The sequence below is a fragment of the Oreochromis aureus genome, linkage group 11 (assembly GCF_013358895.1).
Source record: "Oreochromis aureus strain Israel breed Guangdong linkage group 11, ZZ_aureus, whole genome shotgun sequence".
Taxonomy (NCBI): Eukaryota; Metazoa; Chordata; class Actinopteri; order Cichliformes; family Cichlidae; genus Oreochromis; species Oreochromis aureus.
In genome coordinates, this window is record NC_052952.1 from 20,959,502 (window position 1) to 21,028,837 (window position 69,336).

The 69,336-nt window shown below is 42.5% G+C and overlaps 6 protein-coding genes and 2 non-coding genes across 11 annotated transcripts in view; 4 read left to right on the forward strand and 4 right to left on the reverse strand.

Moving 5' to 3' along the window:
- Positions 1–5,782: 5,782 nt before the first annotated feature.
- rps27.2 (ribosomal protein S27) lies at positions 5,783–10,856 on the reverse strand. Its single transcript, XM_031734082.2, has 4 exons — positions 10,762–10,856; positions 9,959–10,067; positions 9,447–9,557; positions 5,783–6,865 (listed from the first exon to the last, which is right to left on the reverse strand). The coding sequence occupies exons 1-4, from the start codon at positions 10,765–10,767 to the stop codon at positions 6,837–6,839; spliced, it is 255 nt and encodes an 84-aa protein (XP_031589942.1). The 5' UTR covers positions 10,768–10,856; the 3' UTR covers positions 5,783–6,836.
- On the reverse strand, positions 8,797–8,928 carry LOC116315745. Its single transcript, XR_004199117.1, has one exon. It is a non-coding gene; the product is annotated as a small nucleolar RNA SNORA13 (small nucleolar RNA).
- On the reverse strand, positions 9,629–9,760 carry LOC116315746. The gene has a single exon (XR_004199118.1). It is a non-coding gene; the product is annotated as a small nucleolar RNA SNORA13 (small nucleolar RNA).
- A 1,822-nt stretch (positions 10,857–12,678) lies between the features above and the next one.
- Positions 12,679–19,429, forward strand: rab13 (RAB13, member RAS oncogene family). Its single transcript, XM_031734083.2, has 8 exons — positions 12,679–13,269; positions 13,965–14,025; positions 15,112–15,172; positions 15,304–15,381; positions 17,007–17,096; positions 17,417–17,482; positions 17,608–17,658; positions 17,756–19,429. Exons 1-8 carry the CDS (start codon positions 13,146–13,148, stop codon positions 17,825–17,827), a joined length of 603 nt encoding a protein of 200 aa, XP_031589943.1. The 5' UTR covers positions 12,679–13,145; the 3' UTR covers positions 17,828–19,429.
- Positions 19,430–21,103: 1,674 nt separating this feature from the next.
- fam189b (family with sequence similarity 189 member B) lies at positions 21,104–32,019 on the forward strand. Its single transcript, XM_031734023.2, has 15 exons — positions 21,104–21,493; positions 21,641–22,601; positions 22,701–22,757; positions 23,164–23,271; positions 23,422–23,535; positions 23,674–23,781; positions 25,048–25,208; positions 25,333–25,432; positions 25,514–25,586; positions 27,295–27,592; positions 27,689–28,002; positions 28,084–28,125; positions 29,543–29,718; positions 29,823–29,963; positions 30,051–32,019. Exons 2-15 carry the CDS (start codon positions 22,368–22,370, stop codon positions 30,303–30,305), a joined length of 2,181 nt encoding a protein of 726 aa, XP_031589883.1. The 5' UTR covers positions 21,104–21,493; positions 21,641–22,367; the 3' UTR covers positions 30,306–32,019.
- Positions 32,020–33,272: 1,253 nt separating this feature from the next.
- fdps (farnesyl diphosphate synthase (farnesyl pyrophosphate synthetase, dimethylallyltranstransferase, geranyltranstransferase)) lies at positions 33,273–37,983 on the forward strand. The gene is made up of 10 exons (XM_031734123.2): positions 33,273–33,467; positions 33,914–34,066; positions 34,150–34,290; positions 34,735–34,815; positions 34,943–35,065; positions 35,692–35,780; positions 35,867–35,939; positions 36,025–36,102; positions 36,226–36,360; positions 37,339–37,983. Exons 1-10 carry the CDS (start codon positions 33,465–33,467, stop codon positions 37,537–37,539), a joined length of 1,077 nt encoding a protein of 358 aa, XP_031589983.1. The 5' UTR covers positions 33,273–33,464; the 3' UTR covers positions 37,540–37,983.
- A 1,647-nt stretch (positions 37,984–39,630) lies between these two features.
- On the forward strand, positions 39,631–57,140 carry rusc1 (RUN and SH3 domain containing 1). Its single transcript, XM_039619936.1, has 11 exons — positions 39,631–39,686; positions 42,154–45,477; positions 49,509–49,631; positions 49,751–49,827; positions 50,260–50,434; positions 50,778–50,883; positions 51,796–51,842; positions 52,505–53,025; positions 53,120–53,364; positions 53,528–53,695; positions 54,714–57,140. Exons 2-11 carry the CDS (start codon positions 42,273–42,275, stop codon positions 54,877–54,879), a joined length of 4,833 nt encoding a protein of 1,610 aa, XP_039475870.1. The 5' UTR covers positions 39,631–39,686; positions 42,154–42,272; the 3' UTR covers positions 54,880–57,140.
- An 825-nt stretch (positions 57,141–57,965) lies between these two features.
- The window catches only part of LOC116315704 (histone-lysine N-methyltransferase ASH1L), a 15,298-nt gene continuing 3,927 nt past the window's right edge, over positions 57,966–69,336 (reverse strand). The window contains exons 2-14 of one of the 4 annotated variants that reach the window (XM_031734084.2): positions 69,200–69,336; positions 64,132–68,284; positions 62,419–62,770; positions 62,088–62,261; positions 61,885–61,979; positions 61,727–61,800; positions 61,594–61,639; positions 61,443–61,483; positions 61,273–61,343; positions 60,982–61,169; positions 60,373–60,464; positions 60,116–60,258; positions 57,966–60,035 (exon numbers count right to left, since the gene is read on the reverse strand). The exon at positions 69,200–69,336 is cut by the window's right edge and continues 757 nt beyond it. In XM_031734084.2, coding sequence (XP_031589944.1) covers positions 60,130–60,258; positions 60,373–60,464; positions 60,982–61,169; positions 61,273–61,343; positions 61,443–61,483; positions 61,594–61,639; positions 61,727–61,800; positions 61,885–61,979; positions 62,088–62,261; positions 62,419–62,770; positions 64,132–68,284; positions 69,200–69,336 — 5,552 coding nt within the window. In that variant the 3' untranslated portion in view covers positions 57,966–60,035; positions 60,116–60,129. Of the gene's footprint in view, positions 60,036–60,115; positions 60,259–60,372; positions 60,465–60,968; positions 61,170–61,272; positions 61,344–61,442; positions 61,484–61,593; positions 61,640–61,726; positions 61,801–61,884; positions 61,980–62,087; positions 62,344–62,418; positions 62,771–64,131; positions 68,285–69,199 lie in introns of those variants that run through there. The other 3 variants (XR_005614798.1, XR_005614799.1, XM_031734086.2) reach the window with 3 other exon arrangements.

Sequence of the window (69,336 nt, forward strand, 5' to 3'; positions counted from 1 at the left end):
TTTGTTTGAGGCATTCTTCTTGATATGCTCGTCTCTCTGTCGGTGTGCTGCTGCGGTGCTCTCTTACTTTTCAGAGAAATGTAGGTCAGGTGGACTGGAGACTGTAAATTGCCTATTGTTGTGAGTGTGTTTTGTGCTTCCCTGCATGGAAAGGTCCCAGATATCTGTGACGTATGGGCATAAACAATGAACAAATTAATGAAGCCCGACGAGCCAGACTGAACTTTCCACCAGCTCGTTCAGACTCATCATTTTCACATTAATGCACTTTGCATAAATTGTTGCTCAAATGCAGAATTGCGATACTTGACTTTATGTAAAACACCGACTGAAATATGCATTAATATACTGCAGAACATTTCTGACAAGGGAAATAAATCATTCAGATCTCTGTGTAAATGTATTTGGTAACGACTTGGACAACCATAAAACAACTAAGCGGCATCTGGCGAGTGATTACATATTTACATTTTCTAAGCCTCTCCCTCTTGTTAAGTATTGACAACGATCCTAGCACATTATTTGTCTCCTCCATTAAGAGCTAGCCTGTGATTGGCCGACACAAAGCAGGAACAGCCTGTGTTTACATCTCTTCTCTGCCGCCTTGTTTTTCTTCCTCCAACTCATTTCTCTCACTCACTCTATTTGTTGCTTTGCCAAATATCTGCACAGATATTCTGCCAATCATATATTCTTTCTCCACCTTTCTTCTCTCTTTTCCTCCTGGTGTCATGTAGTAAGGATGTAGAGCTGCAGTTAGCAGAGTGTGACCAGAAGGGGGTACAGTTTGACAACCTCCGATCCCTCCCAGTGACTCTGCAAGCTCCACTCCATCTCCCTAAATGTTCTCGCACACAGGGACATTCACAGCTTGCAGACTATTTCAGCTACATCGTCAGAATAATTAATGCAGGAAATGATCACCGAGACAAGAATGATTAATTTTGAGCTCTGACAACACCGACATGACCGATTGTTGGTGCCAGGCCACCAGGCTTTTAATGCTCACGGCCATCCAGGGATAGCATCCATCACGGTGACCCTCACTCCTCCAGAGATGTGTTCAGTGTGTGTTTTTATGTGGGTGTGAATGCCAGCGTATGTGTGTGTATCATTAAGCATATGTTTACTAATTTATCAGCCTTGTGACTGCGGAGGTAAGGGGTTACTATTCTGAGATTGTAAAAGATATTTAGCAGAGCACAACCACCTGAGACCTCTGCAGCTTTCCTGACGTGACCTGGCAGGGGCACAAGCTTTCACATTTCATCAGATGGAATTTTTGTAACGTGAGAAAAGCGAACTTCAATGTGTGAAGATTTCTCTTATTATTTTGCAATAAAGTTCCCTTTAATTGTAGATGTGACTGTTGCAGGTTTTGGATTGCACACTAGGTTATAGTTATTTTCCTGAGAGGGGTGACATCAAAATTTAAGATAAATGCATGAATACGCTTGTCTTTGTTGCACAGTATACTGTGACTGTGACCATTTTTGTCTGTGTTGTGTTTTGTTTGAGGAATTCTTCTTGATATGCTCGACTCTGACAGTGTGCAGCTGCGGTGCTCTCTTACTTTCCAGACAAATGTAGGTTAGGTGGACTGGAGACAGTAAATTGCCTATTGTTGTGAGTGTGTTTTGTGCTTCCCTGCATGGAAAGGTCGCAGATATCTGTGACGTATGGGCATAAACAATGAACAAATTAATGAAGCCCGACGAGCCCAAATGCATAAATTGTTGCTCAAATGCAGAATTGCAATACTTGACTTTATGTAAAACACTTTAAAACAAGCTGTGTATCATTAAGCATATGTTTACTAATTCATCAACCTTGTGACTGTGGACGTGAGGGGTTACTATTCTGCGATAGTAAAAGATCTTCTGCAGAGCACAACACCACCTGAAACCAGCATTCCTGACATGACCTGGCAGGGGGCCGTGCTTTTACATTTCATCATCTTTACCACATTTTTACCTTCACATATAAAAATGTTAGCTCTCTCTGTAGCACAGTATGACTAAGGTACTCTTGTTACAAAGTTTAAGGTAAACAGTGCCTATTATAGTGGCAGAATATTCAAGAGTGGGGAAGACTGGATGATAATAAAAATCATTCATCAATATTAAGTGTCCATATGGTAATAAATTAAACTGAGAGTGCTTGCAATTGTGTTTTGCACAAAACTACCTCCATTTTGGAATGGATAATTCCTTAATCTTGCTTCTCTCCCAGTTTCTCCCAGTTATTCTGCCAAACACAATTAAAACATGCATCTGGAAATAAACAGTCCTTCCATTTTTGATTTTTAGTCGTGCCAGCTGGTACTTTCAGCTAACGAAAATAAATAAAATCTTGGGGTAAATTTTGGACACTGACAAAAAAAAAAATACCCAGAAGTCTGTTTGACATAACTTGTGTGTTGTTGTTGTCTTGTGTCCCAGAGATGCCATCTGGCCTGTGCGCCACGCTTTGTGTCAGCATGTGACAGGACACGACTTGTCACTGTGGACTCCCAGGGGATGCTGACTAGTGGCTCAAACACTGACTCTCCTCTTCTGGAGGTCGTTGCCGTGGAGACGTAGGGTCAGCCAGACCTTGTTCATAAGTGTTCAGGTCAGTTAATTATGTAGGGTATACTAATGATGTGTAATGACTTTGGCCTTGGCAAACGAAAAACTCAAACAAAGAGACATATGTGTACAGATGAACTGTGTCTCACCAGAGTGGTTTGTGCTTCTGCGTGGGAGGGCCCAGTCAGCCTGTCTTTCCTTTGTTATAAGTCACTATTCTGCGATAACCTTGGTCAGTAGAGCTACCCTCACAACACGCACACACCCCCACAGCCTTTCTCGTACACTCGTTTAATTTCTCCACAGTTTCTGGCTCTGGATTTTTCTTTCTTTCTCAACAGCCTTCTTTCATGTCAATTTTTCATTCTACTGCAGCTCTCATTTTGCCAAATTTAACGCTGAAAAGAGAATCCAAACTGCTCATATCAATACTATAAAAAGTCATCTGCCATGTCTTTCAGTGATTTTTCTGCCCTTCTCTATCGATCCTCCTGTCCCATCCTCCACTCTGCCTCCCACTCAGAGATGACCTGACGCTGATTACTTCAGATTTTGACAGACGTTTTTGGTGTCCAGACTTTGCAGTACAAAGATTTTCAGCAGGGCCAATAACACCTCCCTTAGTGACTATAATCCCCAATAAGTTAATGTTTTCCATCTCTGCATCAGTCCAGAAGGAGAATGCATGACACTCTATAACAAGCAAAAGGGTCAGCAATGGGTATTTAAAAAGGTGTTACAGGGCAGACCTATAGCATCTTGGGAGAGGGAAAGTTTGCTACAGGTAGAGAAATTTAATGAGCACAAATGGGTAGAGTTTGGGCTGATAGTGTCTAATCAATGGGCTTATGTCCTCTGTCTTCTGGGTGAAATGGAAGCTTCCACAGTCCCTACTCTTTTAACCACTGCAGACAAACACGTCATGGTGGGGGGTTTTCAAGCACACATGAAACTAAAGCATGTGAGGAAAAATTACCATGAGCATGCATCTTTTTCCATCCTTTCACTCTTAATGTCTGTCACTTTTATGCACCATCTTGTAAGAAAGCTCAGTTAGTGTTGCACTTTAGCTCCCCCTACCTTCAATTTAGCATTTTTGCAGTCAGCCCTAAAACAACAGCTTTTACAATTCATGGCTTGCTGCTAACAAACTCTTCCCCCCGTCATTCATTCCCTGCAGTTGTTTACGGACAGTCACCGTGTCTGTCTCAGGAGGGGTTTGTTACCAGCTGCTCTTGATGGGCCCTCTCTTTGTGGGGTCAGTCCCCTTTCTGTCAGAGCTGCTCTCAGGTGTCCCAGAGGTGCTGCTCGACCTGTTGGCACTCCACCGATCTGTGTTGCTCCCTGTCACTCAGCCTGGGGTTGAGTTTACTGTGATGGGCAGCAAGAACATACTTTCATTGGTATGTCACGCAAACATCCACACAATAGATTATTTGAGCCTTTCGTGTACTTACCCACAAATTAGGACATTTATGAAATGCACTGTGGAAAAAAAACTAAAGCGTGAGTGAAAAATCAATCAAAACAGAGGGAACATGAACTGCAGTCTTCTTGACATCATGTAATTTCTTTGACAGACAAAAACTCTGTTTGAAGTCCATTATCTGCTTCCATTGTTTCGAGTAAAGACTCATTTTGGAAGCTGGAAGAAGTGGAATTGTTGTGGATGTAACATTTCAATTCCTGCTGTTAAAATTTCAAATATAGGTCAATGTTCAGTGGATGCCTGACCAAACAATAGTTAATTATTCTCTCTCATTCAGCCATTCATTGATTGCAGTCTGGAGACCGACATAAGTGAGGGGCAGAAATTTCTATGGTGACACTGAGGTTATATGGTATGTATCCAAACTCAGCAACCTGGACATTCATTAGAGTTAACCTATCGTGCTCTTTTTCTGCTCCATAGTTTTATTTTTTGAGCTATACTAGAGTTGCTTTGCATGACTCACAGTTCAAAGTAATCCTTATTTGTCTTACACCATGTTTTTGTGAAGAATCTCAGTTTATCCTCTATCTGAAATAAGTCAGTCTAACCTTTCTCTCTCCGTTACTGTTAAGAGGTTCTGAGTTAAATCAATATTTAGTGTTAAATTCTAGTAGTTCAGAGAAGTTGTTATTAACTTTTTCAGCTGAGGACAGGTTTTGGCTCTTCTATTTCTTTTTTATGACATGACCACATAGTGACAGCCATACTTTCTCTCGAGTAGATTTCCACAGCTGAATCCACTGAATGTCACCACCTCACTGAGTAGAGTTCAGACCCCGTCTCCACTCCCCCAGTATAATTACACTGAGCAGACATACATCAAAATAGTCAGTGACCTTATGACAGCCTCGTGTCCACTGGTCAGATTCATGGGTTCTCCTGCAGTAAACCAGTAAGCTCATCATTACTGTGCTCAGGTGTGACAGGTGTGTAAAACCACATGCTTTCAGTTACTGGACTTATTTTTCCTGGATATGTAGGTTTGGGGCTTCTGTGAGTTGTTTTGCCGGGAAAATGGAAAATAGATGCAGCAATTTATTGAAATGTTGGTTGGGGTCTACGCTCTGGTGAGGTCGATGCATGACTGATGATGTTCTGTTGTGTTTTCTTATTCGGGTGCTTCTAATAAATTGGCAGTTTGTTTGGGATCATTGAAGATGCTTTCACAACAGTATTGCATGGTGGATCAAAATTTGGCTGTAGCATCTGACAGATATGCCAAGATCACGACTGATAGGTCTTTGGGAATCACCTTATTGGTGCAGAAATACTACCTGTCAAACGATGTCATCTTTGGCATGTTTCATGTTTATTCAACTTGCTGCTAGTAACAACAAGCTATTTAAAACTGGTTCTTTGCAAAGCTGTCTGTTATGTGTAGACAAATGACTGGTTAATCCCACAGGTTATGTACCGTTTTATGATTGAATGATTCATAGGTTAGTATCAAGCAGCTTATCAAACAAAAAAAAAAAGCTAAATAAAAAAGTGAGGGGTGCCTCAAGACTTTTTCTGCATCTTTATAAAAGCCTACACACTAAATCTAAACCCCTTATATTTGAATAGTGAAAATGTGGTTGTATAAGGGTACTATATGATTAAAAGTATGAATAAAATAGAAAATTAGAATGGTAACAGTGGCATTAATATTAAAAAAGATCATATAGAATACAATGCTTATCCTGTGTTAGTCATTCAATAAACACAAGGCACACCAGAATCTCATTTCCTGTTTACCATAATTTTATTTGTTAGTGTCCAATACAAGCAAGACAATAAAAATGTAACCATAGCAACAACAAAGTTATCAAATCCCTCCGTCTCCTGATTTAATTTTCATATTTATTCAGTGTACAAATCACTGCTGTCACATAGGCTGTGCACAGGGCCTACGTGCGCACAAGCGTAAACCACAGGTGAGAGTAACCTGCGGCCACAACCTGCTCCCTGCAGTGTCGGTCCTTTCAGAGCGACTGATTTTTCACAACCTGACAAGAATTCATCCCACATTATCATTTGCACAGAAAGCTCGCAAACACACATAAATGCACAACCACACTGTTCACTGAAATTTAATTAACTTCCTGGGTTTTTTTTTTTTAAAGCAAACAGTGACCTTCCCTGAATCGACCCTCATTCAGACTGAGGGAACCCTGCACTGATGCCACTGACATCATCGCCTACTTTATAGTGCTGACATCACTGTGGCATTAAAAACATAGGACACAAGAAATGTATTAATCATTATTCATGCAGAGTGCCCTTTTTACACAACTCTTTCAAGTCAACTTTCTTCAGACGTAGCCACAGTTTGCTTCCTTTTCTAGAGCTGGCCCCCTGTTTCCAGGGGAACTTTGCATCTAGTGCTGGGCCTCATCTCTGACCACACCTTCCTGTAAATCATTGCTTAGTTGATGAAAGGTGTAATGCAAATAAATGCAAGACAAACAGAAACCCCACATGCATCGTGTCATCTTTAAAGGGTTGTCAGCGGACAAAAGATGTGTTTTTCCAGATAAAATGATGAATTGAAAGATACCTAACGAGATTATTTATCAAATGAAACTTTATTTAAAAGTGAAGAATGAATCATAAGCTGTTGGTGGTCTCTCAACAAGGCCAGGCATTTTTCTGCATATTAAGTAGATAGACTCCCTCTTATATTACATGATTTAGCCATTTCCCATTCCCTGCATCAGTTCTATGGCAGTGTCACTTGATGTCCATCAAGTTCTTACTCTTCCCTCAAGGATGTCGAACCACATCTGATCAGGTTAGTGCTGTTTCCTCCTGAATGAGCATCCTAAAGAAAGAGGCAAGAGATTGTGGCTCAGACACTGATAGAAATCAACAAAACAGCTTTATTATAAAACACTTAGAGAAGTCTTGGTTATATTATAACCTTATAATCCTCCATAAATATTGACAGCCTATAAAAACGGCCAATCTTGCAAAAGCCAATCAGTACAGTAAGGTGTATCAACTGACTCCCTAAGATAAGATGCATATGCTACCATCTGCCTTCACAAAGGCTGAATCACCACCACACTGGTCGTTTTATTGCAGAGAGTTCCTGCTAAGAAGCTCCTGTTACCACAGCAGCAGAGTGCAGGGTGGGTGTGACCATGAGAATATCAGTAAAATTGAACCTTGAACCTTGAGGACATGAAACGCTACACATATAAAGGCTAATTTACATACAGGTGACAGGTTGTTAAACGGACCAACAGAAACTGATTTTACCTCATCTGGCCGGGTGTCAGGCTGAGCGGTGCAATCAGCTGATGCGATCGCCACTATTTTATGCAATAAAATAATCTCCCTCTTCTCAAGCACATCCAGGCCACTACATACACACCACAAATATAACTATGTTTCTTACCGAAGCACGACCAGGAATCCCATCACCACGTCTGCAGGGAAAATAGGTCAATGTGTGCAAAAGGGGGAAAAAAAAAAAAAAAAAAAAAAGTAGTCGAGGCTCAGAGGAAAAGATGCCACACTTTTTGGAGATCTTTTGTATTTTCCTCACGTCATCTCACTGACTTGATTACTTCAGTTTAGAAGTGAGGAAAAGCAAAGCCGAAATGTAAGTGAAGGAGACTGTAAGGTGGAGATTTTTTCCCTGCGTACATGCTGATGAGTGTTGGGATTTCCAGTCACATTTGTTAAGAAATAGTTAGGTTTTTGGTGTGATACACATGTAGTGACTTGTTTATTGTAAACTGCTTGGCTGTGTTGGGAAAAGAAACCATTTTATTGCACAGAAAAGTGCTGATTGCATCATGTGAACATCTGCTTTGCGTGACTGCACAGCTCGGTACATCCAGCCTGATAAGGAAAAGCTGGAAATGCTGGACTCCAGCTTGTCAGCCTGGTGTCTCAAACAGGCTCTCCTCCAAACGCTCCTCATTTATAAAGTGCTTTACAAACCCGATTATTACAGCTAACAGCTGGATTTTCCCATCTTAGCGCAGCTAGCCAAACAACGATCACCCAATTTCTGCTAAAAAGACAGACAGTGAAAGTGTATGCTTAACATAAAACTCATTGTTGCACCCAGGGACAGCACAAAAGTGATCTCCTTAAACTAATTTTTAGCCGTAGCGTCCTTATTTACCTCTGAGTTATTGATTGTGCCACTAGTTAGCAAACAAACTAAAGTAAGTCTATTATCGCAACCAACCAACAACATGACGTCACGTTCCGTACTGACAGAAGATGGCGCTAAACACGTTTTTAAAACTTTAAGCACTTGTTTCTTAAATCCAGCTTCACAGACACAGTTAAAACTGTCACTTTTTGAGAGCAGGACTCAAGTAGCCTTCATATGTGTAGCATTTCATGTCCTCTTTAAAGGAGACCTATTCAGCTTTGTTTTACAAGCTGTCCAAAAGCACACAGAGTTAGGTCCATAAATATTTAAACAATGACGGGTTTTTTTGTTTGTTTTTTTTAAATAATTCGCTCTGTACACCAGGGGAGTGGATTTTAAATCACGACGTTAACTACCAACTTTAATTCAAGGATGTTAACAAAAGTATTGCATTAACTGTTTACCAATTACAACAATGTAAAAGCTCAGGCTAGTAGAGTCCAACAATAAAAATACAAAGCTGGAAATGAGCAATTTTTGAATCTTTTATTAAATAGAAGAGACGATCCATCACCCTAAATCTATACTGGGCCTACCTGTTAATCTAAAAAAATAAAATAAAATGTGTGTAAATGAAAAGTTGTGCTTGCAGCTGATCGTGTAGGAATGGATCAGTGATGATGAATTCCTCTCACAACCACAAGAGTTACTGTATGCCTTAGTTGACACCCTGTTCATGAAGAAAACAATGAAAGGGCAACACAAAGGCAAATGTGAAAGAGTAACTGAGCGTGTGTACAGTCATGTTCGACCACCCATCTCCGGCCGCAAAATCTGGGGATTTTTGGGAAAAGCTTCTGCCTTGGGTCGTTAAAATATAATTCAGTTTTATTTACGTAGTGCCAATCCAGAGCAACAGTCACCCCAGAGGGGAGACAAATCTAGATTACATCAGGAAGAACACCACCCAACACAACTCTGCTGAAACAAACATGGGGGCAGCTAAAAGTAGCTTCGGTCTAAATTTGCATCAAATGCAAAAAATATTAGATTTAGACAAAAACTCCCGAAAATGTTTTTAAAAACAAGCGTTTAAAAGTTTTTTCCCCCTCTCTATTTTTGTCATTAGAGAATGCTCCAAAAGAATTCCAAATTTAAATCTTTAAGTGCCACCATCACCATCTTGTGCTCAGCTGTGCACAAGCATCTGGCACAGGTATGATCCAGTACCACCGGTGCTACTTGTGTAGTTCTACACATATAGTTGAGATTTCTGGTTTCCCTGTACCTTCTGTCAGGCGAGCTTTCCCTCCTGTCGGCTGGCACAGGACCGTGGAGCAGCCGACACACAGAACTACAGTCTGAGCATGACTGAAGACTGTGGTGATCTTGTAGCACCCTGCAAACAGCACACAAACCAGTTAAACAACAACAACAACAAGATGATGTCAGGAGTACTTCTGGTGACTGGTGTGTCGTTGCAGCCGTCTGTGTAGAAGAGTCACTTGAAGCTCATGTCACAAACGGCCACAACCGTCACTGTATGCCTTACTTGACACCCCAATCACTAACGAAGCAATGAAAGGGCAACACATAAAGGCAAATGTAGCACAGGAGAGGAAGAAGTGCTCAAAATCTTCTTTGAAACATTAAATACTTCTCCTGCACCATGACTTACAAATGGGAAATACACCACTTTGATTTAAAACTGTAATTAGCTGCAGTACTCAAGCAAATGTGCTTATTCTTAGTGGACATTTTTCCATTTAAATCTTAAGTACTACTCATAAGTAAACTGACCTGGACACTTGACATCCATAAAATAGGAGTTAGGACTCTGAACAAGACGCTTTTTCTTGTGTCGCCTCTTTTCCTGTTCGGGGGTTGGGTGCAAAAGATCCTTTGCGAGCTGGGGGGGGGGAGGAAAGCAACATTTTAATTAATTTTTTTTTTTTAAAACCACGAGCTTAGAAAATAAATAAATAAATAAATTATTAATGAAAAAAAATTAGGCGGAAGGTGCTGAATTGACTTTAACATGTAATTAAACTGCTGCGGTTGTAGGCCTCAGTTACAGCGAGGCAAAGGTCGAGACCTCGTTACACTTCTCGGATAAGGAAACTGGAAAGTGTTCAGATGAAATTATCGAAATAATCTTGAAGCAATCTCAGCGATGCCGATGCAAAACAAAAAGAAAAAAAAGGAACCAGATGAAACATCTTTAAGAGTTTCATTAACCCCCAAAACACCCAACATATGTCACAGGTAAACAGACGAGCACGACACCCAGTTATCAGACTGCTGACTAACATTAATGCGCGACATTAACCAGCTTCCTCCCCAATAAAGACATTAAATGCAGTCAATGCTGAGACTTAAAGCTATACTGTGTGCTGTCAGCGAGCCTCGTGGGCTGCTCGTTGAGCACGTGTTTCGCCATATTGCGCTCGTTCAGATCTTTACGTTTACATTAAAGAAAAAAAATTGCTGACGGATTTTTTTAAACGCACTTTTTAAGCTGTAAAATATTTTAACCGTATTATAAAAACACACTTTATCGACTGAGGCAAGTTAAGAGGTACAAAGACGCGTTTGTTACTCACAGGCATGTCTGCGTGTTTGGACTCTCACCGGAAAAAGACTCGCTGTCCACGTACCGGAAACTGCTGACTGAGTGGGAGGAAGACCTGGAGGAAGAAAAAATAAAAATCCTCGTCGGTGTTTACGTGAAATTATCCGTTAGATAACATCAAATGAATGCTTGAAAATAACTTAATCGTGTAAATACACCGTGAATACAATTTCCATGTGTTTTTCTGTCGCATTTGATTAAATCTTCTAACTGTATAGCGATTTCCTGACAAAGCAGACGATTATCCTGTAATTTAAATACTTTTTTCAACAATTAGAATTGTTGAAAAAGTAGTTCAGACCCCTCATCATCTACACGTGAAACACTCGAGCTTAAATATTTAAGTGTGTCCGTGTGAGTATGCTCAGTTTAATAATTTTGTCATAAGTCAGGGGAGCCCGGACAGGGCAATCAAATGCCCCAAATCGATAATCTGCACGATTTTTCAAAGTGTAATTCTAAAGAAGTCTTTAAAAACATGTTGTTTTTTTACTCAATAAAATAAATTCAATGTAATGATGTCAGCATCCACTAGGAGTGGAAAATAAAGGACAGAAATATAATTTGTTATGTTCCAAAATACTTTACATGTAAAAAGCTTTGTGCCTCTGTGAAACCGGTTTAATCTGCAGGGTTAGATGGTAACACACAAACAGAGATATTAGATAAATAAATCTAAGTTGGCTTTAGTGGTCCGGACAAACAATGACTGGCCTGTATGTGGCCCATGAACTAAAATGACCTCTGGTCTAAAGACATAAACACCTGAGAGAAAGTCAGAGGGGAACTGTTGTTACCTGCAGGTGACACCTAGGGAAAGTTTACAATTTCAGTGTGCTTCTCTTCCTGTAGGTGGTGCAGGTTAGACTGGAGGTACAAAAGCACTGAGCAGAATTAAGAAAGTGTCATTTTAAGTGTATTCTTCTGTCCAGGCCAACTTTCATGCTTGGTAGTCACATTTTAAACGATGACTCTGATATCCAACAGTCTCTTTCTTGCATGGATGTAGAACATTAGTTGTTGTTTGATTACGCTTCATAAACAATGTTATCTTTGTATTGCTTTGTCTTATTAAGGGTGCAAAGTATTCACTTAAAATGTACTCCAAGTAAAGGCCCTGCATTATGTTACTTAAGTAAAGGTTTAAGTAAAAGTACTCTTCAGTGAGGGAGAATCACATGAATGCAGAAGGACATTTTACCGTTTTTGAATATTTCTTACTTTAGCCTCAATTCCTGATTATTTCCTTTAATAATCAAATGACTGAGAAGGAATCAAAGTTGAGAAATGCTGTTAGAGTTATCCAACAGCATTTCTCAACAAGAAAAACCCCATGATTATAGATTATAAATTAAATTTTTTTTTTAAAAGGTAACAAATGTCATATTTTAGAAGCTGGGAGCATAACAAGTGCTTGAAAATAATACCCAAACAACGTTTTTGGCAGTCAGCTCATCAATGTACTGACAGTGATTTAAAATCAAATATTTTCAAAAACACTTTGTGTTTGTTTGCAAAACAAAGAAACAAAAAAACAATACAGCACTATATAAAAAGTTTTACAGTATTTTTTTTTATTCAGTTGATCAGATGTTCATACGGATACAGTGTAGCTATACCATTTATGTGAGCTGTGCATTTATAACTTTACATCATTTATCTACAGATACAAAAGCTGAATAGGCCTATGACCTTCGACTGGTTTGATGTTTTTACAGGAACGAGGACTTTTTATTGTTATTATTTTATTCCATGGAGGATGTAGAGAAAGAACACGTTGTTTAAACCCACTTTTTCACTTGTAACGGTCCATACACACGTGATTACTGATCAAATGGTGCCACCTAGTGTGCGTGCGGAGTGAGTGCCTGCGGAGTGTGAACCGTTCACTCCCATAAAGCTCTCCCACACGTAGCCGATGTGGGATTGGGGCCGACAGCGAGTTCCCTTTTTTTTTTTTAAAGTGGTATTTTTGCAGACTGGATAAACTTGTTTCCACCCCGGTATGCTTGTAAACGGGATAATAACGACTCTCTAATGGCAGCGGAATGAAACTTTAATACATGAGGGCTGATCTGAAAGAGTCTGTACAACTTTATCCTGCGCAGTCCAAACACAACACGGAGGAGGATCGGAATTTACCGGTGACAAGTCTGAGAGTGAAAAGAGGAAAAAGAAGTGGATCCACTCGCTACATGGAGCGCCCCTTTTCAGGAGTTTGCTTTTTTTAACTCACAAGGAAAAGAAATCGAGATTTAACGCGTTTGGTGGTGGATGAGAAAGATCTCCGGTAAAGAGACAAACCAAACTTTCCCCGCTCCTGCTTTGAGTTCTGCTTGAAGAACAACTCCGACCATGGCGAAAAAGTATGATTTCCTTTTCAAACTGTTACTCATCGGGGACAGCGGAGTGGGAAAAACCTGTCTGATCATTCGTTTTGCTGAGGACAACTTCAACTCTACGTACATTTCCACCATCGGTACGTTTAATGTTTGAATTACAGTCTGCGACATTCCTGCGCCAGCTTATGATTGGCTTCTGTGAAACTTGGGATATGAGCAAGACAAATGTTTGCTGACATTTCAAGCTCCGTTCTGCCTCTGTTTACTGTGCGAGCTGGTTTCCCGGACTGCTTTCATGTCCCAACTAGTCTGTGCTCTCTTATTTTCCTTTTCTTTATTTAGTCTCTCTCTCTCTCTTTTTCTTTTCTCCCTGCTGAATGTGTATGCTCTCTCTTCCCTGACCCTCTCCCCCATCTCTCCCTCAGATTTCATTCCTCTCATTTGGCTCACAGAGGGTCCACCCACCCTCATTCCTATCTCTTTTACCATCTCTACGTTCCCAGAAGAATGGCTGGCTTTCTGGCATGCACAGTTTTGCACAGTCAACCCCCTCTTCTGCCCCGCACTGTCTCTGTGTCTGTCAGCTTGTCCATCCAGCAGAAAAAACAAAAACACAAAAACACAGCAGTCTGTAGCAGTTTGCAGGTCTGTATGTCTGATCTTTATGTCTGCTTGTGGATGGTAATTCCCTGGGGGGTAGGTGGGCGGGTGTTCAGTGTCGCCACCTGAGTGAGAGTGACTCATATCAACTGCAATGTGTGAGTTTTTGTCTCCAATAGGGGTATTTAATCCAGTCTTTGCCCCCACCCACCCCCCTCTTGTTATCTCCCAGGAATCGACTTTAAAGTAAAAACCATCGAAGTGGATGGAAAGAAAGTGAAACTGCAAGTCTGGTAAGAAGTGGCATGTGGTTGTTTGTCTGCAAACGGTTTGTGATATGGTGAGGCAGATAAACCCTGATTTGTTGAGTTATCTTTCTCTGCCCTCTGACTGCCTCCGGCTCGTTTTCCTGAGAGGAAGGAGGAACCTCCCTCTTCTTGTCCAAATCAGGATTTTATGACAGGGTTCATGTCCAAGTCCATCACACATGGCCACCACAGAGAGCTACTCCATGTCATTTAAGGGTGCTGCTAGAGAATATATAGCAGCGTCAAATACCAGCACAGGCAAAAACACGTTTATTTTTTTGGTTTTGTTCAGTCAGATTTGGCCTGTTTTGATTCCTTCTTCCAGATCAATGTAAAGGAAGTATTTAAAATACAAACTTAAATGTGTTTAATCTTGCTATAAATTCCTCTTAATGCATGCACTTAATCTGTCTACAATTACAGCAAAGAAATATATGGATTTTTACAAAACAGTTTCTCAAAATGATTTTTTCCCCTCATTTTAGAGCCTAATCTCTCCTTTTCAGTTGCATCTACAGACATCAATCATTACTGAGCGATTCTCTCTATTCTGCTCTTTTTCTTCTTTTTTAAAGAGAGGTTTGCTCATATATAATTCAGAATCAAATTTATAGAAGTTTTTTTCTGAATACATGGTGAAAATAAACTTTTTATGACTGTTGACAGATCTTTTTGATTTATGGAGTACAGAAAATGAGAGATCCAAAATCCCCTCTATAAAAGCCATTGGCTCTGGGATGCCAGCAAAATACAAACAAGAACTTTGATCCTTGCTTCATCGAATGTTTACATTTCTCACCTGTAAAAGTTTGCAAAAGAGTTTAAATTTATACATTTTGATGTTAACACATAGTTTCAGAAAACCTGTGATGCAAAAAAATATTCTTAGTGGAAGTATTTTAGTGGGAAAGTATCTGTTAGTGCAAACTTACCCTGTAGCTTGTAGCCTGTAGCGTCTCACCTCAAATGCATCTTTCTGCATTCTGCTATACTCCAGGTTTTTTATATGATAGAAGTATTCTAAAGACCTTGCAGCATCTTTTTGATTCTGAGTGTGTGTGCTTTTTGTAGGGACACAGCAGGGCAGGAGAGATTCAAGACCATTACAACAGCCTACTACAGAGGAGCCATGGTGAGCGCAGTATGCCTCCAGGACAATCAGGCCTGGATAATCAGGCTGACATCACTGCCTCTTTGTGCTCAGTCTGCACCTTTGACTGACTCCTTAAATCCTCTCTCTCCTGTCTGTTCTCTGTTCGTCAGGGCATCATCCTGGTGTACGACATCACTGACGAGAAGTCCTTTGAAAACATTCAAAACTGGATGAAGAGCATCAAAGAAGTAAGGCGGTTTTCTATTAGCCCTTACAAAGATAACTAGGAAAGACCGAAACCGCAAAGCTAATGAGTTTATCTGGTCAGTTCATTTAAATCAAAGAAGCAAAAATGTTTCTTTTAACCTGCATATTCTACTCAGGAGACAGTCATCTCTACGCCATTATGTATGGGGATTGTCCTCAGGATAACCTTCCTTGTTCATAAACCAGCATAAAACTATCCAGCACGGCCTCTTGTACTCACTTTGTTAATGATGTTTTTCAACCAAAGTAAAACTTTTAGTTGATTAAGGCCTGAAGAGGTTTTCTACTCACCTGTCGGCTAGGTGTCACGCTGTGTGTGAGACCTCAGATAGATGTACAACTTTCTAAAGAACTGGCTAGCTGCTAGGAGCCAAGCTAACAAGGGCATAACATGAAAGGAAAGTTACTGCTGTTGTCTCACAGCAAGAAGGTTCTTTGAACCTCCTGGTCGACTGAGGTGTTTTTGTTAGCCCCGTGCTGGACCTCTGCCCACCCAGTGACAGCTGGGGGTAGGCACCGCACCCGGGAACGCTTAGTTGGATTTTTAATGTTGCTCAAACATCCAAGAAAAACTAAAGCTAGTGCAGGAAGCAAGGTTATTAAAGCCAACTAAAACTAGATGTTTAAAAAATCAGCTAACTAAAATAAAATAAAACAAAAACTAGACTTTTGAAACAAGCTAAAGTTAACAAATGATTTTGTGAACTTTGAAAACTAACTAAAATACAATAAAATATTTGTTACTTTGGTTAAAAAAAACATATCAAACTTGCCTTGAGAGGCTTTGATAGATGTGTTTATTGACACTGGCACATGCCCATCACACACAGTAATAATAACAAAGACTAAAAGTAAAACTGAAACTAGTAGAAACTAAACTAAAATTAAACATTTTCCATTAAAAAGAAATTACTGAAATTGATAAAATGACTGAAACTCAACTGATTTAGAAGCAAAAACTCAAAATGAAATAAAAATAAAAACTAATGAGACTAATTACAAAACTATAAAAAACTTTTTCAATAAGTGAATGCTGCCTATTTTAATATTCCAATTAAACAGACAATATGCAAACACGTGGCGTTCTATATCTTTACGTTAAGTAAAATTAAGAACATATTATAGCTATAAATGCATAACCCGTGTCATTGTTTACAGATATACATGGCCCTTGCTTACCTTTTTGGGGTTTTTTACCCATTTTCATGTAAGCATCACAACTGAGCTGAACTGAAAACGGCTTTTATAGCTGTTTTCAGTCCGTTTACAGCTGTTAAACATATGAATGATTCAGTCACATTTTCATAAAGCAACTGTTATGATTTCATCTATTTGTGGCCCGCACGTTGTCAGCGACTCTGAGAGATTTGTTTTGGGTAACAGGCGGCTTGTTTTGCCTGTAAACAAACTGTAGACGGCAGCACTGACGAACTGTGGAAAGATGGCAATGGAGCATTTCAGGGAAATGGTCTTGGTTTAAAGGGAGAAACCGCTCTGCTGACAAACAGCTGCTGTTAGTGTTTCTGTTGAGGTTTTTGCTCTCTGTGCGCTCTCTTCACTTTGCTGAAGTCATTTTGATCAGTTAATCACATTCCCTCTTTCCCAGAATGCATCAGCTGGGGTCAGTCGGATGTTACTAGGTAATAAGTGTGACATTGAGGCAAAGCGGAAAGTTTCCAAGGAGACCGGAGAAAAGGTAAGATGTCACTTGTGTTGTTTTACTTGTAATGAAGCAGCAGAGGTGTAGGTGTACTTTGATGGTAGTTAAAGTAGTACAGATCATCCAGGGTAAGGTACACATGGGTACATGGATTCAAAATTCATCTTGTGGTGCTACTTTGCAAAGATTTCATTGTGAGAAAGATTATTGCATGGGTTCCTCCCTCTTAAACTTTAGAGGACATGAATGCTTGGGAAATGGTCCAAGTTGCTTAATTTACTCGAGATAAAACCCAGGAAGTGATTATTACCCATATCCTGTCCTCCTGTAACCAGCTCTGTTCCTATTGTTAACAGCTGGCCAAAGATCACGGCATCAGGTTCTTTGAGACCAGTGCGAAGTCCAGCATTAATGTCGAGGAGGTGAGCAGTTTCTCCATACATTGAGCTTGTTTTATTGTAGCTCTTTTGTCAATGTTTGTTATGTGTTAATATGCAACAGACCTATATTTTCTCTCTTCCTGTGTTTCAATCAATCTGTCCTGCAGTCTTTTCTGGCTTTGGCACGAGACATACTAAAACAATCCAGCAAGAAGCCAGTAAGTCACAACACAAGATCAGTAATGCAGCTCTATAAAAAGTAATTTTGCATGCTGTATGACGGTAACTTCATTTCTTTGTCTGTTTGCTTGTCAGGGGCCCGGAGGTCAACAGGTGAAAATCACCAGCAGCACAGAGAAAAAATCCTCCAAGTGCGTTCTTCTCTAGACGTGATTTCACTAGTGTATGGAAGAAAGAACATAGAAACTTAGGAGCGCCTGTGTTGACAAGGAAAAATGTGGCAGGGTTTGCAAATATCAAAAACAGAGAGGTGCTAAAGCTCTGTTAAACTACACTATACTCCCTTTATAAGTTCTTCCACAAGAATTCTGCTGTCTCCAAAATAATATATGGATAAAGCAGCCCCAGTTTTTCAAACTGAGCATATCCTTTATGTGACATCTACTGCGATAGAGATGATTCCACAAAAAGTTGGAGTCTGACTCCGAGACCTTTTAAAAAAAGAAAAAAAAATGGTCCCCACCATGGCATACATTGCTGTCACTGAACCGTATATCTTTCTCGCTTACGTTATCCTTCCTACAACAGCACACCAGCACTTAAAAGAACTGCAGATATCTCTTAATGCTACCATTTCATTCATTTCTAATGTGTGTTATGTGCAGGAGCAGCTTTATGGAGCTCAGTTGGCCATAAAACACTAATGTGGTCTGTTTTGATTCACATGATGGACACAGGGTTTTATTTAGAGTTCAAGCGGTCATAAGAATCTGAGAAATTGAGGTTTAAATACTACAGGAGAATTCAAATTTATTAAAGAGGACCTATTATGCTAATTTCCAAATTCATATTTTTTAGTCTTGGTCTCTGCTAAAGTAGCTTTACATGATTCACACCTTTTTTTTTAATGCATGACCTTTGTGCAGACCTTTCCTTGAAGCCACATTAGCTGCCCACTGCAAACAAAAGACTCTAATCGGAGGTGGGTGGGGCTACTGTGCTTACAGAGATATGTGTGTGTCCAAGTCAATCATAAAAGGAATATGTGGTCTCTGACATCATACAGATCCAGGAGTAGAAAAAAATGTATAAAACTGAGTTTTTGGCTCACGTGAATTGCTTGCATAAACAGTGACCTCATTATTTGAAGTTTTGGCATTAGCACAGTGGCATATGCATAACAAAAAGGAAAAGCATGAGAGGTCTGCTTTAAGTTATAAATGATAAAATGACCAGAATTGTTAGAGCGAAGGTAAAAACATGACGTACACATTAATGATGAAACAAGTTGGTCGCTGGACTTGAATGTGAAACAAGTTCTGTGTAAAACAACGCCTTGTTTTAATAGATGAATGGATCGAGAATGTGGATATAGATATTATATATGGACAGTGATAAGTGCAATATGAGAAGATGAGTGGAGAGATGGAAAAAAAAGATGGATTAAGCAAGTGAATGGACAGGATGTAAAAGCCTAGGAAGCAGCAGCATGTTCGTGTGTCCCTCATAGCGAATTGATTTAGTGGGTCTTGCCTTTTATCTGAAGTGCCTGGGAAAGCTCTTACTAAACACTACCACATATTAGCGACATCTGACATGGCAGCCTCTCTGTTCAGGCAGTTTGACGATCGTTCAAAATAACTCTGATTGCAGGTCTTCATCTGATTCTGACAGATCTTTTTTTTCTCTGCACACACGCTCTAAATTTCTGTTTTCTTTTGTTATTTCCTCCACATTGTTAGTTTTCTTACACCTGCCAGATTGTATGCAAAACCTGACGCTTGAGGAATAAAATTGCAAAACTATAAATATATTGTTTGTTGTATTTTTTTAAGTTCCTGTTGGCACAGTAACACAATAGTTTTTCCTTCCTGGTCTAGCATTGTCATAAATGTTATTCTCTGTATTCACATTTGCCTTAAGGGGCTTTACTGTCTTTACAGCATCCAACATCCTCTATCTTTAGATTCTCAATCTTGATAAGGGAAAAGCTCCCCTTAGAATCCATTTAAAGGGAAAAAATGAAGGAAACCTCAAGAACAGAGCAGTGATCCCAAATGTCAGCTGCACAATTTCAATACTGAAAATCATAATGTTATCATTTATGAAAAATATGGATCCAGTGTTGTATTGTGAAAGACTTAGCTAGACAGTCATGTATACATGAAAATCTTTTTTTCTTTAATTGAATACCTTAAATGACATCAATTAAGGGATGTCAAACTCTGTCCTAGTCCATAGACTGTATAGAAAAGAGGGACATAGGTTATAAAACTGTGTTGTTGGGTTTTTTTGTTTTGTTTTGAAAATTCTTCAGTGTGAAAGCAATTCCATGGTATTCAACATGTAAGTGGTGGCTTTAATTTTTTCAAAAGCACATTTTAAAGCATTCTTTAAAATGGGGGACTTTATTTATTTGTTGTAGGGGGTTTGGGGGGTTTCTTGGCTGTCTGACATACCTCTGGTTATAGCCCCAGTTAAAGCTATAATTTTCTTATAACTGAGTGGAGGGCTTTTATTTTGGACATTTCAAATGCATTTAAGCCATAGTGAGTATAAAAGATGCACATAGCTACCGTAACATCATCCACTGGTTTATGAAGCCTTGAGATTTGCTATCACCATCTTGGTTTCAAAAGAAAAAAGAAAAATGATGTGATGTGATGACTGACTGTGAAACTGTGAAACTGTGCTCATTGGCTAAGGACTTGAGATTAAGACATTGTTCGCCAATGAGCTGTGGTTTCACACCACAGATTCATCTCAAGACATAATATGACAAAGATTTACAAAATACACTTATTAAAAATTATTATTATTCAATACGACCCGACATGAGTGACCGAGCCTTTAAACTCAGCAGGAAACTGTTGACAGAGTTCAAGTTAGAAAGCAGTTTTGTGACTTCTATAGAACAGGAAGTGGTTTTGAAAGTTATCGCCTTCTCAGAGTATTCAACACTTCTACATTGGCTTTGTTTTTCCGACCTGGAAGATATATCCATGTTTTATTTTGTCTGTGGTTAAAACATACTGGACATTCCACACACACAAAAATTAGGGCTTTTACTGTGAAAATCTATCATCCAAGCCTTGGTATTTATTTTGAGAATCTGACACCAGGATCTGTTAGTCACTATGAGGGACGAACAAGAAACATTACATATGATAAACACATCGCTGGTTGTTTTAGACGAGCCACCTACAGGACACACATTCTCACTACAAAGAATCTCTGCTACCATCTATTTCTCTTTTTTCTTTCTTTCTTTTTTAACTCTCCTGCCAACAGCAACTGCTTCGGGTTTTTGTGTGTGTTGTTGTTGTTGTTTTGTTTTTTTAATCCTCGCTGCAGCAGTAAACGCTGGATCCTGTCGCTAGGCAACCACCCCTCCTTCCCAGCATCAGCACCAGGACTGTGTTAACGCTCTCTGCCGCATCACCGAGTTGGCTGCACGTTCTGCGTGCCTTGTCATCACGTATAGGGCAGGTTGTGGTTTGCAAACACGATCCGTTCCTCTGCCAGAGTCACAGCTCGGCTTGGAAACAGAGGAAGAGATGCGAGGGCAGCAGAGGGGAGGGGCGAGTAAAAGCAATAATGAAAGATAAACTTAAGTTGCTGTGCTATGAGGGGGCACGGGAAGGCTAAGCGGCTATATTGGTGTGATGTCTGGTGAAAGGCTGTGAGGTAAACGTCGGGGGTACATACACACATTCACAAACACACGGGCTGAACGGGATGCCCGCGTGACTGCAGGGAGGAAAGAGGCGGCGGAGGAGGAAGAACGAGAGGAGGAGGAGGGGGGTCTAGGTGCTTGTGTGGACCGCCGCAAAAACCTCCGAGGTGGAGTTAACAAAGATAGATAGTCTGCTGGTAAATATTCCAGCCTGGCTGCTATTTTGGTGCAGTTTAAAAATCGATGGAACATTTATTTCCTGTTCAAGCCGGGATAGCTAATTAGTCTTAGGGTGATCTTAGGGTTTTGAAATCCTCGCCGTCTTTTTTTCTCTTCCGTGACAGGATAAGGAGCTGATAAAAGGTCGCGGGAGGGGAGCGCACATGTTCAGATGATGTTCCTCAAGACTGGACGCACGGACTGACCGCCACATGCCGCCTCTGCTGGGAGTAAAACTACAAGCGAACAGCTGCTATCTCTGGGATGCTTTAGAATTTGCGGCCTGCTCGGGTCTCCAGTTACCGCAATGCCACGGGCTAGAGGAGGGAGAGAGGGACGAGAGGAGGTGGAGAGGAGGAAGCAGCAAAAAGCAAATGAGTAATAATAGCAATAATGTGAAGATTTCAAAGGAAAACGAATTGCCCAGATTGCCTGTTAGCGTTTTAATCAAAGAATGGCTGGGCAGCAGAATGGCGTAGACTGTACTAAATAAGCTACATTGGCTTCTGAACTGAGTGGGGTGAAAGAGACGCTGCGTGGACTTAAAAGTGTAAAAGCTGAAACGTCAGATGAGGTGAGTATGGTGCCTGCGACTGTGTGGTAGCAGCTCATTTTTTCAACTTTCTGCTGACAAAGTTCTTGGACTCACTGACTGGACTACAGTGCGCACCATGGGACATTGCGCAGAACCTGCCAGTGGAGAATTTGGTGCATAACTGTGACAGAGCAGAGCTCTGAAGCCAGCATTTATGTCTCTCTCTCTCCTACTCTCCTGTGCTTCTGCCCACACAACTTGTTTTATGAACCCGCTGTAAGCGTAAAAACTTTCCCTGCCTCCTCCACAAGCCAAACATGCCTTCACCTTCAGACTCTAGCAGCGTGGCTTCAGCCTCTGGGTCCCGGGGTTGGTCGGACAGCCGCAGGGGCATGTCTGGCCGGGGGCCTGGTGGGGCCCGACTGCTCCTTTACCTGGGGCTGTGCCACCTGGGCTTGGGAGCAATGGTCCTGGCTTTCTCTTTCACCAGCATGGCCTTCACCACCACTCCCCGCGTAAGGCAGTCCTGTCCATTCTGGGCTGGTTTCTTTGTAAGTGTAACTCGTACTGAAAACAAACAGCATTTATAGTATGTTACAGCAGATATACTAAAAGAAGTATTTCATGGTGCACATGCTTTTTGTTTCCAGGTGGTGGCATCGGGGATTGTTGGAATAATCTCATGGAGGAGACCTCTGACGCTGGTGGTATGTGTAGCACATTGCATCAAATTTTTCTGAGAATTTCAAACTTTTCATCCTTTTTGGCATAAAAGGGGGAGTTTAAAATGTGCATTCTTAGATAACTGATAATTGAGGGTCTTTGTAGTGGGGTGTTTTGTTACAATGTGATTTAAACAATTCTATATCTGCATGAAAAAATCTATAATATTTTATATTTTGATTACACTGTGCACATGAAGTAAAACACTTAGCAGGCTTAAGATTTCAGTGCATTCAGGACCGAAAACAGGACCAGGATCTAAAACAGGCACTTTCATTGAACATGTTCTTTACTCTGGTTGAAAGTATTTTAAACCATGAGATATCCTGCTGTGGTCTTTGGTTGAATGCCACGCTCCAACTCAAACATCATCTCTGTGTATCTCCACAGGTGTCACTGTTTATGCTGCTGTCTGCAGTGTGTGTGATACTCAGTCTAGCTGGCTCGATGCTGTCCTGTCAAAATGCACAGATGGTCAAGTCCATGCTCACCTGCCAGGTACAGTGAGCAATATTATGCAAGCTTTGTCTTCTACCTTCATGCTTAGATGCCCTTCTAGCCAGATGCATGGAGAACGTGACAGGAATAGCTGCAAATATCCACTTTTGGTCTACCGATTAGTGCTTTACACCAATCCAATGTGTTTAGGTGGAAAATGGTCTGTGTGTGTGCTGTGCACGCACAGACCCCTGCTCCACAGATGAGGAAAAGCTGGTCCTCAACCAGGATAATGGGTGCCACTCAGTCAGAAAACAGCTGAAGGTAGGTAGAATATTTTTTGACCACACTGGAAATCCATTTTGCACATAAAAGATGACACAGACTAATGCCTAAAATGCTGAAAGACAACGCTTGTACGATGTAGATTTTGTTTTTCTTTTGAATGCATCGTCTCTGCAGGACCTTTTGTTCAGTGCGTGTGGTCTCAGCATTCTCTCCACCATCATTTGTACCCTATCCACCGTGACCTGCAGTATCCACATATTCTCCCTGGACCTCCTGCACCTGGTAGGAACAGATGCAGCACATTTTACATTTAAAATGTGGACCCTGCAAATGTGCTGGACTGCTGCCTTAAGAGATTAGAAAATATATAGTGCTGTGAAGAAGCATTTGCTCCCTTCCTGATTTCTTTCTTGCATATTTGTCACACTTACCTGTTTCTGATTTTGAAAAATGTTTAAACGTTTAGATAAAGATAACTCAAATAAATACTAAATTCAGTTTTTAAATGATTTATTAAGGGAATAAAACGTCCAAACCCACCTGGCCCTCTGTGAAAAAGTAATTGCCTCCGAAACCTAATAACTGGTTGTGCCACCGTTGGCAGCAAGAACCGCAATCAACCGTTTGCAGTAATCGGCAATGAGTTTTTCAAACTCGCCATCAGACTCTACCGTTCTTTGCAGAAATTTTTTAATTCACCCACACTGGAGGGTTTTCCAGCATGCACAGCCTGTTTAAGATAATCTCAATCAGATTTAAGTCTGGACTTTGACTAGGCAACTCCAAAACCTTAATTTTGTCATTTTTAGCCATTCAAAGATGGACATTCTGGTGTGTTTCGGATCATTGTCCTCCTGCATAACCCAAGTGTGCTTGAGCTTCAGGGCATGAACTGATGGTTGGACATTGTCCTTCAGGATGTTCTGATAGAGAGCATGAATTCATGGTTCATTCAGCTAAGGCAAGTCGTCCACGTACTGCAGCAAATCAGACCATCACACTACCACCACCATGTTTGACCGTTGATATGATGTCCTTTTTATGAAATGTTGTGTTCCTTTAATGCAGATGTAACGGGACTCAAACATGCCAAAAGGTTCAACTTTTGTCTCGTAGGTCCACAGAATATTTTTCTCAAATTCTTGGGGATCATCAAGTTGACTCTGGGCAAATGATTCTGTTTGAGTGATTTCTTGATTCAACAGGTTTGGTAGAAATCCAGGCCGGGTGTGGCTGACTAAATTAAACTCAACTTTCCAAAAAATGTTAATCACAACGAATTAATGATTTAACAAGGGTGGCAATTCATTTTTCACGTAGGGCAGGTAGGTTTGCATATTTTTTTCCCTTAATAACTGAATTCATCCTTTAAAAACTGCATTTTGTATTTACTCAGTTTATCTTTGTCTAATGTTAAAATTTGTTTGCTGATCTGAAACATGTAAGTTTGACAAATATGCCAAAAAATAAGAAATCAGAAAGATAGAAGATACTTTGTCACAACACCGTATCTTTTAAAGATGTACCCAATTTTTCATTCCTGCCCAGCTGGCCCCACATCGCTCTCGGTCTGTCAACCCAGAATGCACCACTCCTCAGGATGCCTTCCTGACCAACATCATGGACTTTGAGGAGTTTGTTCCACCCATCCCTCCACCCCCCTACTATCCTCCTGAGTACACCTGCAGCTCTGAGACAGATGCTCAGAGGTACTAAACATGCACTTAAAATGCATCAATATAACTTGTGTTCGACATTTAGTAGCCATTCACTTACATGATTAGGCTACATTTTGTAAAACCAAATGATTGATATTTTTGCATCCACATTTAGCATCACCTATAATGGCTCCATGGAGAGCCCCGTTCCCCTCTACCCCACTGACTGCCCTCCTCCTTATGAAGCTGTGATGGGACAGAGAGCTGCCAGCCAGGTAAGTATGTGTGTACTTGTATCGGTGTTTGTGTGATGGACTCAGTGAACATGCTGATCCTTGTCTTTTGTGACTATCAAGGCCACAGTATTTGACCCCCAAGGCACTGAGCTGTCTGGAGAGAGAGGAACTTCCACCGCCTTCAGTGGAGAAGGTTAGCTAACAGAACATATTTTTTACAGAGCGATTTGCATTTGGAATATTAAAAAACAACTATTATTAGAAAATTATTAGAAAAGCTACTAAAAATCAACATAATTATCATTTTTAAAAGTAGTTCCAAACTTGAAGGGGGTAGTTCACTAATACACATATTTTAATTAAAGCCATTTTCAAGCCACACAAGATAATATTTTAATATAGGTGTTACTAATCATGTTAATAATACTCTGTTCTAAACAGGTACACAAACAGATGTTTTAGGTACACCAGTGTTAGCCTGCTATTAAAAAATATGACTGGTGTGAACTCTGTCTATCTTTTCTTTTTTTTGTTTGTCATAATTTATGAAACGGGACAGTACTGTTGAATTTTTGGGTTGTTTTTTTCTTTTCTTCTACTTTTTGTTCCTTTGTGCACTGCAAGCCAAGTGCCATCTAGTGCAATTCAACAGAAAGGTCGACATCTCTACAGCCACAAGATGGACAGATACATTTTTTTTAACTACATGCTAGAGTAAAGAAAGAAATAAAAATAAAAAATAAAGTGTGGCTAATTTTATATTGGATTATACCTTGAATTTAACACAAATGTTAAAAATCTTCTGCCAGTGACGTTTTTAAAATGTCAGCAATGTACTAAAATCAGTATTCACTGACATTTAATATATTGAATTAATCAGATCTACATTTCAAATTAAGACAAACTGAAAATGAAACATAAAGTGCTGTGTAAAAGTCTCGCACCACCTCTCATTTCTTTATTTGTTTCTTCCAAGGAGCCACATATTGTCTCTTTTTTTTCAGTGATCATAAGGAATATTTCTCCAGGCTTTCTGAAGTTCTTGCAAAGTGTTTATTTGAGCATTGGCTCCTTTGCCACTTATTTTCAGTCCAGTTTCTGCCTGACCATTTTCAGATTTATGTTTATTTATGGGGTTAGGCTTAAGGTTATGCTTATCACCCCTCTTAAGACTGACCATTCAGGCATGAAAAGCCACCTAATTCAAGGGATGAACTAGTGTTGTATCTGCACATAACAGAGAACTTAACAAAGAATCCATTTTTAACTGTGTCTTTAGACACTTTGTTATTAACAGCCTGTCACAAAAACAGATAATTTGTTCACACAGTATTTTTGCACCAACAAGGTGATTCCCAAAAAGAAGTGAACCCTCATCAGAAATGGTCTCAATGAAAGTGTGGCTGTCAAGAAACCATTGTTAAGCAAGGGAAATAGGGACAAAAGGCTGAGGTATGCCAAGTTACACAAGAACTGGGCAGAAAATCAGTGGCATTAGGTCTTATAGAGTGATGAATCCAAATGTGAAGTCTTTGGTTCAAATCATCAATAATATGTACAGAGGAGGTCAGGTGAAATGATCTGCAGCTGCCTGTAAATTATGGTTGAAGCTCTGCGATGGTTTGGGGCTGCAGTTCAGCCACTGCCGTTCATGATCTTCCCAAAACTAATGAAATTATGATCACACAGAAGTACCCTAGAATTTTGATCCACCATGCAACACCAACTGGAAACTTCTGATTGGTAGTGGCTCATTTTCCAGCAATGAGTCATAATTTTTACTGACAATATTATTGCTGAGGTACAGTAAGGAGTTTTCTTAGATTATTTAAAAAGTCCTATAAATGAAATCAAAATGTAACATTTTCCCTACATAATAAAGGATTACCTTTTTTTCTTAGTGTCCATGGACAGTGGATCTCTGTTAATGTCAGAGATTGTGGACATCCCTGATGATTCATCCCCCTCTGAGGACTCCTGCCTCATGGAGGTTGGGCTGAGAAACCAAGGGGAGAGGCGTAACAGGAACGCTAGTGAGGGTGGAGACGGAGGAGATGGTAGGGAGTATATCAACTTAGGTGGCCCACCATCTCAAACACCAGAGAGTCCTCTGGCAGGAGGGCCGAGAGCCAGGCGATTTCTCAGAGGAGAGCGGTCCAACTCTTGCTCCTCACCCAGCACAGCCACCACCACATACAGGTGAGTGCAAAAGCCCGATGCCGGGTTAAAATCAGAAGTTGAAACTGCAAACACATACCAACATATGTTTTGGCATTATCCGGTTTTGTCATCCAGGTCTCCAGTGTTGCGGCGTCAGACCATCCTGGCTAGTAGCTGTTCCCATCTGGAAGCAGTAGGGAGTTGCACCTCTCAACACCAATCCTCGATCCCAGAGATTCGAGTTCGCCCCTCCACCCCTTCAGTCCAAGGAGCCATCCAAGCCTCCTCTGCTACCAGTGAGCAACCCCATCCGCACCAACCCCTGTATCTTCACCAGCGAGCTGGGAAGAATGAAAGAGATGGAGAGAATGTACAAAAAGACCGGGAAGGCCTCCTACGCCTTGTGAGGTCACACAGTGAGCCAGGCCTGGGATCCTCAACTGAGACAGGTAAGTCAGACACCAACATAAACACATGTCTTAAACTAGCTTTATAGTTCCCATAACCTGTCTGAACTTACATTTCTCTAGTTGACTTTGGCTCTGGAAGCAGCAAGGCATCTATAGACACAGGTAAGAGCTCACTCCTATGGACCTTAAAGATGAGGTAAACTTTATCAGGCAGTGTAATGTACAAATGTTCTTAGTTAAAGAGCTGAACCTTTGCCGCATTTCATCACCGCCTCTGTCGTCCTTTCTTCCTCTTTTTACTGGAGATTGTCTAATTAGAAGGAGAAATCCCAAAAGAAATCATGTCTAAGTTGTTTTGATGAGACATAGCTCAGCTCATTTTCCGCTAATTGCCCTCATTCATCAAAGCCTCTTAGCAACGACTGGAAACTTACGCTTCAGAGGAGACATGGAGATCTAGCCCCATGTGCACGTGACTTATGAAACTTTTCCAGAACATCTAAATTAGCAGTGATTTGATTACATATTGATCAATGACATCACTTTGTGGAAACAGTAATGTGCCTTCTTATCTGCATTTTCTTTTTCAAATGACAGACCCCAATGGATGGATGCTCAAACAGCAAAGTCATGGATACAGTACGTCATGGAAAAATGCAATAATCCATGATTATCCATGATACAGGCCTTAATGTCACCATCACAGGCATAAGATTTTAGGTAGCCTAATTTATTATAGTGGATTATTCCATCAGACACACTAAATAGTATGTTCTTTACTGTCTAGTAGAGCAGGAGGACAGTCTGGTACATTCTGTAATACCATGCAGCTCTTCCTACAGTCTATATACACTATACCTCTTTGAATCATCAGCAGCAATATTTGTGTTTTTGCAGTTGTTTCATCTGTTTTTTTTATGCAGCAAAAGTCAGAATGTTTGTAATTTAGCTGTTAAATTTCAGTTATGTCTACCTGTATGTTGTTTCCCTCACTTCCCCCCTTTCTAAGTATATGTTAAGGTTGTTTTTCACCATTTTGGTTTTCTATCGGCTCAGGACTTTTTGGTTTATACAGCAAGAATAAAAATATTCTTGCTGTATAATAACACATATTGTACTGTACTGTGGAGAGATCTACAGTTTTCCTGTGGCATCTCGCTAATCAAACTGCAACTACTATATATTGCTGCAGTCACATTTTTTTCTTTCTGTCTGCTGGTTGGGTAAAATTAGCTGAATGTCTAGAATGAATAGAGATCTATATTTTAAATCAAGTAAATGGGCCTCCCCCTGGCAACTTTTTCTAAGGTGTACCTTGCCTTTTGCCCTATGACAGCTGGGATAGGACGGGAGGATGGATAGATAGATCATTTATTCATACTTAGCCCCCTGCAGATCAGCATTATGCAAGTTGCTATAATGGTCTCCACAGCTCTGTGCCTGTGTCTGTTTTTTAAGGTTATTTTTGACTTGGCATTGGGCTTGTTTTGTCGCACAGACCTGGCAACTCTGCTGCTGGATCAGCTAAAAGGGTACTATAGCTCTGCATGTAACATTTTCTTTTTCTTCTTATGCAAAGGCCCGTCCTCTGAAGCGTGTCTGTTGCCCCGCACTTCTGTGCCTCCGGTTGCTGCTCTGCCCAGGAAAGGCAGCATCAAACTAGCAGCCACAGGGGTGCAGGTCCCCTCCAAACCTGCACCCACTTCACCGTTACGTTTACCTAAAGACTGCCACCGTTCTCTCGGAGACCTTAAGGCAAGTCAGAAAAATTCTTGAAGGAAGTTACAGGAGCGGTAAGCTGGCAAATATGAACGGCTGTGCAGTCTGCTCATTCTCTGATCTCCTTGTGTTTCCGTCAGGTCACTCGGGTTCTGGTGGCTCGCTTCTTGCAGCGCTCCAAACGTAACCTGGCACCCCCATCTGAGCATGCTGGCAGCCCAGGGCAGGGACCTAAGAGAAGGAGTGGAGCTGAGGGTGCCAACCACTTGCCCTTGGAGCAGGTATAAAAAGAAGTCCTGATTACGCTGTTATGTCCCTTTGCAGCAAACCTTCTGCCCTTTCTCACAACTTCATAAAAATATCTTCAGGTGTTGCGAACGCCCTGGAGCACAAGTCGCGGACAAGCCAACCATCATTCCCATCATCCTCATCGACGCGGACATCACCATTCCCACAGTGACAGTCGTCACAACCGACACTACAGCAGCCGGGCGCCTGAAGGGATCCACCTGCGCAGCTGTGGAGATTTAAGCTTTTCCTCCTCAGCGTCACTGCGTCGATTAGTGACACCTCATGCACCACATGGGTCATCGGGAGCTCTCTACTCAGAGTCTGCACTGTGAAAAGAAGAGGAGAGTGAAGGAGGGGTGGAGGAGGAAAATAGGTGACACGCAAGATGACAGGGCTGTAGGGGGAAATATCTAGAAGGCTATTGAGATATTGTCTTCCCTCCTTTGTCTCTTATTCACTTCCGTTTCTTGGAGCAAGCTGTGCAAATGGCCTTACTTAGTGGTGCTCTTTATCATGTGAACAACATCTTAGAGCTCCCTCACAGATCAACAGCAGTGCAGTGCTCTGTAGATGTTTATTTCTGATGGGCTCTATTTAGAGAACCTACAGATGATTGGCCAAGATCAACCTACCAGAAGCATCTTTTCTGCCACACCAATGAGCTCCTCCCTCTCAGTACTCAAAATCTTGTCCACAAGACTGGAAACGGAACTCAACTAGCATTCAGACCACTTACTTTTACTCTCAGTCTGTTACACAATGGGTTGCAATATGCTTCCGGCCCTTTTGTACATTGCTATTCATTCACGGGATCGCTCAGGTGAAGTGATCAAGGAAAGCTCTTACTTTGTCTTCCATTGATTAAACAAAATGCATCATCATATAGTCAGCTGAGTACAATGTAAGATAAACGGACAACACATGAGAAATGTTTTCACATTACTGAGTTGCTAATTTTGTGTTTTTCTAATTCAGTCACACTTTTTCCACCTACACGATGGCCTTCGAAAAATAAGGCAGCCAGCATTCAGACACTGACATTAATGCACGCCACAGACACATGCTCAGCCTGTGAAATGTACTCTCTGTGGGTGGCCCCTGGACACGGTCATTTTGTTTGCCCGTGCGCATGTTTTGCTACAACCAGCGATACAGCAGAAACCTTGTGCATTGAATCCTGACTGTCTGTGTAATTAAGTAACATGTCCTTCAGAATGTCTCTATCTGCATGTTTTGACTATGCTTCCTTTTTTTTCCTCCCCTTGCACCCAAGACCTGTGATAGTCGGCAGTTAAAATGTATTTGTTTTAATAGCTAGCGCTAAGGACAAGGATCTGCAGCGCTCCCACAGGCTCCAAACATGCCTCTGTATCCAATTTGATTTTAATCGAGTTTCAATATGTGACACAGGCTAAAGCAGCTTGATCCTGTAAGATAAATAGGTGTAACTTGTACTCCGATGATATGAAGAGTCTCTCGCAGTAAATGTACAGATGAATTTATTATGTGGTCAGGCTTCACAAAATGTGTTAGCACATGTCCCTGTGGACTCTACAGGTTGCTGGTGGTTAGTTGAATGACAAAAAAAAAAAAAAAAATCTTCCAGATACTCTCATGACAGGGAATTTATGATGGGTCTGGCAGCTCTGGGTACTGAATTTTGAAGTGTAATAATATATTTGTATCAGATTGGATTTTTGTTTTTCATTAGAAAGACTTTCTGGTGTGCTCACCAAGTGATGATACTGAATACGTATCAGTAAAGGCACATTTTGGATACACTCATACGTATGTAACTAAGTTTAAAGATTTACACACATACACACTTACAGGCACATGCATACACTTATAAAGGCACTGAGCTGTGTTTCTACCTCCTGTCTTGCATAAAACATAATTTATTTCAAGAAATGTATATCTGCATTGCAGGCTTAACAGGACAGAGCCTTGAGACCTGAACAATAAATGTAATCTAAGTATGACACCTATTCCAGATTTTAAATGCAGTGTCAATGTATTTCATGAAATGAAATAAATGATAGACAAAATGCAGTATTGTGCAAAAGTCTTCAGCAACTCCTCATTTATTTATATTTTGCTAATAACCTGTGAAGTAGCTTCAGTGTTTTATTGAAATATATGCAAACATTAAATGCAAATAAAGTGTATAAGGTCAATTTTAAGCAGCTATTATTTAGCTAATATTAAATATACAACAGAGCCTGAACTCTCTTAGGCAAGTTTTCTTATAATTTCTTATGTAGTCTTGATGGATTGTTGTCCAGGCTTCTAGAAGGACAATCAAATCTTTTCTTTGGGTGCTGGCTGCTTTTTCATTTAATTCTCTATCAACATAAAGCCACGATTCTTCAATAATGTTAAGGTCTGGGCTCTGAGGAGGCCAGTCCATGACTAATCATGTGTGTGTTTTTTTATCCAGGTATGCTTGTAATGCATTGGCAGTGTATTTGGGTTCACTGTCGTGCTGAAAAAAATACGTTTTTAACCAAATCAGATACTTTTACAGATGGTATTGAATGGTGGATCAAAAGACCTGTTTTCCAGATTCAGCTAAAGGAATAAGAACAAATTGTGTTTTTTTCCAAGAGAATGCAAGTAACAAAGAGCCTCAAGATACAATTTAAAACTGTTTCTTTGCAAAGTTGTCTGTTATGTGTAGACACAACATTGATTCATCCCATGAGTTAGGTGCATTTTTATGCTTGAATCCGGTCTGATTAAATTGGATTAACAAACAATAAAATAAAATATTTATAATAATAATAATCTCAAAATGGCCAGATACAATGACTGGACTGAAAATGAGTGAAAAGGTGGTCAGTGTCCAAAGGAAAACAAACCTTTAAAAAAGCTTGAGCTATTGCTCAAGATCAGTTAAAAAAAATACTTGCTCCATGCAAGCAAAATAGAAAGAAATGAGGGGTGGCTCAAGACACTGTAAAATACCTATGTTGGTGGGATGTACATAAGTACAAACTAAGATGTAATATATTATTTTAAAAATACAGTATAAAAATTGTCTATATACTGAATATGATCATATAATTTTCTTATATACTGTATACTACTGTGTACTATAATACAGTATAGACATTTCTTAATTTCCTTTATCATACTCCTCTCTCCACTCTTGCCACTCCACTTAAGCTCCGCCTCTTCTCAAGTCCTATTGGTTAGCCATTGTGAAAGCCCATCCTGGTTCGATGCACCAAACCAATGAAACACCTTAATGTCAAATGGAGCCTTTTAAAATCTCCGCCCATATTTAACCACTCGCAAGGACCACTGGGACATTTAGTTCGACTGCGGTGTAATAAAACAGACAACAGCGCGACAGCAAACTACAGTCTGATATCCTGGTTTTAGGAGACGTTCACAGTCTCCAGTTTGACAACAAGACTGAGAAAGTGAAGACCGGCATTTTCTACTGTATTACATCGTGCAGTCTGGGATTACAGGGCGGTGTTATTATGGTGAGTAAAGGCATTTGTATGAATAAGAAACATTTTCATTCGTTATGTTATACCTAGCTAAGAAGACAGACTGAATGAAGGAAAACGATGTAAGCTAAAGTCAGCAAACGCTTCTTTTCATGATAACGGAACTAGCTAGCTAATAATAGTTTCTCTTTAGCTTAATCCAGTCTACCGGATAGACCATGGCCTTGTAGTGTTAAAGTAACCTGGTAGTGTTACAGTCACCTGGTTGATCCTCATCTGGAGCAACCATGTGATTTAGCTTTACCTATAGAAACGTTCGTTACTGGTCGGCACAATTGCACGATTGAAGGGTAATGAGACGCCTGCTGAGCTGGGTCTCCTGTGCCCATAAAATTATCCGGACCGTTTGGCTGCAGCCAAACATGTCCCCCCTCAGGTCAAGAAACACCTCTCACCTGCTGTGCATCTCGTCTTTGCAGGGAGACAGAGTTTGCAATGGGACGCACAACAAGAAGGCTCTGCTTTCAGACCCTCAGCTGTTTGAAGACCAGTTTGAGGAGCTCGTCACAGAGCTCACAGAGAGAGACTTTACAGATCCCGTGCTGGCAGACGCATTGAAAAGACTGAGAGAGGTAAGTATATATGACTAGTCTCTTGTTTCGTTTAGCAGACGGGGACAATGATATGTAGAGGTTCATATGTGTTCTTGTTTAAGGTTTTGGTATACAACACTCCTGGAGGAAAGAGGAACCGAGGCCTGTCTGTGATTGGCTCACTCAGGGAGCTTGTCCCGCCCTCCCAGCTTACCCAGGACGCAGTGCAGCGGGCTCTGTTGGTCGGCTGGTGCATTGAACTGGTGAGGGTTTGGTATGCATGCTAAATTAAATGTCTGGCAGTGTTTCATTTATTCTTTTACCCATTAAAAGTCAGTGTCGGTCACAGGTGATTTTAATTCTATTCCAACCTAATTAAGCATCAAGATGTTAAGCTGCTTTAAAAGATTGCACTAAATAGTTATGACCTCCTTTAAAGTCTGCAGTCTTCAGTGGGGACTTGGGACCACAATAAGCAGTACAAACAATATTGTTACTATTTTAACCAATAAATTTACACATGTTAAATCGTGATTTATCTTTAGTCATCGTTTAGGCTGGATTTTACTAAATTGGAAGGCATATGCAGCTCTGTGTTCCTTTAATACTTTCTCTCATGAGCAGACTCTTGACTGTAGCGTTGACACTTTGCACAAGTGCTACGTTTTCTAATTTAGGTGTTGCCACTGTGTGTCTGATACTTGCAGCTTCAAGCATTTTTCCTCGTGGCAGATGACATCATGGATGGATCTGTGACTCGGAGAGGGCAACCCTGCTGGTACAAGAAGGTGAGATTTAATATATTCCAGAAAAAGAGACTAGTATGAGTTTGTGCTGTGGTTATTTTCCCACTTCCCTGTGGTTACCTATATAAATCCTACCTATTGGTTTGTTTGTTTTTTGTTTTTTTTATAGGATGGAATAGGTCTGGATGCCATTAATGATTCCTTTCTATTAGAGGGGTCAATCTACAGACTGCTTCGCAGATATTGCAGGGATCAGCCCTACTATGTTCACCTCCTGGAGCTGTTCAACGAAGTGAGTCTTCTTGGCTGACAGTGTGCTTGTGCATCTGGCAGCAAATTAATCACTTTGTTCGTAAAATGTATGCAGTAACTGCTCTTAAAAGCCAACCGAGAGCCTGCTGAAGAGGTCATGACTGTGGTTATGCATGATTTCACTCAAATGTCCAGCTTGAGCAATATATTATTACATAGTTAAATCCAGCTCAACACTTAGCCATCTTCAGCATTGTCCACTGTCCACGAACTACTCCTCAGAAAATGCAAAACATCCATCAATCCATTTTCTTTACCACTTATCCCGTTCGTGGCAGTGGGGAGGTGGCTGGAGCCTTTCCCAGCTGCCATAGAGGGAAGAGAAAAAATGTCCTTTACAACATTTTCCTCAAGCCAACACTGTCATCTTGCTGATGTGTGTTTTGTTCAGCCAACCAATTTAATCAGCCTGCATATTTAGTTTGTCATAAAAACTAACCACAAAATTTTCAACACAGTTTCCTAATTCTTTAATTAAAATCTCTCAAATGATTCATCAGCTGTCAAAATATTTGCTTATTAAGTGACGGACCAGTTATTTGAGAAACTCAAGTATTTGCCAGTTTTTATTTACTCTGTGTGTTTTCTTCTTTCTTTTTCCCTCAGGTCACTTTCCAGACAGAACTCGGTCAGGCTCTGGATCTCATGACTGCTCCACCTACACAAATTGACCTCAACAGATTCACCATCGAAAGGTAAGAAGGGGAGAGAGTGTTGAAAGATGACTGTTGCTTATTACAACAAGTATTTATTTATTTCTTTTCTTTTTTCTATCTTAAAGGTATAAAGCAATTGTAAAATACAAGACTGCCTTTTACTCATTTTACCTCCCAGTGGCAGCTGCAATGTACATGGTGAGTGTGTCAACTTTATGTTGCATAAAAATAGAGGTAAAATAATACAGCTGTAAAACACTCTTTGTACCTTTTTCTTTTCCAGGCAGGAATCAGCAGTGAAGAAGAGCACAACAACGCCAAGCACATCTTACTTGAGATGGGGGAGTTCTTTCAAATACAAGTAACTACTTTTCCTCATCATTGACCTTCATAGCATAATATTTCCCATTCGTTAGCTGCACGTGTTGCATAATACGCTGCTGACTGTTCTGTTTTAATGACCGTCTGATGTATTCCTTCGCAGGATGATTACTTGGACTGTTACGGTGACCCTGCTGTGACAGGAAAGATTGGCACAGACATTCAGGACAACAAATGCAGCTGGCTGGTAGTGACAGCCTTGGAAATCATGACTCCTAAGCAGAGAGAAGAGCTGGAGGTTGGGCCTCATTAGATAAATGTTTCTCTTCTGATCACGTGAAATTAATAAATATGTGGCAGCGTTGGGTTGCTGCACATACTGAGCAGGAATTCCACTGTAGAATTTTCATTTTGATGATGCTTAGCTGTACGTGTCCTTGTTATTTATCCTTTAAATGTGCAATTTGTATGGTTGTTAGTTTTAAAACATTTTTTTTAATCAACTGATATAATGAGCAAAATAATAATATTAACAGTATTAATACATTATGTTGCAGAGAAAGTAGCAATCTCTCTATCTAGCCCTGTTTCTTACATTCTTGTAACATTGTACTTGAGGGGGTGATTTTGAGTTAACATAGCATCTCATCTAGAGAGAATTTTCATACAGACAAGAGAGTAACCACTGTTTGTGTATACCGTTGTTAGACTCTGCAGTAACATAGAATAAACATCTAGATCTGCTGCCGGGGAAGCTTCATTATTCATGTCAGCTGGTTGCAGAAATTAGTCCTTGGCATCGCCAGATGTTGCTAGGGCCTCAGTCACATACCATAGAGACCAGTCAACGGTTACACTCTATTGTCTGCTTGTTGTACAACAAGTTGAGATACATCCAACTACACAGCAGCTTGGTTTAGTGCTGGCAGTTATGCAGCTCTATGCTCTAAAGCTCGCATTGCTGGCTTGCGTCTTCTATAAGAAATCAATACTAGTTTCTGGTGGAGTAGTGGTTGAGCTCTGTTTGCGTCATATGACATAAAATTGCTAATCTTACCCTTAACTTTGCTTAGCTGAAACTTTGTTAATAGCAGATATTCAATGTTCTGGGCATCCAGAAAATTCCCCTGATGTATGTAATCTTTGGTACAGTTTAAGTCGGTATTAAAACGTCTACACCTTTAATTCTTTGACCTTCATCTGTTCCCACCTTGTTTAGACTCATGACTGGAGTCATTTGTTAGTGTTAACAAGTTCATTTTGATCTCCTCCTCAGGGATGTTATGGACAACATGATGAAGCCAGTGTGGAAAAGGTCAAAGCACTGTACAACAGCCTGCAGATGCCATCATTGTACCAAAAATATGAAGAGGAAAGCTACCAGCGCCTACAGAAACTCATCGCCAGCCACGCACAAAATCTTCCTCACTCTGTTTTCCTCAATTTTGCCAAAAAAATCTACAAGAGAAACAAGTGAGATGGCTTGCTGCTTTGTAGAAAATATGTTAACAGCATCAAATACATAAGTCTGGTGACTCGTATGAATATGCACAATCAGGTCCTCTCTTATTTAAGTAATGTGTTTCAGACTTCAGCAGTGTAACCCAGTCAGGACTTTGACTGTTTAACAGACGATGTCCTCTGTCAGAGGAATCTGACTAATAGAAGGATAACTTTGGAGTGAATCACAAAGGGTCTGATTTAACTTCAGTGTTTGCCTGAACTGAGGAACACATGAGAGGGATGATAGATTAATGGTTTTTTGATTGCATAATAAATGGGGCAGCACATAGTTGAATGCTGATGGCAGAGGACAGATGATGAAAACTGACAAACTGTTCCATATGTTTTATAGTGTTTAAAGTCCGTACTAGCCAAGAATTTATTGCTTTTAATAAATAATATATAGTGTATGAACAAACATGGTTGTGTACATTTCATCTTTTTGTGTGGTTGCAGATTTAAACAATTGATAAAGCACACTACTTTGATATGAAATAACATGCTTCGTCACAGAACCACAGTCAATTTAGAATCACCAATTAATCTAATATGCATACAGATGAGGACAGGAATATCATCACAATAAACCTCACCCCACCCCACCCACCCAATCCTGTTGTGTTGTTAAAGACACAAAGGAATTTTTAGCACAGCTTTTCCAAACATCCTGGTTTTATTTTGTATGCTTACATTATTTTACTTTCCTCACACAAATCAAAGTTATTAGCCACCATGATGCTAATAGTCAATTGTGTATCCAATTTGCCGGATAACAGCCTGTAGTCAGTTGTTCTTGTTTTCACCAAGCCTCACATACATTTGAGCAATCTCAGCCCAGCTCTTAAGCGCCTCCAGATTTGATGGCCTTCTGGCATGGACCTCGGTCTTCCCGACAGATTTTCAAAGTCAGGGCTTTGTGCAGACCAGTCTGTAACGTTCACTTTGGCCGTCTGGAAGCAGTTCTTCAACAGAGGCAACAAATGTTTTAAGTCACTGTCACCTTGGAAAACAAAGCGATGACTGCTTGAGGTTTTCTTTAAGAATCTTCACATATCATTATTTCTTTGTGATTCCTTCCATTTTCATGAGATTCCCAATTCCAAATGCACTGAAGCATCCCCACAGCATTGTACCCCCAATTACCTTGTTTCACTGTAGGGAGGGCGTTCTTTGGGTTGTATTTCTCTCCCTTCTTTCTCCAAACATAAGCAGCATCCCTGCTCTAGTTTAGGCTCATCTGAGGAAAGCACACAGCATACTTAGCATACTTTAGTCTGACTTCAAAATCTCTCGCAGTTTTTCTTTCCAGAGTGTTTGAAATCTTTTGCTTCCTACGTGTACGAGTCTTGGTCTGTACTGTGTGGCTCCCTTTGAATTTCTTGATGATACTTCTCACTCCAGTTCTTGACACTTGGATACGCTGTTTTATATCCATCTACTGCTTTATGAGCATGAATAATTCTTTTTCTTGACCCATAACTGATATCTTCTGTTTTTGGCATGACTCAAGTGACGGCTCAAACCCTTGCTGACATTTTTATACTGTGTGTAAATTGGAGAATAACCATCAGTTTTAGCTTTGAGCACTACAAAATTAAAGCACGTCATTGCACAGCAGTGGTTCGTGATATAGCTCAGTAAAAAGATCAGTTTTTCAGTGGGCTAATAATATTGATCATGGTATTTTTTTCTGAAATAATTTTGTTATTATGTACAAATAAAAAATATTTTGTGTGTGTGTGTGTGTGTTGGGAGGGGATAATAATTTTGTCCTTTTCTATGTGTATTTAAATTGCAATTAAAAGCAATTAAATATGACCTTTTTTGTACATGAGTTAATTTTCTGTTAAAATAATCACTAAATGCATAAATCATGATAACTGAGGGGTGAACACTTGAGACTCATTACTTTAAGGAGGCAAAGCTAAAAAGGACTATAGATTAACTCAATGTGATGATAAGGCGAGGGGTAAGGGGTGTGGTTTGATCGGGGGAGGTGGGGGGATTTCTGGATGCTCGCGAGAAGACAGATGCTGAGGCTGTTCGAGATTCACATTCTCACGGACTGGGGATGTGAGAGAGCCCGACGAGATGGAGACCTTCATCCATCTTTATCTGAATGTGAGTCAAGTGCATTTTTATCAGCTTTATCGTGCATGTAGATGCATTTCAAGCGAACCTGCATGAGACGATCGGGTAAGAAAATCCTCCTCTCACCCCCCTGAGACTGCGTAGGATAAGACAATAAATTCCTCTGTTCCCGGTGGCATTTGTCGGATTAAATAGCTTTGCGTAAATACGCAAATAACTGTTTTGTCTGTTCTAATTGTAGTGTGAAAATGATGGTTTTTGTCTGAGTTATAATAGGGGCGTATGGGCCCGTTTATCAGAGCGATGCGGGTTGGAGGTACTCCCCTCCTCCCTCCTCCACCCATCCACCCCTGTCTCCATCAGCTCTGTGGGATCAATAAATACAGGGTTAAACTCTGAGCACAGGACGGATTGCATTACATATGACGGTATGCTGTGTTTTATATTTTATTTCAAGGCTTAGTTTGCTAAGGGCCATCCCGACGGAGGCCCAGCAGTGTAAACAGGCACTCCAGTGATTTATATTCTTCAGTGATGTGAAGGGCACTGTGGAGGAATATATGAGCAATAGCCTTCAGTAGATGGGCTTTTAAAAAGCAGACTGGGTGTTGTTCTCTACCGCTGAATGATTATTTCATGCTCCACTTAAATGTGCATTATGTTCAGCCATCGCTTTAGGTATGTGTGTTTTCTTTGTTATTTACGATTTGTTTCTTTTCATCCAAATTTCCATGAATATCATAGCCCAGTGAAGATGAGCATAACTGATGACAGTTATCAGACTATAAATTAGCTGACTATTATTATTACAAGGAGAATCATTTCATGTGTGTGGGTGGGTGTTTGAATAGTTGGGTGTTGTGTGAAACCAGCAGATGAAAGGAGCCGTGCAGGTATCTTGCAGAAGCACTGCACACAAATAGAGAAGCTCTAAAAGTATCTATTTAGCTGCAAGATTGCAGGAATTAAGTATTAGAAATTTTGTATGGAAGACACCACCTTCTGTATTACAGTATTATCACCGTTTGCACCATCTCACAATTATGACAATGTAATTTTTTGTTTATGTGGATATTATTATTCCCAGGGACGCTGGAGCTTACCCCAAATATTGTAGGGTTCACTCTGGACAGGTGTCCAAATCTGAATAATATTTTTGATCATATTAATAGTCATTTTAAGCCCTAACATATAAAAAAACATTTAAAATGACTATATTTTTCCAAACAGATGAGTCCCGGCTGTGGTCTTTAGATGTCTCAGTACCTACCACAGTAACTCTAAATCTTATTCCTAAAGTTAACTCTAAAGCTGTCAGAATATTTAATTTTTGGCTTTTAAAAATAATTCTGATAGTCTAAATAATAGAGCTACTTTTAGCTGCTCTCTTATTCACAAGAGGCCGACACAGTGAGTAGCTATTCATGTTTAATTTGGCAGATTTCCTTCCAGGATCAAACTGGAAATCTTTCATTTTTTAGGCAAAGATGTAAACCACTACCACATTAGAGACCCAGTTTGCCAGGCTAAAAGAAGTCTAAAAAATTATTTGGGTTTTTTCTCAAGGAAAAAGTCCCTTTTATTTGTATCCACAGCATATGGTCAGGCCTTATCAATGATGACTAAGACCTCACAGGGTTAAATGATTATTTGATTATGACTCTTGCTGATTCACTTTCAGTGAAATTGACTGCTGGAGAGGCTGTGGGATGGAAAGAGCAAATCTTTTCCATATATTTTTTGATTGTAGTACAGAATGGCATTCGGATATCTAGTTTTCAAATCATATATTTAAGTACCATCACACCGGCTTATATATTTCTATCAAACCTGCATATCTATAATGAACCTGGTTGCTCTGCATGTGTTAGCAGATTTGTTTGACTTGCTGCAGGAAAAACTAACCTTTATTTGACCTGTTTAAGATGAATATATTTGATAAATGCTTGAAAGGATGGAGTAAATAATAATAAAAATTCAAACAATGTAAACCAGACTTTGTGTGAAAGTGTACAGTCATAATTTAACACCCTGTTACACAGCAGTGTAATCTGCTGCACATATGTATTCCTGGTTTTAAATATTTTATTTGTTTGTTTGTTTGTTTTTTACTTTTGGTTAGTTTTGCATTTATTGTTTGGATTGGTATGCTCACATTTAATACTCAAAGAAAAATTCCCACCTCAACACACACACACACACACACACACAGGAATTAAAATTAACTACTAAGAGTTCTCGACATATTTATTTTAAGGGGCAATGCTTGACAATGTGCTACTCTAACTGTGAGTCACAGTGTGTGACTTCCCGAGCTGTGATAATTACAGAACAGAAACCCCCAAAAGCAGTTGCGTTTTAATGAATAGTCTCGATGATGGGTTCGCTTCAAAGCTTAAACCTAATGTGAAAACATGTGTAGAGTAAGAAATCGCTCTTTGATGAGCAGAAGCTGCTCATATTTGTTATTCACTGTGTGTCTTCTTTGATGTTACAGGATCTCGGGAGTCACGCCAAGATGTGACTGTCACGGCGCGTCATAGTTTGGAGGCTCTACAATACTTGTTTCCATAGCAACAGAAATATCAGAATATCCAAATAAGTCCCATTCCCACAATGCAGTCCTCTCAGCCGCCGAAACCGCGGCGCTTTGACGTCAGCAGACGGACCAATAACTTAGCTGCACCAAAGTCTCACGGCCCTGGATTTCAGAGGGAGGATAAAAACATGAACACAATCACCACGCCGTCCCCACGCCGGGCCACCAAGGGCCCTACCGCTCCCTCCAGGACCCGAGTGGGCGTACAGCCTCGAGCTCCAGTAAGCCAGTCCAGGTTAAGCTCACAGAAACAGGGTTCTACTGTCTCTAAACCAGCTAAACCCAAACCCAAGAATGGCCGTGCATCTGCAGCAACCCAAATTGTACCTGCAGCGGATCCGCCTCCTCCGCTTCCCTCGGTTCTTCCCGTTGACCCGAACTGCAACGAGCCGAGCCTCCCGTGTCTATGCTGTGATGGCCGATCCCCACAGGACAACAACAGCATGTTCAACCACAACCACAACAACAACAACACCGTCTCCCTCAGACATCAACTGCAGCTACCGCCTCCACCGGCCCCGATGCCCCTGAGGCAGGATGGGACTGGGGCCAAGGAGCAGGCACAGGCAAAGGCCCAGATGGAGATTTCTGCCTGCCCTGCTGCCAGTCTGGAAAATGAAGAGAAGATTTCAGATGAAAACACTGAAGTAGACAATAAGAAAAATGCAAAGGTGGAGGAAGATGATGAGGAAGAGAGCAGCGGGGATATTGAGATTGACGATGAAGAGGAAGATAACGATGACGATGACGATGAAGATGATGACACCCTGGTCCCCTCGTGCTGCGACTGTCCCCCCTCCCTCCTGGAGTTCTCGCTCTCCTCTTCTACCTCCTCTTCCTCCACTTCCATCAGCTCCTGTTCTGATCTGGAGTCTGACTGTGCCGATCAATCTGCCTCCATCTGCTCTTCCCAAGATCAAGACAATCTGTCCGTCTCTCTTTCCTCCAAAGACCACTCTCTCCCACAAGGCCCTGATAGCAAGCCTCCTGCTCGCTCACCTCCATCCCTTCCTCTGAACCGAAATCCCTTCTGTTTAACATCTCATTCCCCGAGTCCACCTTGCTCCCCAGATGAGGGTTACCCTTCTGCGCTTGACTCACCTTCCCCTGACTACTTAGGAGTCAAAGATGATTCTGAGGTCACCAAATTAGGCTTGCTTGACTTCCTAGAATCGGTCGGAGAATTTGGGAAAATGGAGCGGTTCAGCCAGGTGATCCAAGTGGCTCGCTGGGATCTGGACGGGGAACAGCACTGGGATGTTCTGCGGGATCGCTTAGATCACCTGGATCGTTTGGAAAAGGTGAACAGGGAAGTAAAACTGGCCTACATCGCCAGACTCCACGAGAAGGGACTTGATCTTGGAGATCTGGATGAGCAGGACCTTTCGGATGTCATGGATGAAATGGGCAACATTGACATTCCCTGGAAGCTGTATAAAACACACGATGAAACGATGGGAGAATCTCAGGAGTTTTCAGATGCTGGGGTCGACTTAACCGCTCCGTCAGACTGTGAAGATCCCCTCGTTCCAGATTCCCTCACACCTTCCCCTGTTGAGCCGCCACCTAGACCCCCAAAACCTCCAGCGCGACATGCCAGCGTGAGCTCAGACCTCCACACCTACATAAATATCAGCAGAGAGACCACCTCCATGGCTGTTTCCACCTCTCCTACATTGTCTACCTTCTCACCTAACTCCTCATCCCCTACATTCACCACTTTTAGGTGTGAGAAATCCCTACCTTCATCTCCACCATCCATTCCTCCTCTCCCTGCTTCTAAGCCAGTTCCTTACCTCACTCTCTATACCACCCCTTCTCCACCTCCCTCTATCCCCACCCCAACACCTCCTATCCCTCCACCTCGAAAGCGACACCTCGCACGGAAGGAAGCGCAGCGCCTCGCTGCTCTTCAAGCCGAACAGGAAAAGACCCCCATGTCCCTCCCGCCACCTACCACCCGGCCCCCACCTCTCCCTCCTCCACCTGTTATCTCAGTCTCCTCTTCCTCTCCTCCTGCCATACCACCTCCACCTACGCTGCCTCCTCCGCCATCCTTCCACGCATTGGATGTAGAGATTCGGAAACTGCTCATGCTTGCTGGACTGACCCAAGCCGAGCTCCTCAAGCTCAGCCCTGAGCTTGGCGTCTGTGTCGGGGGGTTAGAAGACGAGGGAGATGGAGATAATTTCATGAAACCTAAATCTCTGGAGTCACAAGAGTTCAGTCTGCGGTACAGAGAAGAGGAAAGTGAGCCTGACACACAGCTGGTGGCCAGAGATCAATGGATTGGCACTGAAAAGTTGGAGGGAGATCAAAAAGCAGATATAGCTGAAGAAGGCAAAAAGAAAGAGGAGGGCAGAGACACACAGAGAACGACGTCATTTACTGAGATGGCAAGGAGAAGGAAGAAAAACACCGGCTTGGCATTTGACCAGTACTACAGTTTAAGCAATACACATGAAGATAAAGCAAAGAATGTGAGCTTTGGGGCTTCCCGTTATTCTGCTGAGCCACCAGAGTCACCGCCGCCTCCTCCTCCCCCTCGCCCTCTGCCACCCATTCCTCCATCTTTGCCATCCCTCAAAGTCAGCACTCTGCCCGCCAACTCTGAACAACCTGAGCGTTTTGATTGGCTGATAGCATTCACACCTGAGTGTGAAGCCCCACCACAGCTGCCACCCATAGAAAAGAGAAAGGCCTACGTGGAAACCCAAAAGAAGCCCAATTCGTCAGGTACCTCGCCAGGGTCAGCTCCAAAGGTCACAACCTTTAAAGAGTTGCGTTTCCGCAACAAGAGCGCCTCTCCTCCGACTAAGGTGATCACTGAGCCCGATCCTGACCCCACAATAATCACTCCAGATCCAGATATACTCTACAATTTAAAGTGGAGGAAACAGAAGGAGGGAAGTGATGGCAACCAGTGGGAGTACACCTCTCAGGCTCAGGCCCTATTCATGCAGCCGCCGCCAGCCCTCACCTCAATGGCTGCTCTGCAGGAAATGCTCCAGAGAGCTGATAAGGAGGGGGGGCAACTAGAGTTGTGCCCATCACAGAAGATTGGCTGCTCAGTCAGTGACAACAGCCTGTGGACCTTGGACAGAGAGTGGGAGGGGGAAGAAATTAAGAAGGAAGAAAAACAAGGGAAGGACAAACAAAAGGAGGAGGTGGAGGTGAGAGGACAAGCTGATGGAGGACGGACTTTTGAATCAAGAACTTCAGGTGAGTGTGATTTTAATGGTAGTAAATTGGAAGTTATATTCAGTTACATGAAGTACATTCCTGCCTGTGCATGTGCATAGAAGAAAGTAAACACACAAAAATAAGTCAGAGCGAATTGGTTGACAGAACAGATCTGGGACGGGCAGATGATGGAGAGGAACAGATGGGGAAAAGGCACACTAACAGTCGTCTTGCTCAGTTCTTCAGTGATGCACAAATAATATCCTTTGACATTACAATGAAAAGAAACAGAAAGCCATGGGAATTGAAAAAAAAAAGTACACTCATTTGTGGAAATGATAAATGGAGCCACGGAAGAGAGATGGAGCGGGAACATGAGTCACCGAAAAGGATGATGCAATGATGTGATGGCAGGGGATAAACAGGGTGATTTTAGATAGGGGAGTAAGAAATGTGAACACAACAGTAAGAGATGGAAGAATATAGTGAGGCTAGTGAAGGTAATATGAGGAGAAAGGGGAGGTTGGAAACTTTCCAGCCAGTATTTCCTGTACGGGTTATCAGCGTGTGATGTCATCACAGACTTATTCAATTATTCATCCACTCTTCAGATTGAGGGGGAGAGGAATAATGGAGCTCGCTACCGTCCTCGCTTTAAATCCGACTTTTTCCTGTTTCCTGTTTTTGTTTTTTTCTTTCTTTGTGGGCATCCTGAAATATTTTCCTTCTCCCCTCTCTCTCTGCTTCTTTAATAGTTTTGAATCCCAGTTCTGGGACATTTATGTGCTTTTTACTTATGCTGTCTCCACCCCACCACCCCACCCTTTGCTCCCTGGAGCGGCACAGATAGCTCAGATCAGGTTACGTAGCTCATATGGTCCTACATTAGGCTACATTAAAACTAAGTTGTCCATGTACAGCAGGGTACTTAAAACCAAATGACTGGGTTATTTTTTCTAAATGATTTATAGGTTAAAAATTCCAAAAGTTTCAGATCTTTTCTCAAAACCACTGCAGTGAGGTAGGTTTGGGGGGGATAGGTGTATACACCTTTAAGAGCTCAAGGGGTGGATCTTAGTACATGGACCAATTACTGCGAGCCAGTGTCAGAAAACTAGGAAGTATCATGTATTTGTTGCAGTTCAGACACAGCTCAAGTCTAACTAAGGTATGATTGCTTTCTAGCTCCTTTTTTAGTTTAAGGTAAATACAGTGTAACGAGAGTCGTGGTGCCACTCTGAGAATTTCCACAAAGGCGGGCCTGATGATTGAGCAGAAAGGAACAGAAATCTGTTATCTGTTGACTGACTCAGCAGTACAGTTTTTGCTGTACTGGTGGAGAAGGGAGGGGTGGTGGGGAAGAAGGTAGAGAGAGATAGAAACTAAAAGCAGAGAGTGAGAGAGAAGGTGATCCAGAGGTGATGACAGCACGCACTGCAGTAAAGTACAAAACGTTTAGCAACACCAGTCACTGACTGTGGTTAACACTCATAACTCTCAGGTGTCAAACAGAAATCTGATGTCACAAAGAAAACGTGGATTCTTAACACGTGTTGTAGTAGGATGACTCTTCAGGAATGGCATTTTAATTATGATGAGTTAAGCGAGTGAATGACAGACCGAGTCCTTCTACCGTGCAGCTGTGAGACTGCTCCGTAATTATTCTTTTACAGCCTCCGTGTCATTTCCTGTCATGTCAGACCCCTCCAAAGCGAAAGACTGTGTTTATTGCTCTTCATAAATCAGCTCCATTGACTTCCATGCACCGTCGGTGTGTAACTGTCAATCAGAGTTTGACTGGAATAAATACTGCATGGTGTTTTGAAGATGACTGCTAGAATACACATGTGCATTTTTTCTCTCAACAGACACTAACATGTTCTGCATCTCTCTCTCCTTCCCATTTCTTTGACACCTCTTTCTTCCTTGTTTTTCTCACTTATCCATCCCGTTTGGTTTGTTTCCATTCGGTTGTCTCCATTTTGGCATCGCTCCCTCATTACCATTTATGCTTGTGCGTCTGCCCTCTCCATCCGACCTCCTGCACTTTTTGGCCTTGTTCTCCCTTTGAACTAAGCAGTTTCCTCACCCCCGCTCTCCCTCGCCCAGTCCTCCCAACCCTACTTCCTCCACACCGCTATCCCTTCCTTTCGCCCAGGCTACTGTTACTCCCACCCCCTTGCAGATCCCAGGCCCCGCAGTCATGTAGGCCAAGGGCCCACAGACACACACAGAAACACACGGTGGACCCCTGCTGTCCGCTCAGCTTGTGTCCACAGAGATGAATCGAGCTCTGCTATAAGCTCTGGGTTTAAAGATGAATCCCCGGCTGCTTTTGGTGTAGAGTCTCCACATGACTGTGGGGATAAGTTTAAGCAAAACACACCTTCAGCTTACCAATATAACAGCGATCCCAAAACTAATGAAAGGGACTTTGCAACCGACTCAATCTGTAATCTTGACTCCCTTTACCAAAGTGATTCAGAGAAGCAGAATGATGCCAACGCCGTGTCTGTTAGCAGCACCGCTGAAGCACCAGGTTGCACCACACCGTATAAGAATATTGATGTTATGATGATGTATTCAAACAGCATCGGTGCTAGGGATTCGATGTATTCAGAGAAGCGCTTACTCTCTCACACAGACCAGGACAGCATCAAGGCTAGGACATCCAAAGAGCTCCCTCCCCTCCCCACCTATTACCTGTACCACCCTAAGAACTGCCCTCTTCACAGGGGGGCTCCCCCCCGCCTCTCTCCTATCGGAGCCCTCTCCCCTCCCCATCGCTCCGGAGCACCCCCTCCCGGTGCAGCAGGCTCCTCCCTCAGCTCCCCGCTTTTCCCCCGCTCGCACACCTTGCCTGCCCTCGCTGCTCCTCTCTACTATCCAAACCTCTACCCTCCTATACCGCCCAGGGCACCCCCCCGACCCCCAAAACTCTACCAGGCTCCTTTGCAGTCACGCGTGGCGAGTAAGATCGATCTCTCTCTCTTTCCTTCTCTCTCTCCATACACCTTACACTTTCTCTCCTTGTCTGACATCTTGCTTGCATGTCTGTCTGTCTGTCTCTATTTCTGTCTCTCTTCTCTCGTCTGGATGTGGTGGCCTACACGCTTGTGTCACCTATGGCCCCGGGGGTTTGCAGATTTGAAAGAACTAGGTAACTGTAGCTGTTTTATATATCAGAAGGCGCGTCCCTGCAGGCCATCTGATACGTCTTATCTGCTCTGTCCTTTCAAATCTGCAAAGGGCCTTCAGAAGGGTAACAGCTGTTTCTGTCACAAGGTGTCTAGAGTCACTCTCATCACTGTCTCTCTCTCTCTGTCTGTCTTTCTCCACCTGTCTGTCTCTTTGTCCCGATGTTGTTCTTGTCGTCTTTTTGTTTTTGCATGGTGTGTCCACACAGACACGTGCATTTCATGCAAAGCGAACCTCAAGTAGCTGCTTGATGATGATGTGATGCTAATAAACAAATAAAGTTTTCATTTTTATTGTTCTGTGTTCGGTTAAGATCCACGGCATCCTGTTCATTGTACACATTTGCATTTATCGATCTAGTTTATATAAATACATTTATATAAACAGCAAAATGTACTTTACACCTACCTTTTGCACATGGATGTACTTTCTTCTGACCCGGTTCTTGTGGTAGTTCCTACACTTGTTTGTTCCTAGCTCTGCAGTTCCTCCGTGTATGCCTATATTAAGTGTGTGAGTATTTGTATAACTGTGTTTGTGTGAGTTGAGGTTAATTGCATGGGATCCTGTTTAGCCCTGAAGCAGACAAAAAGTCGTGTTCACAGATCCAGTTGTGAAAATCTCATCACAGTAATCCTACAGGATGTGCTCGCTCACTGTTTGTCGTCAGCAGTAACGACTGCTTCCATCTGCTTCTATCTGGCTTCTTCATTGCTTAAGTGCTCCTGCTAATAATGCTAATATTTTAGTTGTTTTGTTTCTTTTGGTGGTGATTCATTTTTTTTAAGTTTGTTAATTTGTATTTTTTTAACACTTGCATACAAAGTAATTGCGATATATATTTATTTGTTTTTTTTTACCATCGCTGTCAGCTGTTCGCAGCGTCTCATTCGCTGGCTCTGTGCTGAAGACAGACACACCCTGGATGGGCGAGGATGTGAAGCATCCAATGAGAGGTCTTGGCCTATCCTCTCTGTGCCTACAGGAAAAGAAAGGTGGGATTGGACGTACATGTGCCGGATGTGCGTTTGTTTGTCCGTGCACGCTCTTCTAACCAGCTGTTGCTTTTACTGTTTAACTTCTTTTTTTTTTTACACCCGGTTCTCCTCTCTAGCCCTGGTAGGTGCAGTTAGTGTGGCAGTGGAAGCCATATTGGCCCAGTTCAGTTCTTCAAGGACTGTGGTTCAGAAGGTCAGTACCTGCTGGTTTGATGACAGTAGCTAGAAGGACTGTGTGCTTTTTCATTTGTCAGTCATCCTTTATAATCCATGTGTTTTTGGCTAAACGTCATGGTGTATTAAATTTATTGTTTCCTTCTTGTTTTGACTATTGCGTGCCTTCCTCCAGTCTTCCTCAGTTAACAGGGTACTAGAGTATCTTAAGATAACCCAGTTTCTTAGTCACAAGAATTTCTTTGTCAACTTGCTGCTCACTCACCGCCCAAATCATCGCTCATTACATCATGTTGATCATCACCACACAATCCCCCTTTTCCACCCCTCCCTCTCTCTTTGAGTCATCCTTTTTCATCTTCTTCTCCAATCACTGCACATATTCCTCCTCACCCAACACCATTTTTTTGCCCCCAAACCATGCTCCCTTCCTTTCTTCTCCTCTCCTCAGGCCTTATCAGGAGACAGCGCTATAAATCCATCACTGGGCCGTCTGGTGCTGCAGTGCCTCTGCCCCGCCCTCCACAGCTTGCTGACTGATGGCTTGAAACCTTACCAGAGTGACCTGATTGCAGGCAGGAGGCCAAACTCCGCTTGGAGTCTGGTCCAGGCTTCAACCAGGGCAGGTAGCATACCATGCATCATAGCCGTGGATATTAAAAATGAGATATTATCCTGTTGTTCCTCTGAGGTTTGGTTTCCTGGTTGATAGTGATAAACTCTGCAATTCGTCTGTCTCCACTTTTCTCCCACATCAGTCAATACTTGTTGATTTTATCGTCTAAAATGCTGAATAAAGTGAACACCAGGACACAGATATTGATTGGCCTACGAGTGCCAAGCTTCACAGCAATTTTTCACTCACTTCTGTAAGGTCCTTCATTGATCTCTCTCCCTCTCTCTCCCTCTCTCTCTCTCTCTCCCTTTCTCTGTGCATTTTATCCTCTTCCTCCCAACCAATCTCCCAAGGTCCTAAAACTCACGCCTTGTTCAATCTGCAAGTTCGAGTTGGAGAACTACCCCAGCTCAGACAGAGCAAACACAGGTTCAACGCATTCCTCCTCGGCCTACTGAAGTAAGCAGTGGCTATTAACAATCCTTGATCTCCACTGACTCGTTTAAGAGCGCGTTGTTCATTTTATTATTGCACTCATAAGGCCAGATTTACTCATGTTTCTGCGCAAGCACAAAACTCTTTTGTGGCATTCATTTGAACTCAAATTGCAGTAAATTAAACATAGAAAAAAACTTAACTTATTTACTTTTGCTTCTCTCTATCAGAGCTATTACGTACCATATTGGCATGTGGAACTGAAATGAAAACGGGATCTTTGTTAGTGTGTTAGAAAAATGTCTTAATCTTACAATATGTAATATTTACTGAAATAGGTATTTACCGCTTCATACAGCCTGCAGGAAACAAAAAAGCAGATCATGTGGCACAGTAACAGTATCCTCAATAAGACACCAACAATAAATAGTGATTTGTGTTCTCCTACACATGGTGCAGGTCAGCTGTTACACATAGTTTGTAGTAACGCAGCTCTCGTCTGCGCTCCACCTGAGTCTCAGTCCTCAGGTTCACACTCAGTCTTTCTAACAGTGGAGTTCAACCTTATATTAAAGATATTGTCTCCTCTCCAACTGCTTATCATTCTCCTGAATTCTCTCACTGTTTTCAGTGAGAAACCCTTGTGTAAAACCTGTACTTGCACTGTATTACTACACCCTCATCGAGGCTGCTTGTTTTTAACCTGCTAATTTGTGCTGCTCTTGCAGAATGCTGAAATCAACTGCCTGCATTCTTGTTTATAAATTAGCACATTGTTAGTAGATCACCCACATAACTTTCCACTCCCATGGGCGCATTTTTGCGTTTGGTAATTTGCTCCACTTAGTAAATCCGGCCTAAACTGCATAATAATTTCTGTGCACGTATCTTCTTTGTATCCTCGTTACTCATCTTCTTTCTGTTTTTGTCTCGTAGCACCAAGCTTCTTGACTTCTGGCTGTCTTACCTTCAGTCTTGCAGTGGTAAGTTTTCCTCTCTTCTAGCAGTTGTTGCAGTTATGAGCAGGGTGCAATTTGCCAGGGTGGGGATGCAGATGTAGGGGATTTTCCCCTCTCTGGTGAATGAATGAAATAAACTCAGAGTATCAGGAGACCACTTGCCTGATCAGAGAGAAGGAAAGCGAGGTGCTTCAGATGACGCGGAAAAGCAGAAAAAGTCTGTCATCAAAGCAGGCTGTTTTCTCCATGTAGGTATATGCTATACAGGACTAATTAAGCTGTTTAATATTTTTCAAATTAACAGCATTTTGTTCTGTTGAAATTTGTACGTATTTCTTTAAAAATATTGAAGCTTAATGGCAAAATACTATTAATTGGATTTGGGACTTTATTCTTGCATGTCAAACCTTTTATACTGCTGCGTTTGATTGAGAGGTAAACATTAATATTTCTCTAGAGACTGTTAATATTCCTCATGTTAATTTCATTGAAAAAAAATCATGACAGTATTCTTGTAAAAGCTGTGGACATGTGTTTAAGTCCTGAATTTGTTTAGTTGAATTCTGTAAACGTTACATTGACAGCAGCGATAAATGCCATTATTTTCATGTCGTGGTGCAAATCTGGTTACAAGCATCAATGTAAATACTGAAACTGACCTCTCTCTCGGGCTCTCTCTTTCTCAGATGTGCTGGAGACCTATTACCACCCCACCTCTTTTATGCGTCTGTCGCAGACCGCCTGCCAGCCTCTGTTTGAGGAGCTGCTCCTTGTGTTGCAGCCTCTGAGCCTGCTCACCTTCAACCTCGACCTGCTCTTCCAGCACCACCATTTAGAGCCAGAGAGTCACAGGCCAGAGATCCCCAGCCCTCCCTTTCCGGATCCGGGATCCCAGCTTTCAACAAAGGAGACAGCAATAAATGGGTCTCAATCCAAAACTCCAGACAGCAGATACAGTGAAAGCCTCTCAGAAGTAGACTTTGGAAGCCCAGATCATCAGGCAGCTAAAGATGCTAAATCATCACCTGTGACTAATTCAGAAAACGGAGGATCGGGAGCGTCAACAGATACCAGTTTTGGACCCATAAAGGCTTCAGTCACTCAGGAGGAGACGAGTCCTCAACTGTTGTGGGTCCAGGAAAAAGAAATTGAAGATTTGCCTCCTCCTAATGTTGAGGAAGACAGCCTCGCTCAGCAGGCAGGACAGGTAGCCACAACTGTTCAACTCCTCTGCCTTTGTATTCAATGATGATTGTGTGATTATGCAGAAATACATGGATCTGTTTTTTTTTTATTTATAGGTAATTCAACAGGGATGGGGTGCTGTTGTGCGCTGGGGAGGCCGACTAAGTCAGAACCTGGCTGAGTTGAGCCTCTCTGCAGTGAAGAAGGATGAGATGAACACAGATCTGCCAGATCTCCAGGCTCAGGCAGGAAGCGACTACACTCCAGTCAGCGGTGGTACTCAGGTTCCCTGGGGTCTGAGCCGGCTCTTTGGAGCCTCCAAAACTCCCACCAGCCCGACAGGTCACACACAACCAACCAGGTCAGTCATTAAATATGTAATAGTTATTATATAGTCTAGACTGCAGAAATTGGTTTTACTGATAATCATATCCTCTGTTGAATAAATTTAATCAGCTTCTGAAGACACTTGTCTGTGACTCATGCCTGTTTGTAATTTTCCAAGTTTCTGTAATTTCCCTCAGACGTCCCTCTCAGTGGTTTGCACCTGGTGTCACTGCACTGACCCGAATGGTGAGCAGCAGCTCCACACCAATGCCGAGAAGGATCCCCGAGACTCTGGGAGAGACCGGATCAGAGTCCGAGGAAGATGTCGACACACTGGAGATGAAGGACAAACCCAGACCACTCAGGTACAGCAGACATAAAGTGATGGCAATGATGGATGAGAACAATGACACAGCATTGCTGTTTTCTCACAGTTACTGTTGCAAGCGCTGATTCTGTTTCCAAGTTTTAAATACATTTATATGACCTATATCGGCCTTTATAATGTAGACCAGGGCTGTCCAACTCCAGTCCTCGAGAGCTACTGTCCTGCAGCTTTTAGATGCGTCCCTACTCCAACACAGCTGAATCAAATGGTTGGATTTCCTCTTCAGCACGCCATCAAGTTTTCAAAGGCCTGATAACAAGCCATTCATTTGATTGAGGTGTGTCGGAGAAAGGATGGGTCTAAAAGCTGCAGGACAGTAGCTGTCGAGGACTGGAGTTGGACACCCCTGATGTAGACTGTCTTCATTAAGTGAATGGTAACATCTCAAAGCCCAAAACTGACAAAAATCAGATGACAGCAGTGTAATTTTGGGTCAGACCTTTAAACAAGTGGGTTCCTAGTCTGCATATGAAAGATGGATCCAGCTTCAAGGTATGAGTAGTGATACCAAGCTAGTGCCTCAAATCTGCATGCTTTCTTCTCATCTGAGAAGCCCCATGGTTTAGATGCCTGTGAGAAAACAATTGACCCGTGATATCAGTAAGTTGTCCCAATGATTTTATGGTCTCAATCGCTGGTTTCAAGTCAAATTTTACATTTCCATCCAGAGTAAATTAGATGATAAGGTTTGTCTGCCTTGTGAGTGTGCAGTGTCCTCTATTTTTCACCCAGATTTCCCTTCTCTGGTTTCAAAAGACTAACATGGTCACAGTGGGTGACACAGTTATTTTTATGTCTTTTCTTTTGCAAATCAATATTTTTCCCCACTGATAAGGGCGGCAGGGGTTATACCAGAGACACCAGAATAGCTGCTGTTATCATTTTGAATTCTTGTAAACGGTGACTCATCCCGTCTGACATCATACGCTGACGTTACTGTTTGTGGCTGGTGTAAACGCCGATCACTGCGGCTGAGACAGTGTCTTCTGTCCCAGGTCAGTGCGAACGCTGTGTGACCACGCTGGATCCGGTTCCGAGCTCAGCTTCCACAAAGGGGAGGAGCTCGTGGTGTTAGGAGGCGTCGATCAAGACTGGATTCGCTGTCGTCAGGGAGACAAAGAGGGGCTGGTACCTATTGGCTACACCTCTCTCATCATGTGACCATAACTGCTGCACTTAATCAACACTAAAAAAATCAATAAATAATTATAAAGTATATATATATATTTTAGGTGAGTATTGAGAGGTTATGGTAAGGCTGCACTACTCTGAAAGGGATATTTCACACAGGCTCGGTTACAGTTTGAGTTAAGGGCATAACACCATCTGTTGTGCTTTATGTGCATCAGAGGCAATCTGCAGCCCCCCCCCTCCTGTTATGAACATATTGGAGCTTTTCCCATCACAATCATTTCAGTTTGGTAGCGTTCAACTAATAGATTTTAGCAGCAGGAATTGAGCAGATGGTGCGAAATAATGACTCGACTCAAACTTGGATCATTTCAAACCAGAAGACCTTTGATCCTCGAGTGAATTATCCCTTCAAATGCCTTTTTTCTCCATTTCCGTCTTGCTTGCCGGCCGCTGATCTGAAAGCGATTGCCAAAATTCTTTGCAGTCTGTCACACTCGAGTGCGTTCAAATCAGCGGCTATCTGTCGCGAGGAGGCGGCGGTCGACAGCCTGGCTGCAGGTCGTCGAGTGGGGAAAGCATGTTAGAGTAGTGGGCCGTAGCTCCTGTTGCATACTGCGTAGTAATGTAGTGAACTGTAGCTGTGTAGACCCGTTCTATTGACCTTTCACCCTTATTGACCTCTCATCTTTCTCACCTGGTTTATGTGTGTTTGACATGTTTCTGCTACTGTATTTGACTGTATAAATATACATATAAAAATATATATATATAAATATATAGCTATATAAAACGAGATTGATATTACCAAGATAGATAGAAAGGTAGATAAATATGAGAAAGCAGCAGCTTAAGGCTGCAGCCGTATTGATGGAGTGATTATTCATCTTTACATTTGCAACAACATGAAGCGGATGTCATACATGCAAAAACAAATGAATATGTGTTTATTTTAAGTATGCAATCCAGTATCTTCCCTATTGTGCGCTTTATGTATTGCCATTGTCATCATATTCATAACATGATTAGATTTAGCTCATACCTTTTAAACTCTGTATGCACTGTAATGTACCACAAATGCTCTGAATGAAAACATCTTAGATATCCCACAAAGTTATAGACGACAGCGACCTGTAGCCAGAATCTCACAGAGCCTCCGTGGGTTTTAGCAAAAACCCTCACAAAAGTCTGCCCCGCTCTTTCTCGGCACTGTCTGAATTTCAAATGAACGCAGTGAGATGTGATGTCGATTCATAAATGCTACAAGTCTGTAGGTTTGGTGGCTGGTCTTCACCTCGTACCTCAGCTTTTGTATTTATCTCAACCCCATGTTTGCCGATCATAATCATTGATATTAATGGTAGTGGTAGCGGTGGAAGTGATTTGTTTGTTTTGTTGTTGCTTAAATGAAAAGAAAAAAAACTGTTGTTTTGTGTCACATAATTATTAGTTATCTGTATCTATGACTATGCATATATTTAAATGTGCAACTAGAAATGTGTTTAGTTTGTTATAAAGTCGATTTTAATTTGATGTTATCATGCAAGAGGAAATCTGAAGCATAAAATGATAAATGCTTAAATTAAAAAAAGAAGAAATCGAAAATAAAGGAGCGCGATTTATAAGCGGGCAGGAAAGGCTAACGCTAAAGGACCTCTATTCAATCAGCAGGAAAGTTCCATTGCTATTGATCAATCAGGGAAAAGATCAGTTCTGCAGAGTTTCAGTGTAGCATGCGATTACTGGCAACAGTCCAGTAGCATTAACTTAAACCAGTGTCATAACTCATTATCAGGAAAAAAAAAAAATGCCAACGCAAGTGATTAAAAGAAATAAAAGAAACAAAGTCTAGATACAGATAAAATATCAGTAGACACGTTTAGTTTGTTTCTTTCCGATGTGAGATTACAAATGCATTTGTTTAAAAGCTATTTATTTATGGGATGTATTATTTATTGATCTTGAGGTTTCTGAAAGGAATAGCTCGCTAATTATCCGGGTTCTTCGTGTGCGAAAATGCACGCATGGCCGTGTGTGTGTGCGTGTATATGAAGTGAAAGCAGAGATGAGCGCGAGCACTTCTGTGTGTCAGCACATCCTGCACTTTCACTTGTGTGTGTGAGTGAGTTAGTTCTGTTCCTCCCTCTCCTCCTCTCTGGTGTCATGTAGCCTGTAGACATCCCGTTGTCCTACTGTTGCGTATAGTTGAGTGCCCCTCTAGTGTCAGTCACTGTTCAGCTCCTGCATGTGCTTGTTTGTAAATACACCAAATAAAATATGTATAAACCAAACACGATCACCTGTGGGAGTCATTTTTTTTTGCACTATAGTTCATGTAAAATCTATACTAACCCTATACTGAAGAGGACCTGTTTTTGTGTTACAATGGTGGATGCTCAAAGTAAACGTGCTAAAGTTTCAAATAATGAGATAATTTTATGTGGAGGTAATCCATGAGCCATAATCTCAGTTCGGTCAGGTTTTTCTGGATCTTTCTTGGATCTTCATGTTGTCATGGAGAGGGGATGCCCTTAATTAAGACATCTCAGGGACACAGCTCTGACTGTGAGGACAGCAGTCCGTCTAAACAAGGTCCAGTGTAAGATAAATAAGGATTATTTTGAACTATGCGCCATGCACTTTGTATGTTTCTTAATATTGACTACATTTCATTTATTTGTTGATGTCTGAAATGTGCGAGATTACAGAGGAAATCTCATAATGTATCCTGTAAAAAAAAAAAAACAACAACAACCAAAACCCCCCCCCAAAACTCTTTTAAGCTCCTGAGAAATCATTCATAAGAATCTTCCCACTTTATTTACTCAGATCAAGATCTCTGGGTGTCTTTTGGATGTTCTGAAGGGCAGAAAGAGGAGAAAACGTCTCCAGGGCGAGCTGCGGCCCTCCCCCATCTTGTAACCGTTTCTGTGGTAGCGCCCTCCATTGTGGGTCATTATGGAGGACAACACATTGTGAGATATACAATCTAACGCCACTAGATAGCACTGTTAGCTCAAGCTGATTAACATCATTGCAACACCCCCCCTCGTCCACCTTATAGTACACAAAGCAAGAAGGAGGCCTTTAAGCTGAGACACCACGAGCTTTCAGGGTTTAGTACTAGTAGACATAAAATGCTTTTATTATTATGGATACAGAGGCAAAAAGTTTGAGCTGACATTCTATGGCGTTGAGTTATCACTGTTTTTTTTTGTTTGTTTGTTTGTTTTTTTTAAGCACATTATCAGAGGCAACAGGCAAAGGTTACATGTCATGCAAACTAGATAAATAACTCTTTACGTGTACCTTTGCTATAAAGTTAATCATCCACTGGCAATAATGTAGTGCTCTTAGTTTAAAAAAGGAAAGAGGGAAAAATATACATACAGTATGTAAACAGTCAAAGAAATTGCACTTTCTTGGCTTGTTATTAGAAGCCACACTACTGAAAGAGAGCAGAAATGTAACACTGGAAAAACTAAGTCACTGTCACTGATTGTCTGACCAAAAACAAAAGTAACGCTCAGCTAAAAAAAATCAAATAAAAACAACCAATAAAAGAAAACCCAAAACAAACCAAACAGACAAGTTATGTCCTACAAAAAACAAAATAAATCATATACAATCATAGTCAACTTTAAGGAGAAATGTCTGATATATTGGTCAGCTGTATAGTTTCTTAAAAACATCTTAGTAAAATGAAAGGTTTATTAACTTTTATGTATAATCCAGACTGTATTGTGTATAATACTAATTTTACACGCTACCGCTGACAGAAAGAAAACAGGTCTCTCGATGTACTGTACATTCACACGTAACTAAACGCTTATGTTACTTCCAATAAGTGGATTAGCCCGATGTTCCTAAGATGAGAACAAACTACTTTGCATCTGTACAGAAAAATGACCTCCAATCCTCAAATATTCACAACTTTTTTTGTTTTTTTTGTTTTGTTTTTCTTAAAAAGGAAGTTCTTATATAGTCCTTATCAGAGGAGATATTGCTTTTAAAGACTGCATGAGTTCGCTTAGGTACGTACACAAGACAACATGGCACTTCTACAGAGCATTTGGGGCAAATCGATTCTCATTCCCTTTCCGCTCTCCTTCCTCCCTCCCGCCGAGGACATTCTGATTGTCAATGCTCTGAAGCAAAGAGTGAAACATTCTCAAAGGCAGTCTGAAGTAAACAAAAACACTTTTTACACGTCCACCTCTCCTCCCTCAGAAGCAATACTGAAAATAGTTAACATTAAACATTCCTATCGTGAATATATTTCGTCCATTTCTTTTAGCGGACACGACTCGAGCTGTCTTTTTTTTTTTTTTTTTTTCCAAAAATAACTTCTTTCTTAAAACCTCATTAGAAATTCTCTTGCAGCGATGCCAAAATTCCTATCACTAAGCCCACCCCTCCCCTGCCTATTCACTGGTACATAGCAGACACTGTCTTGGTAAAGTGAAGAAAACCCCCTAACACTGTCTCAACAGCTTTTAACTGGCTCACGTCTCCTCTCGTGTCATTTTCCCAAAGGTGCAATGTGACTTTGAAAGCTTAACAACTAAATGAGCGTTCGATTTTGACCTACTTAGGGCCCAGGCTACATTTTGTATTGCTCTGGGCAGCCTGCGAGCTCCTCGTCTCTTGGAAACGTCGGAGCTGAAATGCTGAGTACCATATAAGTCCATATCCAAACTCCCCTGCAATGTCCGTCTTTCCCAAATTTGCTTAAGGTGCTGAAGTAAGAGCAATCAAAGTGTACAGTATGTGTGTGTTTATAGTGTGTCCACTCAGCATACATACAGTCTTTAGTGTGCTTGTTCAATCAGCACTAGTGCAAATTCATTTCAGCTGGTCTGTTTCTTTCTTTCTTTCTTTTCCTTTCTTTCTTTCATACGGGACAGTCTATCTCTGTTTCTCTCATCCCTCACCGCTCGGACAAAAGATGTGTTGCCATGGTTTCATCCTTGATGTGGATGCCCTTCAGAAAGCTAGGTTCAACACACTCATCTGTCAGCGTTTGAGATGTCTTTCTTTTGCATTTTCAGCCGGTATAATTCGCCAGATCTCGTCTCCTTTTTCTCGCTTCTTCTCTGCGGGACTGCCATTGTTAACAGCAGCGTTGTGACATCAGTTCATCTGTCCAGTGGTGGGCCCTGGTCCCTTTCTCAGAGTGGTCCCACCTACACAAAAGAAAAGATACTGTCAACTAAATAGTACACATACCTCTGGCTTCTGCTTCAGTGGCAGACGCTTCGCTCACCCCCTCTTTTTAGCTTATGAATGCTGCAGGTTCAAAAGTAAATCATTCAGCCGTTTCCTCCTCTGTTCTCTGCTGCAAACTTCTCCTTCCCCTTGTTTTTCTTCCTCTCCCTCCTCCTCATGTCTGCTGTGGGTTTTGGTGGGCTGGAGTGAACAAGTATGCACAGTTAATTTCAAAAGCAGATTTCTTATCCTTGTGGAATTTTTGCATTGTTAAAATAATTTTTTTTTTTAATGTTTGTAGATTTGTTGACTCACACAGGGGCTGGCAGTGAACGAGCTGGAGGTGTCCTGACTTTGGTGGGGGGGGTCACTGCTGATAACCGTCACTTCCACCCCCACTGGATGATCTGAGGGTCAAAGGCCAAAGAGTTTTCTGTATGTTAGTGAAGGCGACGTAGGAGGGAATGAAAACTGCGCTCGTTTCTTTTACAGAAATGTCTGTAATTATGCAAGTGTCCTTATTTCCCCTTGATTTCTATCTGCAATCAGTCATGGAGTCTTTGATGGAAACTGTGTGTGGTTTCACTGTTAATGGGGAAAGTTGATGCCTGCTGGGTTCTTGGACACCAGCGGTGGATGACAGAAATGGGGAAACATTTCTGCAGGCTGAATTCTGTGGTTGGAAAACCACTTAGTTTTTGTTGCTGAGTATGATATGCAGAGACAAGCCAGTTGTGAGGACGGCGGGCTGTACGGCACACACGTACACATACATGCACACGTGGAGGAAAAGACACAACACAAGACGCCGAAAGAAGTCTGCACGGTAAAAAATGAAAATGTATAGAGTTTAAACCACATACACGGGGGCATACACGAACACCTACAGAAACAAAAACTAACACACACACTTGCTTCATGGACCTGACTTGATGTGGCTGTCGTCCCCATTGGCTCCTTCACAGGATAGATGTCGTGAGTCGCCCTCCTCTCCCTCTCCCTCTCCCTCTGCGTCTCGTTCTCTCTCCCTCTCTATTCTCATCCGGATTTGTCTGTCTCTCACCAGCTCCCAGTTCCTCACAAGGAACACATGGTGCTTCACCACAAAGCTCCTGGCCCGGCACAAATGGAGAAAGATTAACCGCTGACATTAGTTCAATAATATCGCAACAAATAGTTTAATGTGAAACGCGAATCGCCGTGTACTTTCCATACCTCTCGCTGCTGCTCAAAGGCTCCATGTCGAGGTGCGGGAACAAGCTGGTAATGTCACTCGAGCTCTCCTCCTTTACAATAAATGCAGAGACGCGCGTCAGCTTTGGGACAGATTATTGCAAAAACATTCATCATTGGAATCAAATAACCACGAGCCACAAAAAACTCACCGCTGTCTGCTGAGATGATGCAGTCCTCTCTTTCAGCCGGCCTGAGTAAATCAGAGAGAAAGAAACACGGTAAGAAAGAAATGATCCGGCAAATCAGCTAAACCTGACGACATCTAGCAACTGCTGTAACACTGTAATAGCGGCAACTCACAGTAACGCCGCTTCCTCTTCAGGGGGACAGCAGGCTGCCGGTGAAGCTGTAACCAAACAACATGAAAGTTAGATCCTAGTACATTTTTTTTAAAAGCTCGTGCCCTGCAAACTCTGATCTGGTGTGACTGTACCTGGTTGTGCTGCCAGAGCCACATCACATCATAGGGCAGCTGGAAATGAATTCTTTTTAGCCTCAGGTACTTCCCTGAAGAAGATAAAGTGAGCTTAGCTGAGTTACTACTATAACATAGTACACACTAGCAGTGTTTACATTTTCTTATATACTCACCGACATGGATGGGAGCAGGTAAAAGGCTGTACTCGTTCTCCCCTGGCGTGTACTCCATGTTCTCTTTGCAGTTCTTCTGGGTTTGGGAGGGGGGGCTAGGAAAGACACATAATAAATATTTAAACAAACAAACAAAAAAGAAAAAACAGATAACGGGAAAAAAACCCATTATAATAGTTTGTTTATGGATTCAGTCAACTCACTCTGTAGTTTTGTAATCATCAGAGTAAAGACCTGCCCTCAGGAATTTCTTCCTGGGAGGACCATCGGCCTTTTCCTCTCTTTGGATGGTTACCGGTTGGGACGGAGCCTGGTCGACGTCTGATTGGCTAAAACATTCAGGGAGGGCGTCGCACTCGGATTTATCCTCAGCGACACTAAAAAGGAAAGCACGAAGAGAGAGATAGAATGATAGAGAGGGAAAAGAAAGAGAGAAAGGCACTGGTTTAGCACACAGTGCTGAAAACGATGGGTTAATAGGACAGTAGTGAGTGGTTGTATTGAATTTTCAAGTCAACCAGCTCAGGTGTTTACCTCTGATGACAGGGCGAGTCACTGTGTTTTCTCTTCCGTCCTCTCTTCCTCTTGGCCTGCAGCTCCGACTCCGTCACCTGCTGCGCCGTGTCGCCTCCTCCCCTGTCTCTCTCTGGCAGTCTTTCTTCTGTTCTCCCTCCCACTTCTCTCTCATCTCTGACGTGGCTGTGTCCTGGCAAGATTTCAGGTGAGGACATGGACGGCGTTGCAGATAAGTGCGCGGGGGAGGACACAGAGGAGGGCAGCGGGTGCTTCCTGGGCCGTCCTGGCCTCCTTTTGTTCTTCAGCGCCGCGCTGTCTGACGTTGGCACACTTTTCTGCTGCCCTCGGCTTCTCGAGTCACCTTGTAAACCTGCAGTCATCGAAATAACAAGAGGGAGGGGGGGGATCGGGGTTGTGGGGGGAGGGGGTTGGGGCAGTCAGAGGCATGAGGGGAGGGTGGGGTGTAAGTGGCGGAGAGGAAATGAGACAGATGTGGATCTGTGATTGAGCCGGCAGGAGGTGTGAGGTGAGGCCAGTCTAGGCTGAGTCATGCACATAGGCCGCACATTAGGTGAGTCACAACATTTCCTCTGACCATTTCACTTCTGGGAAACACATTAAAAAGTGATTTATGCACGCCACAAAAAACAAGGAAAAGAAAAACAGACATAAACACGGTGCATCATGCATACTTTTTCAGTGAGCATGCACAAATATGCACTAAGCACACTATTTATTTTTACAAATTCGGTTACTGTGAAATACAACCCCAGAAAGCTCAGCGGCTACAGACGGTGAACGGATGTCAAATGTATTCCTCTGCTTGCAAAAACATTTTTCCTTTGCCCCCCGTCTGACCTCTGTGCTATTCCTTTATCCATCTCTCTGAGGTCATTCGTCTTTTTGTTCCATTTTCCACTGCCAGTGACAAGACTGACCACTCTTTCCTTATTGGATTTTTCCAAGTCAAATAGGCCTTGTTGGCCAGCAGTGAGGGATAGGCCAATCTTTAAATAGCCAATCTGGTGGTTAACTAATGACTGTTCTCACTGGGTAGCCCTAGGCTGCAACAGCGTGTGGTTCACTGCCGACCAGGAAGATTTCAAAGATTTTCTGGCAGATTCCCATCAAGACGCTGCTCTCCTGCTATAACACTTTATAAAAATTCCAGCAGATAGTGGTTGCTGAGAGGCTGTGTGTTTGTGTCAGGCACGTCTCTCGCACAGCAGAGAGAGTCTGAAATTAGCTATAAAAAGAATGGAGTCTGATTTCCTCTCAAACACCCTCCAGGCTTTTGATGCGTGGCTTAACAACACCTGAGAAAAAGCAGTGCTGTCCCTATACTGGGGACACTAGTTTCATCTCCACATTGCACAAATATAAAAATCTGTTATACCGTGCAAGTGGAAAGAAGCTCTTGGCATAAATCTTATTCACTCAGCTAGCTGTCATGATTTGCTTGCTGCTGTCATATTTCAGTGGTAGGTACATTTGATGATAGATTCCCTGCTTTATCTAGATTACTGTCAGTATCCTATATATTCATATTCTCTGCCGATGACACAGTAGCAGAACACAACAGCCTATTCACAAAACTCAAAATGCCCTCAGTGGAGATTTCTGTAGCATTCATCAGCACAGAGTCACGCTGTCATGCGATCACAGCCTCGCACTGATCGATCGGCTGAAAGCAAAGACTTGTCAGAGATCAAATCATTCATGCACCCTCACCTGCGTCTCTCCTCTCTGTCCACGCCGGTTCGTCTCTCCTCCACGACCTCTCTACACTTCCTTGATTCCTAATGGCCAATCCACTCCTCAGACCCCTCCCTCCTGTTGCCATGGCAGCAGACGTGAACAGGTTGGTGTGTGTCGGCGATGGGGACGTCCTGTACAGGTGCGACTCTTGAACATCCTCGTCCCCGTCTTCGTCCTCGCCGTCCGACGCGATCAGTCTTCCTGCATGCTGGTCTCCGGTGAAGCCTCTCCAGCTGGGGTTTGAGTTTCCGAACGCTGTAGCTCCCAGACTCCCAAATTTCGCCCAGCTCTGACCCAAGCCGCCCCATCCTCCTCCGAATGAAGACAGGTGAGAGGATCCCAGCCCCAGTGACGTGAGCGAAGTGTGTTTGTACCTGTCTGCGGACGATGACGATGAGGCAGCGGCAGCAGCGACAGCGGAAAAGGAATCATTTCCATTCTCACGCAACCAAGTTGATTCTTTACCCAGCATGCTCCCTGTTCCCCTTGCCCCTTTCCTTCCTCCTTCTCCTTGCCCCAAAACGAACCCCAACCTTGACTTTGAGCAGGCCAGCCCCTCTCTTTCCACTCCATCTTCCTCCTCGTCCTCGTGTATCTCCTCCTCGTCGTCCACGTCTCGTTCGCAGTGCCTGTGACGATGTTTATGTTTGTGTTTGTGTTCGCTCCTCCCGCAGCCGTAAGAGAAGCCGGATGTGAACCCTGAGCCGAGGTGTGGCCGTACTCCACTGCCTACCCCCATATCCCCTTCAATTTCCCCTCCTAAAGCTCCCTCCCTCAGCAGCCTACTCCTCCGCCTGTGGAACCTAGGTGGATTAAGGAGAAAGTGGGCGTGGTGGGGCTGATGGGGGGCATACTGGTGGGGAGATGGAAGCGTGTAGGAGGGGAGGTGGTGGTAAAGTGTTGAGGTTGTGGGATAGCTGTTGTAGAAGCCCATATTCTCAATGGTCTCCTGAAACTTTGAAGGGCAGCCGCATTGCCTGCGGTCTGGCTTTCTGTTGCAGTGGCAAGGGTAGAAAGGTTGCGGGGAGAACGTGGGATTAGCAGAGAAAGATGACGGGTGAGGAGAGTAGAAGCCATTTAGATTGATCCTGAAAATGTTGGAGCGATGGGAATGAGAGGAGGAGTGATGTCGCCTTCCTCCGGCAGCATTCGCACTCCCATCAAAGCCCTGTCCCAGTCCTGTCCTCGCCCAACTACGCCGTCCGATATGTACCTCGCTGAACTGACTGATTAAATCTTCGAGTTCGGCCAGAAACTCTGGGTCCTGCATGTGCAGCTGCTGGTGCTTCTTCTTGTGTTTATTTTTCTGTCTCTTCAGTGCATTGTGCCCAACACAGGAATAATAGTCCGAATGAGTGCACTTGTTGTGTCCTGGACAGGGGCAGGGACACACGCAGGTACAGGAAGGAGAACAGTCGTAATCCCTGCGCCTGTGTCGATGTCGGTCTCTGTGCCGCTCCATGGTATTTGAGTTGGCCATGGGGTTGGTGTGTCTGGGTATGTGAGACAGAGGCGAAGAGACTGGAGAGGGACAGTCCATGATGGAAGAAAGGTGCCTTTGACCACCTAGAATCGCTCCTGACCCCTGACCCATCCTCAGCACGCCCCGAGGTCCCCTCATCTCCCCTCGCTCAGAGACGCTGTTGTTGTCTGTTCCAATCCCGCTGTCGCTGGGCAGGGTCTCTTCACTGTGTGATTCACTCCTCGGGGACGGAGTGGCCTCTTTCAGGTGGCCAGGAGAGCCAGGTGTGTGATGCAGTGGAGGGGTGGGGCAAGAGAGCTTACATGAAGACTGGTGAAAGGGGAAGTGATGCCTTCCCTGACATGGACAGCTCTTCTTCACAAAGGGAGAGAGCGATGAGGAGGAGGGAGGACGGGGGGAGGTACAGGAGGAGGATGGGGAGGGGAGGGAGAAGGGGTGAGGAAAAAGTAGGGAGGACGTTGGTTCTGCGAGGCTGCCCTCGCTGTAAGGACTCTGGGCCCCGCTGGAGTGAGTAAGAGATGGGGAGGGAAACGGGTGAGACGGAGGAGGCTGGGGTTGGTTAGTCGAGAAGAGAGAAGTTTCCGAGGGACTGGTAAACAGAGAGGAGTGAGTGGAGTTCTGGGAGTTTGAATTTAGGTTAGCGGTTTGGGATTTAGGCTTGCGTCCTCGCCTCTTGCCCATGTAGATGGTCCCCCTCTTGCTCACATTGATCTGAGGGCCTAGCTTACTCCCAAAGGAGGAGGACAGGGCTGAGAGTGTGTGTACTGTTGTAGCCTCTATCGATTTACACATTCTCTGAGAAGTCTCACCATCTGCTGCCTCTCCTGCCCTTCCTTCCTTTCCTAAATACCCAGACAGCATTACTTTGTGAAATCTCCTCTTCTTTCTTTTCTTCATCTCATTAATCAGCCTCCTGATCTTTAGCTGCCTGTTTCCCTTTTCAGGGGGGTGAAAATCTTTACCACTCACTGTATGATCAGCGTGATTTAGTGCATCTCCACTCGCCTCCTCGGGGAAAGGTCGTTTGGGAGGCCGGCCACGCTTCTTGGGGCTGGATTTAGACTGAGCCGCACACTGCAGTATTGCACTTGGCTCCAGCACAGGGGCTTTCGGAACTCCGTCACAGCCCCGGAGAGGCACCTCAGTTGGGATATCGTTTGGTGTAAGCTGAGGGGGAGGTTCGTCTAAACTAGAGCTGTAGGATTTAGGACGACCCCTTTTTCGGACCGTGTTTATGGGGCTTCTGGAAGAAGGGGGGCTGGATTCTGATGTGGGGTGATTCTGCTTTGGGGTTGGAGGTTTGGTTGCAGAAGACACTGGGGAGGAGCTGCTGGTTAGGGAGCCAGAAGTTGCTGGGTGTGACTCATCACTCTGCTGAATAGTGGCTTTGGCGGGAAGGGGCGTCTTGGTGTTCTGGGTGAAACTCAGTAAAGGATTTTGTAGAGAATCGGAAGGGGCTTCCTGATTTTCCACTCTCTGAGCCCGGTGCACCAGCTTGGTCCAGCTGGGCCTTCTGGCTTTACGTTTTTTGAGCGGTCGGCTATCCTGCTCTTGTGGGGAAGAAGGGGGAGAAATGGGAGAATGGGCAGAAGGCGTGGGCACAGGGGGAGGAGCAGAAGAGGAGGGGTGGCTTGGAGGCACTGTTGAATGTCTTGAGACGTCCTGTTCTTTTGATTTACTGGTGTCACCTGTTGTTGTTGCTGCCTCAGCTTGTTTAACTGACTTACAACTGTCATCTGTCTTCTCCTTCTCATCTGCTCTGCCTGTATTCACTAATTTGCAGGTTTTATCTAGCTTGCCGTTGTCAGCTGTTTCCCCACATTTTGCACTGTTATCCTCTATTCTTTGTCTGTCTGGGCTGAGCTTATCCCTCTTTTTCTCAACCTTCCCTCTGTCACTCTTTAGATCATCCTTCCGTATATCATCACTTCTATGTCGTTCATCCTTTTCTTTGCCATGTCTCGATTTCCCGTCCTTCCCTTTTTCCTTTTTCTTCTTCTTACCCTCCTCCTTTCTGCCCTCGTTTTTTGCTTTATCAGCCTCCACCCTATCTCGCTTCGACTTCTTGTCTTTGCGTTTCTCTTTTTTTGCTTTTCTCTCTTTCTCTCTCTTTTTCTCCAGCGGGTGCTCTACAGAGGGATCGTGACCTTGGGATTGGACAGAGAGTTCCACAGCGGGGGATGACTGCGGTTTTGGGGTAATTGAGGGATAGGAGGGAGATTCTGGCCTGCTCTTATTGGAAAGGCTAAGTTCTTTATGGGAACCAGTGGAGACTGGAGGTCTTGTCGAAGAGTCCATGGAAGAAGTAGAGGTGGAAGTGCTGTGTTTTCCAACTTTGACTTTGGATGAAGTGGGAGTGCCAAGAATGTTAGAGGAGCCTTTCCCATTGGACAGGCCCTTCTGTTTGGTTGTCTGTACCAAACCATTATGCTTCTTGGAGGTGTTTTCGTCATTCCTGGTTTCCAGTGGAGACTGCGTCTGGATGCATGGGCTGGAAGGAGTAGTTGAAGCTGCCTGGTCTGTTGTGGGTGAGCAGGGTTTGGGTCCTGCAAGGACGGCCTGGCCATTGACACTCTGAGATTTGTCTTTCTTCACTCTCTCAGATGAATTCACCTCTGTCTTATCGGCCAGCTTGATAGGAACCTGAGAAACGCAAAAAGAAAAAAAGAAAGAAAAAAAAAAGCAAATCTCTGTCATAGGCATCTTTTAGTTTGCTGTCAACAACAGTGACGGACAATGGAAAAGAGACAGTAACTGAAATTCTTTTGTTATTGTTCCCCCATTAAAAAGAGAGTGAAGATAAAACGACTCAATCAAGCAGAGAAACGAGGGCACACTGAGGAGGAGAGAGTGGAAACAGGAATGGGGTTGACAAAGAGAGGAGAAATACAAAGGCAGAGAAACGGAGAGGAAGGGAGCGGGACAGGGACAGAGGGGGAGTGAAAGATAAATGAGAGCAGGTAGAGAAAAGAGGGGATGTAAAAATAGAAGAGAGGGACAGATATAGAGAGCCAAGCAGAGACAGAAAGAGAGGGAGAGAAAGCCATGCTATTGGTGGCTATAAATTGCCACTAATACAGATGAGAAGGCTTGACATTTCATACTTGTTCTGTAATGTTGGTATGCTGTAGCTTGAGTGGCGTTTGTGCAGCTAAAGCTATAAGCTTTCCCTTGGGTGATTGTCATCAGGACTGATGGGCCAGTGTCTGTAATAACTCCAAGTGGTTGCCGTGCTGTTGTCCTATTTATAGGTCTGTTTTTTAAAATGCGCTGCTTGAGTTTCAGGATTGAGACAATGGCTATTAGATAGATATTACAAGTGAGCTCAATGCTGGGTGATTTTGCACCACATCAAAGACTCTATGAGAATGGTGGTTAACTGTAAAAAGCCTAAACAAAGCACAAAGGTGCCATTTTTCAAGCTAACTTCAGCTAATTGCAGATTTATTCAGATTCAGATCAACTTTATTAATCCCCCCAGAAAAGGGCAATCTGTTGGCAGCTGACATGAGGAACACTGCACATATGTGAGGCACACTGTCCTTGTCCTTAACTTACCTGTTTGGCAGACTTCGTCCCTTGGCTGGTTACGACAGGGACAGAGGCCGGGCTGGAAGCTGTAGAAAATGTCGGTGACAGCGACACTGACTGTGATGACGAAGACGACAACGGTATTGATGATGTAACTGGTGGTG

Coding starts and splice junctions, on each gene's coding strand:
- rps27.2 (XM_031734082.2), bottom strand. Junction 9,558..9,958: donor TATGGATGTCAAGTGTCCAG/GTCAGTTTACTT, acceptor TGCTGTTTGCAG/GGTGCTACAAGATCACCACA. Junction 6,866..9,446: donor GAAAGCTCGCCTGACAGAAG/GTACAGGGAAAC, acceptor CTCTTTCTTTAG/GATGCTCATTCAGGAGGAAA.
- fdps (XM_031734123.2), top strand. Junction 36,103..36,225: donor GGGAGTTCTTTCAAATACAA/GTAACTACTTTT, acceptor ATTCCTTCGCAG/GATGATTACTTGGACTGTTA. Junction 36,361..37,338: donor AGCAGAGAGAAGAGCTGGAG/GTTGGGCCTCAT, acceptor TCTCCTCCTCAG/GGATGTTATGGACAACATGA.
- fam189b (XM_031734023.2), top strand. CDS start 22,368: ATGCCTTCACCTTCAGACTCTAGCAGCGTGGCTTCAGCCTCTGGGTCC. Junction 23,536..23,673: donor CAGTCAGAAAACAGCTGAAG/GTAGGTAGAATA, acceptor TCGTCTCTGCAG/GACCTTTTGTTCAGTGCGTG. Junction 28,003..28,083: donor GGGATCCTCAACTGAGACAG/GTAAGTCAGACA, acceptor ACATTTCTCTAG/TTGACTTTGGCTCTGGAAGC.
- rab13 (XM_031734083.2), top strand. CDS start 13,146: ATGGCGAAAAAGTATGATTTCCTTTTCAAACTGTTACTCATCGGGGAC. Junction 13,270..13,964: donor TACGTACATTTCCACCATCG/GTACGTTTAATG, acceptor GTTATCTCCCAG/GAATCGACTTTAAAGTAAAA. Junction 17,659..17,755: donor AACAATCCAGCAAGAAGCCA/GTAAGTCACAAC, acceptor TTTGCTTGTCAG/GGGCCCGGAGGTCAACAGGT.
- rusc1 (XM_039619936.1), top strand. CDS start 42,273: ATGCAGTCCTCTCAGCCGCCGAAACCGCGGCGCTTTGACGTCAGCAGA. Junction 50,884..51,795: donor TTCCTCCTCGGCCTACTGAA/GTAAGCAGTGGC, acceptor TTTGTCTCGTAG/CACCAAGCTTCTTGACTTCT. Junction 53,696..54,713: donor GACAAACCCAGACCACTCAG/GTACAGCAGACA, acceptor CTTCTGTCCCAG/GTCAGTGCGAACGCTGTGTG.